At 41.7% G+C, this 55,705-nt stretch overlaps 1 protein-coding gene and 1 pseudogene across 1 annotated transcript; both read left to right on the forward strand.

Moving 5' to 3' along the window:
- The first annotated feature begins 32,184 nt into the window (after positions 1-32,184).
- LOC138843714 (ubiquitin-conjugating enzyme E2 A pseudogene) lies at positions 32,185-32,565 on the forward strand (annotated as a pseudogene).
- A 9,560-nt stretch (positions 32,566-42,125) lies between these two features.
- LOC138843657 (uncharacterized) lies at positions 42,126-46,960 on the forward strand. The gene is made up of 4 exons (XM_089304590.1): positions 42,126-42,219; positions 43,101-43,136; positions 44,085-46,104; positions 46,862-46,960. The coding sequence occupies exons 3-4, from the start codon at positions 44,127-44,129 to the stop codon at positions 46,870-46,872; spliced, it is 1,989 nt and encodes a 662-aa protein (XP_089160716.1). The 5' UTR covers positions 42,126-42,219; positions 43,101-43,136; positions 44,085-44,126; the 3' UTR covers positions 46,873-46,960.
- The last annotated feature ends 8,745 nt before the right edge of the window (positions 46,961-55,705 follow it).

The following is a 55,705-nucleotide window of genomic DNA, read 5'->3' on the forward strand; positions in this document are numbered from 1 at the left end:
GGAAATCCAAATGGCCAACAGGCACATGAAAAAATGCTCAGGATCACTAGCCATCAGGGAAATGCAAATCAAAACCACAATGAAGTTTCACCTCACCCCGGTTAGAATGGCTCACATACAGAAATCTACCAACAACAGATGCTGGCGAGGATGTGGGGAAAAAGGGACACTAACTCACTGTTGGTGGGAATGCAAACTGGTAAAGCCACTATGGAAGACAGTTTGGAGATTCTCAGAAACCTGAATATAGCCCTACTACATGACCCAGCCATCCCATTCCTCAGAATTACATAAAGGAAATTAAACTGGCAAATAAAAGAGCTATCTGCACCTCAATGCTTATTGCAGCTCAATTCACAATAGCGAAGACATGGAATCAACCTAAATGCTCATAAACAGAAGGCTGGATAAAGAAATTATGGGATATGTGCTGTATGGAATACTATAGAGCCATAAAGAACAATGAAATCCAGTCACTTGCAACAAAATGGATGAATCTGGAAAACATCATGCTGAGTGAAATAAGCCAGTCCTAAAGGGACAAATATATGTCTTCCCTGATCTGTGACAACTAACTGAGCACCTAAAAGGAAACATGTAGAGGTAAAACAGACACTATAAGAAACAATGACTTGATCAGTCTTTGTCCTGACTGTTAAGGAACAGCTTACTATTTATCTTTTTAGTATTTTCTTGTTCTACTTAATACCATTGGTTGAACTCTTTAATTAACACACAATTATTCTTTTTTTTTTTTTTGACAGGCAGAGTGGACAGTGAGAGAGAGAGACAGAGAGAAAGGTCTTCCTTTGCTGTTGGTTCACCCTCCAACGGCCGTCGCGGCCAGCGCGCTGTGGCCGGCACACCACGCTGATCGGATGGCAGGAGCCAGGTACTTATCCTGGTCTCCCATGCGGGTGCAGGGCCAAGTACTTGGGCCATCCTCCACTGCACTCCCTGGCCACAGCAAAGAGCTGGTCTGGAAGAGGGGCAACCGGGACAGAATCCAGCACCCCAACCGGGACTAGAACCCGGGGTGCCAGCGCCGCAAGGCGGAGGATTAGCCTAGTGAGCCACGGCGCTGGCTAACACACAATTGTTCTTAGGAGTCTAAATTCAGCTGAAAATTTATCCCTGTTAAAAATAAGAGAGAAAGGCCAGCACCGCGGCTCAACAGGCTAAGGCTCCATATCAATTAATAGATCTTTTCCATGATTTCTTGCTGATGTTCATTTTTTTAAGTTTGACTTATTTATTAGAAAGACAGAGGTACAAGGGGATAGAGGCAGGTGAGAAAGAGAAAGAGAGAGAAATCTGATGTGCTCCCCAAATGGCTGCAACAGTTGGGGGTGAGACTGCCGCCAGGAGCCTGGAACTCCATCTGGGCCCTCCCACGTGGGTTTTAGCACTTTAGCCATCTTCCACTGCTTTCCAGGTACATTAGCACAGAGCTGGATCAGAAGTGCAGCAGCTAGGACTCATACCAGTGCTCAGATGGGATGCCAGCATCTCAGACTAAGGCTTAAATACCCACTGTACCACAACACCGACCCCGCTGTTGCTCATTGGTTCTTTTTGTTTGTGTTTACAGTTGTATACTATTGCATCATAGGACTGTGTTATGTTTTCTTTAACAAACACCCTATCAATGGACACTTAGGCTGGCTTAAGTTTTTCATTATTACGGGATATGTTGCAGTAAGCATCACTGTAAATATATCCTTGAACATTTTCAATATCAACTAAAAGATAAGCAATCTAAGATGAGTCTACTTTTTTTCATTTGTAAAACACAATTTGCAAGATGTGATCTGCTAGGTGCATGTTAGAGTGAACAAGGAGGTATGAAGACAGAAAAGGGGGACGGTGAAGTAGAATGTGCAGGGATGGTGGTTTCTGTATTTACTTCATTAAAACCAACAGGGATCCACAATTTTCTGCCAAGATGAATCCTCCCTATGAACATCTTGTTTGTTTGTCTCTTTCAGAAAGTGAATAAGATGATAACAAGAAGACTTCCTTCAGAACATTGGAACAATGTTGGCATAATTCTGTCTTCCAAGTACCAATAAAATAACTAGCATGCAGTTTGTGGTTTTCTATGTCTCTGCTTTGAGTGGTTGTGAACTTTAAGCTTGAAGGCTGTGAACAAACTGTAAGCGCACCTAGGACCCCATTCACATTGATTAGACCAGCACATTTTCCTCCTCATTATCACCAAAGGCAACTTCTAGGCAAAAGAGTTCCCTTATTCCCCATCTTCCATGTAATCCACAATACAAATACAATTCTTAAAGATATGTGTTTATTTATTTATGTGAGAGACAGGCAGACACACACACAGAGGGAGAGCTCCCAACTTCTGGTTCACTCCCTGAGTGCCACTTGGCCAGCTCAGGGGAGGGTCAGAAACAGGTCTCCCCCACAAGGGGCAGGGACTCAACTACTTAACTTAAGCTGTTACTTGCTACCACCCAGAGTGTGCCTTAGAAGGAAGCTAGAAATGGGAGTGGAGATGATACTCAAACCCAAGCACCCCAAATGGGACATAGGCATCACAGATAGTGATTTAACTGCGAGACCAAAAAACTGCCCCAAGAAATGAAAGAGTTAAAATTAGTTTCAGATTTTTTCTTGATATTCTTGTGATTATCGAAGAAAGAAGAAAATAGTTTTAAAATGTGAGGAAGATACAGAGACTAGGCAATCCCTAATATATCCTAAATAATTAATCCTTATTTCTAAGGAAATTAATGTTTTACGGTCTCTTCTGGCTAGAGCTCATTCATGCTTCTCCCTATTTTATCAGTGCTCAACTTCACCTCTCCCTATTTCCTCCACAGTTTTTTATGAAAACCTGAGTAAATTTCATAATACAGGCAGCATCACGTGTGTAAGGAATTTAGAGCCCTTCAGAGATAAAATAAGGTCTACCTTTTTTTTTCTTACTAGATCTGCGCTCTCAGTAAGACAACATAATCACCAAAATTATGAAGATAATATAGTAACAATACACACTAGATTTTTACGTAGTCTAGACAATTTCTTAGACACATCTAAATAACATGTGCCTGAGGAATTCAAAGAAGTTTACAGCTGGGTGGTTGATGTAGCAGTCAGGATTCCACTTGAGCTGTCAGCATCCCATAGTGGAATGACTAGGCTTGAGTCCACCTCTGCTCCCAGCCCTGTTAATGTGCATTCTAGGAGGCAGAAGGTGATGGCTCAAGTTCTTGGGTCTCTACCACTCACAGAAAGATCTGGATTGAAATGTGGCTTCATGGCCTAGCTCCAGCTGTCACAGTCATTTGGGAAGTGAACCAATAGATAGAAGATCTCTCTATGTGTATCTTTGCCTCTCTGCCTTTCAAATATGTACAAACAAATCAATTGGAAATTTTGTTTAAAGAAGTTTAAGCATCATTTCTTCTTCTTCACACAAGCTAACATACCAAGTAAGTCTAATTAGTGTAGCATCTTTCTTTTCATGAGGAGAGAAGTGTCTTGGAGATATTCTAGGAGCCTACTGAAAGCTATCACAAACATTTTAAGGTCAAGAATACTCCATTTAGAAATTCATTTTGAGGATACAGCATTGTGGCACTGAGGAGGAAGCCAATGCCTGCAATGCCACTGCAATGCCAGCATCCTGTCTGCTCTGCTTCCTATCCAGTTCCTTGCTAATGTGCCTAGAAAAGTAGCAAAGGATGGCACAAATACTTGGGTCCTGATACCCACATGGGAGAACCAGATGGAGTTCTAGGCCCCTAGCTTTGGCTTGTTCCAGACCCTGCATTGCAGCCATTTGTGGAGTTAAGCAGCTAATGGAAGATATCTCTAACTCTACCTTTAAATAAATAAATAAACCTTATCAAAAACAGAATTTTTCTTTGAGAGACTAACACATAAAGCGGGGGTGGGGGGAGTAAACACTTGACCCTGGGGTTAAGACGCTAGTTAAGGGACCTACATCTCTTATCAGAGTGCCTGGGGATTCAATACTCAGCCCCAGTTCCCAATTCCAGCTGCCTATCAATACATACCCTGTAAATCAGGGTGACAGCTCAAATAGTTAGGTCTCTGCCATCCATGTAGGGGACCTAGATAGAATTCCCTGCTCTTGGCTTCACCATAGCACATCTTTGGTTTTTGAGTGCATTTGGGAAGAGAAACAGCAAATGTAGCAGGTGGGAGCTTTCTTGTTCTTGCTATCTAATAAAAAAATTAATTAATTTTTTAAAAGTTTAAACCAAAAGGTTAAAAAGGTTATAAATAATTGAACGGGATCACTATGTAAAACCATAACAAAGGGACAAAATTTCTTAAAGGCAAATAGAGAGAAACAGTGGTCAGAGAAATCCAAAATGGCAGAACAGGAAGAAGCCATACTGACTTCAGCCACAGAATGATAACAGAAAAACAAAGGAAGGACCACATATTCCAGATACTGATTGAGAGAAATTTCTGGTCCCTTTGAGAGTGAACCAAGGGATGGACGACCTTTTTCTCTGTTTCTCTCTCTCTTTGTCTATAACTCTGGCTCTTTAAAAAAAAAAAAAAAAAAACAGTTGGAGAGGTATCAAATACCTAATTTAACAATGCATCTCCAAGACCTTACAAAAAAAGAACCACACCCAAAATTAGTAAGTGGAAATAATAAAACTTAGAGAATACAATTAGGTTTTTGAAAACCAGTGGCCCAACTAAGCAAGAAAAAAGGGAGAACAGTCAAATTAATAAAATCCAAGCTGAAAAAGATGCTGTTAAAACAGATAATCAAAGAAATACAAAGGATCATTAGAAATTGTTATGAACATATACATGCCAAAACTTGAAAGATTTATATGAAATGCAGATGTCTGGACACATATAACTGGCCAAAGTTGAGGCACGAAGACATAGAAAACCTCAATAGACCAATAGCAAGGGCTGGGACTAGATCAGTAATAAAGAGCCTCCCAAGAAAGAAAAGTCTAGGAATGGATGGCTTCACTGCTGAATCTACCAAACTTAAAGAATACTAGTTCTTCTCAAACTACTTAAAAGAACCAATAGAGAGGGAACCCTTCCAAATTCATTTGATGATGCCAGCATTACCTATTCTAAAACCACAAAAAAATACAATAAAAAAAAGAGAAGTAGGGTCCAGTGCTGTGGCGTAGCAGGTAAAACTGCCGCCTGCAGGGCCAGCATTTCATAACGCTATCAGTTCAAGTCCCAGCTGCACCACTTCTGATCCAGCTCTTTGCTACAGCCTGGGAAGGCAGGGGAAGATGGCCCAAGTCCTTGGGCCCCTGAACATGTGTGGGAGATCCAGAAGAAGCTCCTGGCTCCTGGCTTCAGATCAACCAAGCTCTCCAGCTGTTGCAGCCATTTGGAATAAACTTCACCAAGGACATCAAAGATCTCTACAATGAAAATTATAAAACATCAAGAAAAGAAATAGAAGACCTTGAAGACATGAGAAAATCTTCCATGTTCACAGAATGAAATAATTATGTCATCAAAATGTTCATACTATCACTTCTCAGCCTTTTGGCTAAGATCAAATGCAAAATGTCCATACTAGGGGCCAGCACTAGTGGGTAAAGTTGCCGCCTACAGTGCTGGCAACCCACATAGCCGCTGCTTCAAATTTCATCTGCTCCACTTCAAAGACAGCTCTCTGCTATAGTCTGGGAAAGCAGTAGAATACAGCCAAAGTCCTTGGGCCCCTGCACTCAAAAGGAAGATCTGTAAGAAGCTTGTAGCCCCTGGCTTTGGATCAGTTCAGCTCCGGATGTTGTGGCCATTTGGGAAGTGAATGAGCAAATGAAAGACTTTCTCTCTCTCTGTCTCTCTCTCTCACTCTCACTCTCTGTCTCTCTCTCTCTCAGTCTCTCTCTCTCTCTCTCTCTCTCATCTGCCTCTCTGTAACTCTTTCAAGTAAATAAAAAAACAAACAAACAAAAAACCAGTCCATATTACCCAAAGCAACTTGCAAACTCAATGCAATCCCAATCAAAATTGCAAAGATATTCTTCACAAACTAGGAAAAAGAATTGTCAAATTAATATGGGAACACAAAAGAATCTGAAGAGCCAAAGCTTTCTTATATAGAAACAAAACAGCTAGAAGATTACAATATCCAATTTCAAGAAATAGTGAAGGACTACTATAATCAAAACAACTTAATACTGTCATAAATGTAAGACATGTAGGCCAACGGAACACAACAGAACCTACTTAAATTAACTCATACATCTAGAATCAACTACTATATGAAAAATGACCTAAGGGGTGGGCACTGTGGCATAGTGGGTTAAGCCTCCACCTGTGGTGCCTACATCCCATATAGATTGAGTCCCAGCTGCTCCACTTCTGATCCAACTCCCTGTTAATATTCCTGGGAGATCAGTAGAAAATGGCCCAAGTGCTAGGGCTCCTGCACAAACATGGGAGACCTAGAAGAAGCTCCTGACTCCTGGTTTTGGATAGGATCAGATAGGGCTGTTGCAGTCACTCTGGAGTGAACCAATGGAAGGAAGACCTCCCTCTCTGTCTTTCCCTCTCTCTGTCTGTAACTCTGCCTCTCGAATAAATAAAATAAATCTTTTTTTTTGTACAGGCAGAGTTAGACAGTGAGAGAGAGAGACAGAGAGAAAGGTCTTCCTTTTTCCGTTGGTTCACCCCCAAAGTGGCCACTACGGTCGGCGCGTTGCGGCCGACGCGCTGCACTGATCCGAAACCAGGAGCCAAGTGCCTCGTCCCAGTCTCCCAGGTGGGTGCAGGGCCCAAGGACCTGGGCCATCCTCCACTGCACTCCCAGGCCACAGCAAAGAGCTGGATTGTAAGAGGAGCAACCGGGACAGAATCTGGCACCCCAACCGGGACTAGAACCTGGGGTGCCAGCGCTGCAGGCAGAGGATTAGCCTAGTGAGCCATGACACCTGCCAAAATAAATCTTTAAAAAATGAAAAATGAGCTAAAAATCATTTCCTGGATAAACGAAAGTCTCTTCAACAAACGATTTGGGAAGTTGGATTTCTTCTTGCATAGGTTTACAACAAGACCTCTATTGTACACCCTACAATAAAATAATTTCAAAAGAGGTCAAGGATCTGAACATAAAACCTGAAACCATCTAACAGCCAGGAGAAAATATAGAACACTGTAAGACATTGGCCTAGGCATGCTTGAGGAGGACCCTAAAACAATAATTAGCAAAAATAGACAAATGGGATTGCATAAAGCCAATAAGTTTCTGAAAAGCAAAAGCAGTGTTAAAGGGGAAGTTCGTACCAATCAGTGCCTACATGAAGAAACTGGAAAGGTACCAAATAAATGAGCTGTCAATGCATCTCAAGGACTGAGAATATCAACAACAAACCAAACTCAAAACTAGGAGGAGGAAAGAAATAGAGGAGAAATTTTAAAAAGTGAAACCAAAAAATTCAGTGAAATAAAAAGGTGGGTTTTTTGAAAACATAAACAAAATCAATATATCATTGGCAAAACTATCAAAAAAAAGGAGGGAGAAGACCCAAATCAATAAAATCAGAGATGAAAAAGGAAATATAACAGACACCACAGAAATAAAAAGAATCATCAGAAATTACTACATTACGACAAAGAAATGTATAACAACAAACCAGGAAACCTAGAAGAATGGATAAATTCCTGAACACAGACAACCTACCTAAGTTCAGACAGTAATAAAGACCCTCCCCCCCCCCAAAAAAAAAAAAAAGCCAGGACCAGATGGTTTCACTGCTGAATTTGGCCAGACATTTAAAGAACTAACTCCAATTCTTCTTAAGCTATTCAAAACAATTGAAAGGGAAGGAATCCTCACAACTTCATTCTATCGAGCCAGCATCACCTTAATTCCTAAAACTGAAAAAGATGCAACAAAGAGAACCATAGACTAATTTCCCTGATGAACATCAACACAAAAATCCTCAACAAATACTAGCTAATGAAATCCAACAACACTTGATTATAATGATAGGACTAAGAACCAAAGGGATCACATAAACAAGAATAGTGTCTGCAAATACTAGCTGATAGAATCAAAAAGGGAGAGAATGATCCAACATGGGAAGTGAGATACACAGCAGACCCATAGAATGGCAGATGTCCTAAACAGCACTCTGGCCTCAGAATCAGCCCTTAAGGCATGCGGATCCGGCTGAAAAGCCCATCAGAGGATTTTAGGCATGGAAAGCCAAGACACTCTGGAAAAAAAAAAAAAACTAAATGAAAGATCTCCACGAGTGAGATCCCAGTGGAAAGAATGGGTCATCAAAGAAGGAGGTACCTTTCTCTGAAGGGAGGAGAGAACTTCCACTTTGACCATGGCCTTGTCTAAAAATGATCAGAGTCAGTGAACTCAGGGGGCTTCCATAGCCTTGGCAGCTCATGACAAGAGCCTAGGGTGATGACTGATGCCATAAACAAGAGTGTCAATTTGTTAAGTCAACAACAGGAGTCACTGTGCACTTACTCCTCATGTAGGATCTCTGTCCTTAGTGTGCTGTACATTGAGATTTAATGCTATAACTAGTACTCAAACAGTATTTTTCACTTTATGTTTCTGTGTGGGAGCAAACTTTTGAAATCTTTACTTAATGTATGCTAAACTGATCTTCTGTATATAAAGAGAAACGAAAATGAATCTTGATGTGAATGGAAGGGGAGAGGGATTGGGAAAGGGGAGGGTTGTGGGTGGGAGGGACATTATGGGGGGGAAGCCATTGTAATCCATAAGCGGTACTTTGGAAATTTATATTCATTAAATAAAAATTTTAAAAAAATAAAAATAAAAATAAAGAAATCCAACAACACAACAGAAAGATCATTTACCAGGACCAAGGGGGATTTATCCCTGGTATACAGGGATGGTTCAACATTCGCAAATCAATCAATGTGATACATCACGTTAACAAACTGAAGAACAAAAATCATATGCTTATCTCAACAGAGGCAGAGAAAGCATTTGATAAAATATAGCACCCTTTCATGATGGAAACTCTAAGCAAATTGGGTATAGAAGGAACATTCTACAACATAATCAAGGCAACTTATGACAAACACATTGTCAGTATCATAGTGAATGGGGGAAAATCAGAAGCACTTGTCTTACCTGTTGAGGAACAAGTTTTTTTTTCCTCATACTATTTGTTGAACGCGTTACATAACACAGAATTATTCATATGTATATAAAGTTTATTGAAAATATATCTTTGAACAAAATAAGAGTGGGAATAAGAGAGGGAATAGGAAAAGGGGTCTGAGTGTGGTGGGAGGACGGCCATGGTGGAAAAATCATCATGTTCCTAAAGTTGTAATTATGAAATGTATGAAGCTTGTAACTGTACAACTGTATAGTTCTGCATACATTCCTAGGGACTTACTTCTAAAGGTACAGTTTAAAAACTTGCCATGGGATGTCAAATTCCCAGAAGTGGGGGGTAAAAAAGCATTTCAAGTGTTAAAGTGATCATAGGGATAGGATTAAGTGTCAAAGTAATCATATAGATAGGATTAAGTGTTAAAGCAATCATACAGATAGGATTAAGTGTTTGGTAATAATAATAGATAGAATCATGGGCAGCAGTCCACACAGCAGACTCATAGAAAGACAATCACTTAAAGTAGCACTCTGACCTCAGAATCAGCCGTTAAGGCATTCTGGTCCAGCTGAAAAGCCCAAAAGAGCATTTCAGGCATGGAAATCCAAGACACTGTTACAAAAAGTGTCCTACATGAAGGACCTCTGTGGTGAGACCCCAGTGGAAAGAAGTAGTCTTAAAAGAAGGATGTACTTTTCTCTGAAAGGAGGAGAGAATTTCTACTTTGTATATGGTCTAGTCTAAACAGTGAAGGAGTTCGTGGATTCAAAAAGCTTCCATAGCCTAGGTGCCTCATGTCAAAAGCCTTGGGTGATCACTGATGTCATACAAAAGAGTGTTAAATGTTAAATTAGCAACAGGAGTCACTGTGCACTAACTTCCCATGCAGGACCTCTGTCCTCAAAGAGTTGTATTGTGAGAGTTAATAGTAAAACTTCCCCTGAAAGATAGATTTCATTTTAGTGTATTCAGTGGAGGATATTCTTACAGCTCATAAGTTTTAGATAAGCCTAAGTGCCCAACCCCATTGCTTGTCTCCTCAGGTGCTTCCTCAATTAATGATGAAATTTGTTCTCAAAGAAAAAAGTATATTATCACAAAAATAAAAAAATAAGAAAAAAAATAGGAGGAAGGGTGGGCAAGAGAAGGTGAGGGAGGATGGGGCGAGAAGTATCATTACGTTCTTAAAACTGTATGTATGAGATACGCTAAATTTGTCCCATTTATATAAATTAAAAATTTTAATAAAAAATTTAAAGAGAAAATGTAGACATTCACTGTGGAGTATTACTAAACCGTGAAAAAGAATGAAATCCTCTCTGTCCTTAATGTGTTGCACATTGTGATTTAATGCTATAACTAGTACTCAAACAGTATTTTTCACTTTGTGTTTCTTGTGGGTGCAAACTGTTGAAATCTTTACTTAATATATGCTAAGCTGATCTTCTGTATATAAAGAGAATTGAAAATGAATCTTGATGTGAATGGAAGGGGGGAGGGAGAGGGAAAGGGGAGGGTTGCAGGTGGGAGGGAAGTTATGGGGGGCGGGGCATTGTAATCCATAAGCTGTGCTTTGGAAATTGTCAATTTGTAAAGTCAACAACAGGAGTCACTGTGCACTTACTCCTCATGTAGGATCTCTGTCCTTAATGTGCTGTACACTGAGGCTTAATGCTATAACGAGTACTCAAACAGTATATTTCACTTTGTGTTTCTATGGGGGTGCAAACGATTGAAATCTTTACTTAATGTACACTAAACTGATCTTCTGTTAAAAAAAAAAAAAAAAAAAAAAAAAGAAACTATCAATTCCCAACTTGACTCTCACTGGGATTAAACATGACAATAGGTCTGATCTGATTTCATCATCATTTAAAAAAAAATCATCTATTATTTTTCACTTTATGTTTCTGTGTGGGAACAAACTGTTGAAATCCTTACTTAAGGTATACTAAGCTGATCTTCTGTATACTAAGATAATTGAAAATGAATCTTGATGTGAATGGAAGGGGAGAGGGAGTGGGAAAGGGGAGGGTGGTGGGTGGGAGGGACGGTATGGGGGGGAAAGCCATTGTAACCCATGAGACGTACTTTGGAAATTTATATTCATTAAATAAAAGATAAAAAAAAAAAAAGTTTTAAAAAAATGAAATCCTAATAAATGCAAAATTGAGTAACTGGAAATCATTAATCTAAGTGAAATAAGCCAGACTCAAAAAGACAAATATCACATGTTGATTCTTATTTGTGAGAGATAACATACAGAGAATGTAAAAATGGTGCAGGTCATATCATTTGGTAGATAGGTATATATTACTTCACTGACTCATATCATGTGTATGATAATACACCTTTCTTTCCCCCAAGTTATAAACATTATCATAAATCCTTCCATTTGTGATATTAATATATTTTTAGAAAAATATTATATATGCATATATATATATAATGAAGACATGAAATGAATGTGGCAAAATGTTCAAACTTATTAAACTATAAAAACAAAATCTTACAAAAGAAGTAGAAATTAAAACTTTTGTAAAAAGAAATCGATTGCTATGTTATGCTTAGTACTTTGGTTGCAAAGATAAATGCATATGTCTAAACTCATGAAGACGGACTCATTAAACGCATACATTTTTGTATATCAGTTACACATCAGCAACAGTTTAAAAGGAGTAAATGGAATAACAGTACATAGTTGCCTAGACAAGATGTTCTTGCCTTCATTCCCGTGGCCAAGTCAGGGCAAAATCTTTCCCCAGGTGACCCAAATAAGAATTAACATGGCCTGGAAAGTGGCTGAAGCTGAGAAAGCCTGGTAACCCTTTTGAAAGATTGACATAATGGTGGATGCCAGGGTGAACTAACAACCAGAGATGGACATTAAAATCAGCATGTAACCTGCATCAAAGTTTGGTCATTTTCTTCAACTGAATCCTGTGCATTTCCTGTGATTTGATCCAAGGAAGTATGAATTCTTCTAATAAATAAGAACATTCTATCCTATCTCTCCCTCTGTGTCTGCATCTCTCTCTGTATCCTTCTGCCCTACCTTCTTCTCTAATATTTCTTAACAGTGCTAGGATTTATAAAGTGTATGTCTCTGGAAAAATTGCTCAATCATATTAGGCTTTCATTCCTTCAATCTGAAAAGTAAACTCTATATAAGAAATCATCAAAAGACTAATGTAAAAACTAAATGAGATAATAAATATGACTGATCAGGATATCATTGAATACATAACCATACATTTTGAAAAGTAAATATATAATAACTATAGCATTGATCACTGAACAAAATTTGATTATCCAATGTTCTTTGGGGAGAACTAACTAGCCAATTGTTTTTTAAGTTGCAACTAAGTTCCACCACATTAAAGTCATAAAAATAATTATCAAATTGATTATAGAGGTAATGTGATTCTTTTTATTTTTTAAAATGCATCTGTGTTTATTATGTTCAGATGGGCAGGCAGAGTAGGGAGTTCTAAAACAGTGAGATGGGAAAGGAAAGTAGGGGTTTTAACGTTAGGAAGATAGGATATGTATTGTGAAACAACACATAAAACACATAGATTTCAGGGTACTTCAACAAAAACATGGTAAAATTAAATTTTAAATGTGTTTATTTCAGCACAAAAATGTTTTGCCAATCATACTTTTCTCATAACATGAATTTTCATGAAATTTTTGATGTCTTCTTACATACATGAATTTCAAAAATTTTACCAAAAAAAATCTTTTCAACTTTCCATGAACTTATTGAAGTACCTACATATACAGTCATGTATCACAAAATGACAGAGATGGATCATAAGAATTGTGTCAATAGGCAATTTTATTATTAAACACAATAGAATGCATTTTTTGACAGATATAGACAGTGAGAGACAGAGAAAAAGGCCTTCCTTTCCATTGGTTTACCCCCAGAATGGCTCCTACAGCCGGCGCACTGCTCCTATCCAAAGCCAGGAGCCAGGTGCTTCCTCCTGGTCTCCCATGAAGGTGCAGGGTCCAAGCACTGTAAGAGGAGCAACCGGGACAGAATCCGGCGTCCCAACCGGGACTAGAACCCAGGGTGCCAGTGCTGCAGGAGGAGGATTAGCCAAGTGAACCATGGCACCAGCCTTTCTTTTTTTTTTTTTTAATAGAATGCATTTAAATGTATAGGCAATATGGTACAGCTAATCACACTGAGACTACATATATGTGCATCCAAGTACTATATATAATACTGAAGTAACTGTAACACAACAGTGAGCATGTGTGTATTAAACCTATCTGAACATACAATGGCACAGTAAAAATGTATATAAATGACTTTAAAATATTACACATGTATAGGGAAATTACCATGATTGGCACTCACATGACTGAAGGATGCTCTGGGTAAGTCAGTGAGTGAGTGAGTGTAGAGTGATGAAAACCTTGAAGACTGCCAGATACTTTATGAATGCACATTCACTCTCAGCACAAGCTATTCATGCTGCCAATGTTCATCTATCCTGCTGAAGACAGAGTTACATTGTTGCTCCAGACAACCTAGTGCTAGGCTCTGTGTTCTATATAGCACTCAGAGAACTGATCACACTACAAGAAAGAGAGGGAAATAGAATTGCAATGGGCAATCAATCCCTAGGGAGTTTTTTAACAAGGAAAGCAGCATATTTATCTTTTACTTATTTGTTTATTTATTTGACAGATAGAGTTAGACAGTGAGAGAGAGAGACAGAGAGAAAGGTATTCCTTCCCTTGGTTCACCCGCAAAACGGCCGCTACGGCCACTACGGCCTGCACTGCGCCGATCCAAAGCCAGGAGCCAGGTGATTCTTCCTGGTCTCCCATGCAGGTGCAGGGCCCAACCACTTGGGCCATCCTCCACTGCCCTCCCAGGCCACAGCAGAGAGCTGGACTGGAAGAGGAGCAACCGGGAATAGAACATGCCACCCATATGGGATGACGGCACCACAGGCAGAGGATTAACCAAATGAGCCTTGGCGCCGGCCCCTGATTTATCTTTTTAAAAGATTGCCTTTTGAAGAGTTGTAAGCAGAACTCACAAGAGATGTGTCAGAGGCAGGAATGTTACCAAGACCAGGCTCAGGCTGCTCAATCCTGCAGCACAGAGTCATAGCCAGAGCCAGAGCCTTGCATTAGAGATGATGCAAGTGGTCACATATGGGATATATTTGGAGGTACAGACATCTGGATTTGGTAATGAGCAATCCACAGGGGTAGGAGTAGGAAGTCAAAAGTGACCACTATATATGTGTAACAACCTGGTGAAATAACTGTCATTAGCTGAGTAAAGAGAGGGAAGTGCTATGACCTGAATTGTTCCTACCCCAAAAGATTCACAGCTGAAACCTTCAGAGCTAGTAGCTTGAAAAATTACTCTTTGTAGAAGACATCTTTAAAGATATCAGTAGGTTAAAAATGATGCAGTAACAGCAGGTCTTAAACCAGTCTGACTGCTATCCTAACAAGAAAACCTGTGGACCTGCAAGGATATCTCTGAGAGTCACGTACCCAGAGAAAGCCCATGTATGTGCAGACACAATACAAAGGCCACTGCCTAGAAGCCACGGTGGGATGCCTCAGATGAAATTGACTCTGGTAACTACCTAATGACATAGGTCAAGGAAAGTATCTTTAAGATTTCCAGGCATGTGGGCTTCTAGCCTGCAGAACTATATGAAAATAAACTTCTCCTGTGCTAGCCACCCATCATTGTTTTATAATAGCAACCAAAGAAATATAGTGGTGAGGGCTGGCGCCATGGCTCACTTGGCTAATCCTCTGCCTGCGACACCGGCACCCCGGGTTCTAGTCTTGGTTAGGGCGCCAGGTTCTATCCTGGTTGCTCCTCTTCCAGTCTAGCTCTCTGCTGTGGCCTGGGAGGGCAGTGGAGGATGGCCCAACTGCTTGGGCCCTGCACCCGCATGCGAGACCAGGAGGGAGCACCTGGCTCCTGGCTTAGGATCGGCACAGCCCATCGGCCGGAGATCTCCAGCTGTAGCGGCCACTTAGGGGGTGAACCAACAGAAAAGGAAGACCTTTCTCTCTGTCTCTCTCTCTCTCTCTCTCTCACTGTCTAACTCTGCCTGCAAAAAAGAAAAAAGAAAGGCCGGCGCCGCGGCTCACTAGGCTAATCCTCCGCCTAGCGGCGCCGGCACACCGGGTTCTAGTCCCGGTCGGGGCGCCGGATTCTGTCCCGGTTGCCCCTCTTCCAGGCCAGCCCTCTGCTGTGGCCAGGGAGTGCAGTGGAGGATGGCCCAGGTGCTTGGGCCCTGCACCCCATGGGAGACCAGGAAAAGCACCTGGCTCCTGGCTCCTGCCATCGGATCAGCGCAGTGCGCCGGCCGCAGCGCGCCGGCCGCGGCGGCCATTGGAGGGTGAACCAACGGCAAAAGGAAGACCTTTCTCTCTGTCTCTCTCTCTCACTGTCCACTCTGCCTGTCCAAAAAAAAAAAAAAAAAAAGAGAAAAAAAAGAAAAAAGAAAATAAAAAAGAAATATAGTGGTGAGAAGAGCAGATATTCATATATAGAAATCAATAATTCTATTTGGGATGTTTCAGATTTAATGCACATAGTAAAAGGCAAGTGAATTGCTCTGGATTTCGAGTCAGCTAAAGGTTCCTAAGCTTTTGACAATGGCATGGTCATTGCTTTAGCCCCACCCTTCTTACTTGAGAGTCTTTCCTTTCAGGTCTTCCATAACCACTGTTTTGTTCATGTTTGGTGGCTTCAAAGCTGAATTTATTCTTCCATGATACACTAATCCCGTTCATTAATTGCCGACACTGGAAAAGGTTAGAGAAAGGGCATGAGCTCAGTTATATTTGGAGAAATCACCTATTTTCCTCCAGTGTCCATCAACCTCGGTCAAGCATGCCTTACACCATGACAACCCTGTCTGCAGGCTACAACACAATGTGAGCAAGTCTGTCTAGCTCTCCTCTGCTCCTTCTCTCTGACCTCCCTATTCTACCTGAAAGTCTATTGCAAGCCACTTCTCAGGTCATACCATCTCCAGTTTGCTTTCTCAAATTATGTCTGAGAAACCCGATACAGTCATCCTAATAATTTCATGAGACATTCTAGACCAATGTGGCTACAGTCTGCCTCCTCCCATAGAGGCCATATGCCCTTGCAGCACTGATCTGCTTCCCACAGTTTCCAACTACTCATCTAGTTCCTTCTAAAATATCTTGGGGCATTTTCTGCTATAATAACAAAATTCCTGAGACTGAGTACTTTGAAAGCAATAGAGATATAATTGACCTATATCCCTAAAAGCTGTACAGATGAAATCTGTATTCATTAAATAAAAACCTTCAACAAAGATATATAATTGACTACAGGTAGAAAACCACACCTTACTAACAATCCTCCCTATAATATCAATACATCCTTTCAGAACAAGCAGTACAGACATGCTTATCTATGTGTATAGCAGAAGATCCAGTCACCCAGAAGATCAGCACATGGTCCTCCCTGCCGTGCCTGCTCCAACTATCCTCTACACATCACTAACTCTGTACAAAACCAAACAATAACAGAAAACTCACACAACGCCCAAAATAAAAAGGAGCAGAGGGTGATGCTGACGGATGCACATCATCCATGGACAAGATGAACAGGCAACTACAGGGCAGAACAGCATAATCAGCAGCGGAGAAGTTATTGGCCAAGGCAGTTACCTAAAAAGACTTTTGGAAACAGCATACCTTGTTTTCAGATGATTAAAACATGCACACACACACACACACACGAAAAAAGACCATAGACATTGACTGACAGGATTAAATAAAGAATCCTCTTAAGATGCATTGCCAAAAAGAGGGGAAAAGACCACAATGAGAATATATTCATAAGATAAAATAGCAACAAAATAAGCAACAGATAAATGATGAACATAAAAATATTGCAGAAAAAAACTCTGTACTGTACAACAATTGAGAAAGTAGACAGCATAGAAATCCACTACATACTAGGAAGCCAGTGTTTTGAAGAGGATACCAAACTCCCTATTGAAGCACATACACTAGCCATTAAATAATCAGTTGTGGATGGGTAAGCATAAAATGTTTTCTAGAATAAATAAGGCCCAAACTGAATCTTGCTGAACAAATTAAACAAGAAGAGGATCTCAGAAGAAGGCTTAGATACATGAAATTCCTTGGTTCACTCCAGGAAGGGTGCCTTCATTTCAGGTACTTAAGAATCACAGGATGATGTTGTGGGCACTTTTGCTTCAAAAACGCCAAATATATTAATTAGGACAGATTACTTTCAGTCATGGTGTTCTACAACACCACATTTCCCTAACTAGAACAAGATCCAGGGACTCTTAGACAATGCATCCTGGATGTCAGTTGGCTGGAGATCAACATCCATCACTATCAAGTGTGCACAAGTGTGTTATCATCACCCATTTCAAAGTTAAACAGAAATGACCCTTAGATTAACAAAAATTAATCTAAAGACAATACACATAGGTACACATACCATGAGTGATGGTGGTTGACTACTATAACTGCAAAAAATATTGACCATCTTCATTTCAGGCTATAGGATCACTGCAAATGTGTACCCTTATGCAAAAAGCTATGCAAAGGAAGGGCTGATCTATTAATGGACTTACAAAACAGACTGCAAATCAAATGATGACCGAAACTCATAGCTGTGCTGCCAGTCTGGACAATGTTACTTCAAAAGCTTTGCCCAAGTCACACACTGAACCTTTTAGAAATGAGACACTAACCTCCTCCACCCAACCCCATCCTCCTGGCCTCTGGTCCCAAAGAGAAGTAAGGGATGCAGTGGACATGATGTGAGCAAAATCAGCCTAGTGTATATGGAAGGGGAGGTACACCCAGCATGGAGCTCAAAGGTGCCCTTGCTCTGCTCCTCTTTCTAGAGGGAGCTGCCCTGAGTCTTCCAGCACACACTCAGAAGCAACTCCAGAGTCTTGCAAGATGCTGCTGATCCTGTTCTCAGTGGCCCTGCTGGTCCTGAACCCAGTTGAGAGGATGAATGAAAGTGTGTAAAAATGGGCAGGAACTGGGAGCTATGAGTTTCATTAGGGATTGGAGAAAATTGCAGATTGGGAGGAGGAGGAAGGGTGATACAAAGAAAGATGGGACTGCGCAGCTCTCATGACTGGATAAGGGCTGTTGCGTACTTATTGCAAGCCATGTACTTATTCTTTACTTCAAGTATAATTGGAACACATTAAAGAATTTCAACCACAGAAGACAAAGTTTTGTGATTCTGGAAAGATCTTCCTGACTGTGCTGTGAAGAATGCACCAGAAGATGGCAGGACTAATAAAAAGAAGTGTATTTGTGAAGATATTACATAACCAAATAGGGCATGACCGCTATCATGCTGACAGGCTGAATGCAGTTCTGATAAAGGAGGCAAACACACATCAGTCATATTTCAGACTTAAAGACTCATGGCATCAAATTGTCTCTCTCTCATAGAGATAAAGAAATAACAGGGATCCAATTTCTCATATTTCACCTGCTAATGTTGACTATTTCAATGTGCTCTGAGCAGTATGTTCAAGATTGCTCCCAAAACTCACCTCTGATTTCCCCTGGTGAGAAAGCATATTAGCAGAAGCAAAGCACTTAAGTAAAGACAAACAGTTCAAAAAAAAAAAAGAAGAATAGCAAAATAGGACTTTGAAATACCCAGAGCACTTAATTTTACCAGGAAATTTGAGGGATCCTAAAGAGGACAAAAACAGGTTTGTGTACATTGAGTTCATGGTTGCCGCACCCCTGGCACTCCCACTTCCCTTTCTGAAGGAGTTCGCAGAGTGGCCAATGAGGTACCTTAAAGAAATCCAGGCTCAAAAAATGACCAACATGAAAGATCTTTGTGAGTGAGATCCCAGTGGAAAAGGGGCCATCTAAGAAGGAGGTACCTTTCTCTGAAGGGAGGAGAGAACTTGCACTTTGTCTATGGCCTTGTCTAAATACTGACTGAGTGTGAACTCCAGAGGCTTCCATATCCTTGGCAGCTCTTCACAAGAGCCTCAGGTGATCACTACCGCCATAAATAAGAGTGTCAATTGTTAAATCAACAACAGGAGTCACTGTGCACATGCTCCCCATGTAGGACCTCTGTCCTTAATGAGTTGTACTATGGGAATTAATGGCAAAACTAGTCTTCAAACAGTACTTAATTCTTTGTGTGTCTGTGTGGATGCACACTATTGAAATCTACTTAGTACAGAGTTGATCTTCTGTATATAATGATAATTAATAATGAATCTTAATGAAGAATGGGATCAGAGAGGGAGTAGGAGATGAGATGGGAGTAGGGGTGGGAGGGCAGGTATGGGGGGAAGAACCACTATAATCCAAAAGCTGTACCTATGAAATTTATATTTATTAAATAAAAGCTTTCTTTAAAAAAAGAGTTTCAGGCTATGACTAGAGGTACTCCTTTCCCCAAAGAATAATTGTAAGCTCTGGCAGATTCTGTCTGGATTCTTACTCCTCCACCGTACTAAGAGCCCCTCAACTGCTTAATTTTTTCCCCAGAATTCCTCTCTGGACTTACGTAATTTGGGGAGATACTCAAAGACATTTGAGTTTGGGCCCCTTTCCTCTATGATTCTATGCACAGCTCTGTCCCTGAGAATGATAAACATTTCTATAACTATTCAGTGGATCCTTGTGGCCTATCATTTTGTCAGCCTCATCTCTGTATTTCTCTACTTGCATATTGAGACTGGAGAGGCAGCTCTACTTTTAACTTAGGTTTCAGAAACTCGGATGTAGCAAGATTTAGTTGTGCCTCAAAATGTAACTGGCAACATAACTCAAATTTGCTTTCTTTCTTTCCTTGGACACATCCTCTGTGAATTCAAAGGTATCTAAGAGCTCTCCTTTAGTCTAATGCAAGGGTACATACTTGTGCTGATTGTATATGATACCTAATATAAAGGCTACCAAATGTTATCTAGCCTGGCAAATATTTGCTTTTACATTAATATCTGAGGATAGCTAAAAAATCTACATGGACAAAAAAGTATGAATCCAAATATAAAAGCATATCTCAGAATACCTCCCAATGACCTTCACAGAAGCCAAAACCATTCACTGTTTTGAACATGCTCTTGCAAATATTTATGTGCACATAAATACATATAATCCCTAATACAAACAGAACAATATTTTATCAACATATCAGTATTCTCATTTCAAACAACATATTTCTTAGGAAACTTACACATCAACTCAAAGAGATATATCAATTTTGTAGGGATTTTGTTGCTGGCTGTTTTTGTAGTTATTTTTTCTTTGGTTTGAACTTTGTTTTACTTTGTAAAAAGGTATGTTATACCATTCTATGATTGTACCATGACTTCTTTAACCAATACCCAAGCAATGGACATTTCGGCTGGTTTCAGTTTTTGCTGTTACTGGTGCACACTACAGTGAGCATCTTTGTAAATATATCTTTGGACATTTTCAGTACAACCAAAGTCAAACTACCTAAGAAAACTCTTTAGTTCTCCATGTTTTCATGTTGTAAGCACAGTTAAGGTCACGTGATCTTCTAGGTGTATATAAAGAGCAAATAGAGTGAAATTATGAAGGAAATAGGAGAAGAAGTGGGAGAGGGAGAGAAGGTGGGCTCTCACCTATATCACTTCAGTAGTACTGCAAGGGATTAGAAGTTTCCTACTCTGGCAAGTCTTCCCTATAAACTTCTCTATTTGTTTCTGAATAAGTACATAATGTCCTTCAGGAAACATAACGTTGAAACAGTAACATTGTCTTCAACATCTAATACAATAGCATACAACTTCTGATTGGCATTTGGTTTTGTCTGAAATGTGAGGGTAATAAATACAAGGCAAGAACATCCACATAACCTTTGCATTGATTATTCCAGCACATTTTGTTCCTCATTCATCCACAAGGCAACATCTAGGTGAAAAGAGTCCCATTTTTCCCCACCTTGCCTGAATTCTACAACTCAAACACAATTCTAAGTTATATATTTATTTACTTGACACACACACACACACACACACAGAGAGAGAGAGAGAGAGAGAGGAATCTCTCATCCTGTTTATTCCCCAAATGCCATATGGATAGAGAAGCGAGGGCTGTATCCAGGAGCCCAGAATGCAGGTCTCCCACATGAGTGTCAGGGCCTCAACCTCTTAAGCCATCACTTTTACCTCCTACTGTGTGAATTAGCAGGAAGCTGGAATTGGGACAGGAGATAAAACTCAAACCGAAGCACTCCCATAAGAAACACAGGCACCCCAAAAACTGGCCCACCAAAATGAAATGTTTAAAATTAGTTTCAGATTTCTTCTTGATATTCTTATAATTCTGGTGGGATAAAGAATATAGAATAGACTGGCGTGGCTTCTCAGTTGGCTAATCCTCCACCTGTGGCGCTGGCACCCAGGGTTCTAGTCCCATTCTGGGCGCCGCAGGTTCTGTCCTGGTTGCCCCTCTTCCAGTCCAGCTCTCTGCTGTGGCCTGGGAAGGCAGTGGAGGATGGCCCAAGTCCTTGGGCCCTGCACCCCATGGGAGACCAGATGAAGCACCTGGCTCCTGACTTCAGATCAGTGCGGTGCACTGGCTGCAGCGCGCTGGCCACAGTGGCCATTGGAGGGTGAACCAATGGTAAAGGAAGACCTTTCTCCCTGTCTCTCTCTCTCTCACTGTCCACTCTGCCTGTCAAAAAAGAAAAAAAGAATATATAATAAATGTGGGAAGTTACAGAGTAATCCCTAAAATATCCTAAATAATTTATTCAGGTTTCTAAGGAAATAAATGTATCCTTAAGTCTCTTTTCACAAGAATTCACACTTTCCCCCATACCTTACCATTGCTCAATTTTATGTCTTTCTATTCTTCCACTGTTCTTTATGATAACCTGAGTGAATTTCATAAAAGAGGCAGCATCATCTATTAAGGTATAAGGAATTTAGAGCACTTCAGAGATAAGCAGACTCTGGTCTACCATTTTTGTTCATACGAGGACTGGATTTTCAGAAAACTAACCTAATCATTAAAATTAAGGCTGGGGCGCCACCCCAGCTGCCACTGCGCCGCCCGCGACCCACCCTGGGATGGACAGGTGAGACACGCATGGTTGAGTGAGGAAGGAAATCAAAATCAAAACAAAGTGAATAGCGCCTGCGGGAAGAGGGCTCAATCCAGGGGGACGAGCTGAGGGATTGAACATGCCAGGATCCCTTGGTGTCTCCACCCTCCCCCCCCATAATCAGAGCTGCAGTGGGCGGAGAGCAGCCATCTTGTTAGTTTATATTCGGGCATAAAGGAGGGCGGCCTCTGCTTTCGCCCTCTGAAGGAGGAACTCTTAGTAGCGGGACCAGGTTGGTTTGGAGCTACTCCCCACACCTCGCGCAGGGGCCGCAGTGAGTGGGCGGCAGCTGATCAATGAGGCCCAGGCACTTTGGTGCAAACAAAGGTACAGGGAAACCGGCCCCAAGAGGCAAAGCTTGGCACCTCAAAGACCTGACACCAGCCTACTCAAGTTACCAAAAAAGAAAGAAAGAAAGAAAGAATCAAACTCTAGAAGGTAGAGCTGCCTGCTTATACTGGCTATTGGTACAGACACATAGCAGCCCATAACAGAGGGAAATCAACCTGAAAATTAAGCCAAACAGAAATGTCTAAGAACAAAGGAAAAGTCCAGAATAAGAATATAGAAAAACCTATTAACTTACCAATGGAGCAGGCTAAAGCATCCATAATAGAAGCTGAAGAAGAAGAATTTGAAATCATGCCAGAAAAAGAATTCAGAAAATTAATAATCAGATTACTTAGAAATAATGAGAAACAAGGCCAGCACCATGGCTCAACAGGCTAATCCTCTGCCTAGCAGCGCCGGCACACGGGATTCTAGTCCCGGTCGAGGCACTGGATTCTGTCCCAGTTGCCCCTCTTCCAGGCCAGCTCTCTGCAATGGCCAGGGAGTGCAGTGGAGGATGGCCCAAGTGCTTGGGCCCTGCACCCCATGGGAGACCAGGATAAGCACCTGGCTCCTGCTTTCGGATCAGCACAGTGCGCCTGCCACAGCACGCTGGCCACGGCGGCCATTGGAGGGTGATCCAATGGCAAAGGAAGACCTTTCTCTCTGTCTCTCTCTCTCTCTCACTGTCCACTCTGCCTGTCAAAAAAAAAAAAAAAAAAGAATTAGAAACATATTCAAGATCTGAACGAAAAGCACGCCCATGTATTAGAGATCCTAAAGAGAAGCCAGAATGAAATACTAGAAATGAAAAACTCAAATGACCATATAAAAAACACCGTGGAATCCCTCAGAAATCGCACAGATGAAATAGAAGAGCAAATATCGGAACTCAAAGACAAACGTCCAAAAATAATACAGTCAGATCAAACACAGGAAGAAGAAATTAGAAAATTAAAAAATATGGTTGGAGACCTACAGATTCAATCAAGTATAGTGATGTTCAGATAATAGGAGTCCCTGAGGGTGTGGAAAGGGAGAATGGATTGGAAGGTGTTTTCAATGAAATAATATCAGAAAATTTCCAACAGAGGCAAATTGACAATAACAACCAAATGCAACAAATACTCAGGAGCCCCAACAAGTTAGACAACAAGAGAAATTCACCATGACACATGTGGCAACATTCAGTTCAGTAAAACACAAAGAACAAATCCTAAAATGTGCCAGAGAGAAATGACAAATCACATTCAGGGGTAAGTTAATCAGACTCACCCCAGACTTCTCATCGCAAACACTACAGGCAAGGAGACAATGGCATGATATTTTCCAAGTTTTAAAAGACAAACAATGCCAACTTAGAATACTATACCCTGCAAAACTATCATTTATGAATGAAGGTAAAATAAAGATCTTCCATGACAAATAGAAACTGAAAGAATTTGTATCCTCACATCCAACCCTACAACACTGGCTCAAAGACGTACTGCACACAGAAATACAAAAACAAGAACTTCATTACAAAAAAAAAAAAAAAAAAAAAGCGAATGTAGAAAATGACCCAACTAAGCTACAAACAAATCTCAAAATACATAAACAGCTCATTTTAGGAAACATGACTGAAGAAAGATAGTACTTAACAGTAGTCACACTGAATGTGAATGGCCTTAACTCTACTACCAAGAGACACAGACTACCTGACTGGATCAAAAAAGAGAATCCATCTATATGCTGCCTTCAGGAAACACACCTTACCAGCAAAGTTGCACACACACTGAAAGTGAAAGGATGGGAAAAGATATTCCAAGCTAACAGAAATCAAAAAAGAGCTGGTGTGGCCATCCTAGTAACAGATAAAATAGATTTTAACATAAAAACTATTAAAAGAGACAAAGAAGGGCATTCTATAATTATCAAAGGATCAATCCAACATTAAGACATTACTATTATAAACACATATGCACTTAATTACAGGGCACCTGGCTACTTGAAATAATTACTAAAGGACTTAAAGGGAGATATAGATTCAAATACAATAGTAACAGGGGACTTCAACACCCCACTCTCTAATGGATAAATCAATCAGACAGAAAATCAACAAGGAAAGAACAGAGCTAATTGATGCTATAGACCAAATAGACCTAGTAGATATCCACAGAGCCTTCCAGCCCACAGCCACAGAGTTCACATATTTCTCCCCAGTACATGCAACATACTCTAGGACTGACCATATGCTAGGCCATAAAGGGAGCCTCAACAAATTGAAGAAAATTGAAGCTATATCATGCACCTTCTCAGACCATAGTGCAGTGAAACTCCAAATCAACAACCCAAGAATACACATGTTAAACACCATACCAATCAAAATACCAAAGACATTCTTCACAGACCTAGAAAAAATGATACTGAAATTCATATGTGTCGCTCCCCCATTCGCGGAGGGACGACACTGGGCCCTCCGCTGTTCTCTTTCCCCGGCTCTTCCCAGGTTAGCTGCCAGCCCCCCACTCGCGGAGGAATGACGCCGTCCCGGATTAGCTGCCAGCCCCCCCGCCTCCGTGGAGGGGCGGCACCCCCGCCACTTTCCCCGCTTCCGCGGAGGAGCGGCATACCACCGGCCGGCTCTCTCAGGGGCTGCTCAGATGTTCCTCAGATGTTGCCCGGTGCATATTGTCTCTCTCTTCCTTTATCGTCCTCTTCCACCAATCCATGCTCTGCTGCCCACACAACGAGCACGCTGCTCTCCTCCAATCAGGAGCAGGATCAGCTCCTGCAGCTTATCAGTCAAATTGGTGAGGCAGCTGTGTAGAAGTTGTTTGCTGTCGCTCAGCGCCATATTGAGGGAGATCAGATGCCTAGAATTAGTCCTAGCAGTTCCAGTAATTTAGTCTAGTCTCGGTTGCTCCCCACAATATGGAGGACCAGGAGACCGTGAATAGCTAAGCAATCCTATATAATAAAAACAAAGCCAGAAGCATCACAATTCCAGACTTCAAGACATACTACAAGGCAGTTATAATCAAAACAGCCTGGTACTGGTACAAAAACAGATGGATAGACCAATGGAACAGAATAGAAACACCGGAAAGTAATCCACACATCTATAACCAACTCATATTCATCAAAGGAGCTAAGACCAACCTCTGGAACAGGGACAGCCTCTTCAACAAATGGTGCTGGGAAAACTGGATGTCCACATGTCGAATTATGAAACAAGACCCCTATCTTACACCTTACACAAAAATTCATTCAACATGGATTAAAGATCTAAATCTACACTGTGACACCATCAATTGAGAGCATAGGGGAAACCCTTCAAGACATTGGAACAGGCAAAGAATTCCTGGAAAAGACCCCAGAGGCATGGGTAATCAAAGATAAAATAAACAAATGGGATTACCTCAAACTGAGAAGTTTCTGTACTGCAAAAGAAAGTCAGGAAAGTGAAGAGGCAATGGACAGAATGGGAGATATTATTTGCAAACTACACAACTGATAAAGGATTAAAACTAGAATACATAAAATGATCAAGAAACTCCACAGCAACAAAACAAACAACCCAATAAAAAGATGGGCCAAGGACCTTAACAGACATTTTTCAAAACAGAACTCCAAATGGCCAACAGACACATGAAAAAATGCTCACAATGACGTTTCACCTCACCCCGGTAGAATGACTAGCATACAGAAATCAACTAAAAACAGATGCTGGCGAGGATGTGGGGAAAAAGGGACACTAATCCACTGTTGGTGGGAATGCAAACTGGTAAAGCCCCTATGGAAGACGGTTTGGAGAGTCCTCAGAAACCTGAATATAGCCCTACCACAGGACCCAGCCATGCCACTCCTTGGAATTTACCCAAAGGGAATTAAATTGCAAAAAAAAAAAAAAAAAAAAGCTATTTGCATCTTAATGTTTATTGCACTTTAATTCACAATAGCTATGACATGGAATCAACCTAAATGCCCATCTATTGAAGACTGGATAAAGAAATTATGGGACATGTACTCTATACAATACTATACAGCAGTTAAAAAAACAATGTAATCCGGGCATTTGCACAAAATGGAGGAATCTGGAAAATATAATGCTGAGTGAAATAAGCCAGACTAAAAGGGACAAATATCATATGTTCTCCTTAATCCATCACAACTAACTGAGCACATAAAAGGAAACCCACTGAAGTGAAACAATGACTTGATCAGCCCTCGTCTTGACTATTGAGGAACAACTTACTATTTTATTCCTTTTACTATTTTTTGTTGCTGTTGTTTATTTGTTCTACTTAATACCATCAGTTGGACTCTGTAATTAATACACAATTATTCTTAGGCATTTAAAATTAACAGAAAAGTGCTCTCTATTAAATATAAGAGTGGGAATAAGAGAGGAAGGAGACATACAGGTCGGCACATGCTCTCTTGGACTTACCTCCAAGGTAGACCTAGAAATGTGCCAGGGGATTCCAATTCAATCTTATCAAGGAGGCATGTACCAATTCCATCTCACTTGTTAAAGTGGTAAGTTTAGTACATAATTGATCAAAAAGATAGGTTAAGTGTCAAAGCGATTTCACAAATAAGACCAATGTCTGCAAATAATGAACGATAGAATTAAAAGGGACAGAATGATCCTGCAGAGGAAGCAGGATACAGAGAAGACTCATAGAATGGCAAATGCCCTAAACAGCACTCCACCCTCAGAATCAACCCCTTGGGGCATTCGGATCTGGCTAAAAGGCCATGAAGGTCTCGCAGGCATGGAAAGCCAAGACACTGTGGCAAAAATGACCTGAATGAAAGATCTGGGTGAACAAGATCCCAGCAGAAAGAACGAGCCATCAAAGAAGGAGGCCCCTTTCTCTGAAGGGAGGAAGGAACCTCCACTGTGATACGGCCTTCACTAAACAATTTCAGAGTTGGTGAACTCAAGAGGCTTCCATAGCCTTGACAGCCCATGGCAAGAGCCTCGTGTGATTACTGACATCATAAATAAGAGTGTCAACTGTAAAATCAACAACGGAAGTCACTGTGCACCTACTCCCCATGTAGGATCTCTGTTCTTAATGTATTTTATTATGAGAATTACCAGTAAAACTACTAGTCTTTGAACAGTACTCTATATCTTGTGCAGTTTTGTGGATGCAGTCCGTTGAAATCTTTGCTTAGTATATACTAAGTTGATCTTCTGTATATAAAGATGATTGAAAAGGAATCTTCAAAACAAAAAACAAAAACAAAAACAAAAACAAAAACAAAAAAAACAAAAGGACCGGCACCGCGGCTCAATAGGCTAATCCTCCGCCTAGTGGCACCAGCACACCAGGTTCTAATCCCGGTCGGGGTGCCGGATTCTGTCCCGGTTGCCCCTCTTCCCGGCCAGCTCTCTGCTGTGGCCCGGGAGTGCAGTGGAGGATGGCCCAAGTGCTTGCGCCCTGCACCACAGGGGAGACCAGGAGAAGCACCTGGCTCCTGCTTTCGGATAGGCGCTGTGCGCCGGCCGCAGCATGCCAGCCACGGCGGCCATTGGAGGGTGAACCAACAGCAAAGGAAGACCTTTCTCTCTGTCTCTCTCTCTCTCTCACTGTCCACTCTGCCTGTCAAAAAAAAAAGAAAGAAAGAAAGAAAGAAAGAAAAGGAATCTTGATGAAGAGTGGGATGGGAGAGGGAGTGGGAGATGGGATGGCTGTGGGTGGGAGGGAGGTTATGAGGGGAAAAGCCACAACAATGCAAAAGTTGCACTGTGCAAATTTACATTTATTAAATAAAAATAAATAAAATTTAGGCCCTAAAGGCACTCGGATCTGGCTGAAAAGCCCATGAGAGTATTTCAGGCATGGAAAGCCAAGACACTCTGGCAAAAAGATCTCTGTGAGTGAGATCCCAGTGGAAAGAACAGGTCTTCAAAGAGGGAGGTGCCTTTCTCTGAAGGGAGGAGAGAACCTCCACTTTGACTATGACCGTGTCTAAACAAGATAAGAGTGGAGAACTCAAGGGGCTTCCATAGCCTTGGAAACTCATAACTGGTGCATAGGGAGATTACTGATGCCATAAACAGGAGTGTCAATTTGTAAAGTCAACAACAGGAGTCACTGTGCACTTACTCCTCATGTAGGATCTCTGTCCTTAACGTGCTGTACACTGAGGCTTAATGCTATAACGAGTACTCAAAGAGTATATTTCACTTTGTGTTTCTATGGGGGTGCAAACGATTGAAATCTTTACTTAAAGTACACTAAACTGATCTTCTGTAAAAAAAAAAAAAAAAAAAAAGAAAGAAATTATCAATTCCCAACTTGACTCTCACTGGGATTAAACATGACAATAGGTCTGATCTGATTTCATCATCATTTAAAAAAAATCATCTATTATTTTTCACTTTATGTTTCTGTGTGGGAGCAAACTGTTGAAATACTTACTTAAGGTATACTAAGCTGATCTTCTGTATATTAAGATAATCGAAAATGAATCTTGATGTGAATGGAAGGGGAGAGGGAGTGGGAAAGGGGAGGATTGTGGGTGGGAGGGACGGTATCGGGGGGGAAGCCATTGTAATACATGAGTCATACTTTGGAAATTTATATTCATTAAATAAAAGATAAAAAAAATAGTGTGCTACTTAGGAATAGTTAACCTTTTCAATTAACTCTCAGTCTTTTAAAATAAGTGAAAAAAGTCCTATTTGTATCTCCCTAGCACTTTCCCATCTTTCTTTTCAATAAAAGGGAAGGATACATTAGACTTGACACTGTGGCAAGCAACAAAATCTAGCTAGAATCTACTAGCATTGCTTTGTTTTCATGGTTACTTTCTAGTGATGGCCAACGTCATCAGTTTTCTATGTGTGGTAATGGCAGTCACAATTTTTTAAAAAAATGCATTTAAGCTTTAAAAAAAGAAAATTCTTCTATAATTTTCTTGAATCTATTTAGATTTTGTTATATATTTTTCCTCTTTCTCATTGTGAAACAACCAATCCTTCTGTTAGAATGAAAATTAATTTTTTCTTAATGAAACATACACATCATGACTTTACTTAGCAAAAACATACCTTAAGTTTTTCATTTACAGAACTGGTTCCATGGCTACTTCTACTTTTCAGAACTAGATATTAATTAGAATAATTAATTCTTAGGAAATTTAACTGTTAGAAGCATGGGATGTTTTGTACAATCTCTTTAATTTGACACAGGACATGTTGTTGCTATAGAAAAGTCTTGCATTCTTCTGTAATTAAGAAGCCAAAAGTGCAGATGTCCTAAACAGCACTCTGGCCTCAGAATCAGCTCTTAAGGCATTCGGATCTGGCTAAAAAGCCCATGAGAGTATTTCAGGCATAGAAAGCCAAGATACTCTGGAAAAAAAAAAAAAATGGCCTAATGAAAGATCTCTGTGAGTGAGATCCCAGCGGAAAGAACGGGCCTTCAAAGAAGGAGGTACCTTTTTCTGAAGGGAGGAGAGAACTTGCACTTTGACTATGGCCCTGTCTAAGTAAGATCGGAGTTGGCGAACTCAAGAGGCTTCCATAGCCTTGGCAGCTCATGACAAGAGCCTCGGATGATTACTGATGCCATAAACAAGAGTGTCAATTGTTAAATCAACAACATGAGTCAATGTGCACTTACTCACCATGTAGGATCTCGGTCCTTAATGTGTTGTACTATGTGAATTATCGATATAACTAGTACTCAAACAGAACTTTATACTTTGTGTTTCTGTGTGGGTGCAAAGTGTTGAAATCTTTACTTAGTATACACTAAGTTGATGTTCTGTATATAAGGATAATTGAAAATGAATCTTGAAGTGGATGGGATGGGAGATGGGATGGCTGCAGGTGGGAGGGAGGTTATGGGGGGAAAAAGCCACTATAATCCAAAAGTTGTACTTTGGAAATTTATATTTATATATAAAAGTTAAAAAAAGAAGTCAAAAGTGGACAAATGTGAGTTTAGTAGCCATTTTTGTATGAATTTATATATTGCTATTATTATATATTATATTACCTAGATATTGGTTAAATATGGGTTATTTAACAAATTAGCAAAACTCAAAAGGTACAGATCTAAGAGAGGCTGCAAACATTTTAGCAGATGATATATACAAGATAATGATGACTGGAAAGTTCATTTTAAACTTTCTTCCTTCTTCAACATTATTCAACTATTTATACTTCATTTTGCTTGAATTACTCATGAACACTTCATGATATTACAGTGAACAGCCCTCTGAAGTTATTTCCTTGTTAAATATTTCTCCAGCAAGTACATGTTAGGCAGTCATCATCATAGTGAGACTTTTGAAAATGCTAAAGACAGGGGAGACAAAAAGAGTTTGAATTTAAAAAATTGGGGAAATTAGGTGTGATTCATTAATTGTGTAAAATATAATACTATGAGATGGTCATAATAGGGGATATGAGGTGAGGTGTACATAGAAACTCTGTATTACCATCTCGCATATTTTGCTTTATACATTTAAAACTATTCTGAAGTAAAGTTATTCAAAATACAACCCTTGTTTTGTTTGAGAATCAAATTCTGTTTGAAGAGATCTCCCTTACTATCACCTCTGTGAGAACAAGAACGTAATATTTTATAATTCTGGAAAGACATCTTTCATGTGGAATTTCTATCTCTTTTTTTCCATTCACACATTTGTTCTTTTTTTTTTTTTATCTTTTTTTTTTTTTATCTTTTTTTTTTTTTTTTTTTTTTTTTTTTTTTTGACAGGCAGAGTGGACAGTGAGAGAGAGAGACAGAGAGAAAGGTCTTCCTTTGCCGTTGGTTCACCCTCCAATGGCCGCCGCGGCCAGCGCGATGCGGCCGGCGCACCGCGCTGATCCGATGGCAGGAGCCAGGAGCCAGGTGCTTTTCCTGGTCTCCCATGGGGTGCAGGGCCCAAGCACCTGGGCCATCCTCCACTGCACTCCCGGGCCACAGCAGAGAGCTGGCCTGGAAGAGGGGCAACCGGGACAGAATCCGGCGCCCCGACCGGGACTAGAACCCGGTATGCCGGCGCCGCTAGGCGGAGGATTAGCCTAGTGAACCGCGGCGCCGGCCCACACATTTGTTCTTATGTGGAACTCATCATTCTAAAACTTAGAATTCATTAGGGCTGTGAAATGCCAGGAAGAATAAAAATAGTCTGCTAATATCATACTTAAAATCAAAAACTCGGTAGTTAAATCTTCTTTCATTAAACCAAAAACATTGAGTGACTTAAATTTACCCAAAATTTACCCAAGTCATATGAACCTGAAAAGGCTTTGGATCAATTTTAAACATCCTGGAGAGACTATTTAATTCACATAAGTAATCTTCAATCCCACCGAATATGACTCTTATAAATTAATTTTATCAATACCACCCATAGTTGAATGATATCTCACCTAAATAGCATACATTTGAATATCTATAGAAAGAAGTAAATCTTAGAGTTTTCATTTAGTAGGTTAGAAATCTGTGTATATCAGGGAAGGGGGCCCACAGCCGGCAGCCAGCGCCAGTGGCTGATGCTGGGGGCTCCTGTCTGTCTCTCTGAAGGTTGCAGGAGGATCCTCCAGCTGCAGTCTGCGGGGCTCCGTCTGAGAACAACATAATGGTTTGGAATGAGGTCATTTTGGGGCCTGAGGGGACCCCATTTGAGGATGGAACATTCAAACTTACAATAGAATTCACTGAAGAATACCCAAACAAGCCACCCACAGTTAGATTTGTCTCTAAGATGTTTCATCCAAATGTCTATGCACATGGTAGTATATGTCTAGACATACTTCAGAACCGCTGGAGTCCGACCTACGATGTATCTTCCATTTTAACATCCATACAGTCTCTATTGGATGAACCAAATCCCAATAGTCCAGCAAACAGCCAGGCTGCTCAGCTGTACCAGGAGAACAAGCGGGAATATGAAAAACGTGTTTCTGCCATAGTAGAACAGAGCTGGTGGGATTGTTGACCCCAGAGGGAGCAAAAGAAAGTAACCACAACAAAAAAAATATATTGATGTATTTGTCACCTTCTTATTCCTCGTTGTCATTAATTTACTTTATTAAAGCAAAAAGCTGCTGTGCTGTTTCCATCTTCCCTTGCTGAACTGTTCCTAGCCCTCCTCCCCTCTCCTTGAACACCAGGCAACACCCTCTGTGACATCAAATGTACTGTACTTGGGTTACTTGCAACAATTACTAATGCTTAATTCCTTTTCTGTTGTATCTCATTTCCAGTCTTTGGCAATTATTTGTTACTGTACTTTGCAGTAAGGTTTTTAGATGAATTGTTAACAAGTGGTTTCTTATGCATAGCTTTATGATGAAGATACTACTCTAAACAAAGTGATGGCTGAGCTGTTTCATCCTGGCTGGTCCTTCACTTGTATTGGGTTTAAAAGTGTTTAGACTGTGGCCTAGAGAGCAAGGAAATAAGCCATCCAAACATTTGTTTTGAAAAAAAAAAAAAAAAAAAACATTAGTTTTGAAAGGGGAATGGAGGCCAAAAATTCCGATACAATCTTATGAATTATAAGATGATGTTTCCTGGTAGGGAGAATGCTGAAGGATGCAGCCAAAGTACTACAGCCATTGTAGTACCTGACACATCCTCTCCTTGCAAGACAGTGGTTAGCTACATCCATGCTAAGTTTCAGAACACCGGTTTTCTAGGGTTTTGCTTTTAAAGAGGTGTGGGAGCAGAGGAATGGAAACCCATCAATTTTGGAGCTAGGGAAAAGTTGGAGATCCTTTAGTCTTTCTAAAGGAGTGCAGTTGCCCTAGATAAACTTACAATCCTCCATCTTTTTGTTGTTTAGTTTGACATAATTCAAAGAAGGAAGCATATCTGTGGCAAAGTATTTTCCACTCAAATTCTGAGTTACTGTTGCATGATTTAGTTTCTTCCTCCTTTTCAACGTGATGACAAACTTAAAGCCAATGTCAGCAATCTTTGTTTCAATATTTACACTTTTAGATATAGTACCTTTAAGTAGCAGTGTGCGACAAGGCTTGTAAATCTTTTGTCTGATGTTCCATTGTTATCTTTTATGCATTTATTGCTTTTCTAAATCTAACTTTGCACAAGTAACCCATGTAAAATGTACACTGTTCAAAACTTGTACATAAAAATAACCTTAAGAAATATGTGTATATCAATTAAAAATACATTCCATTTTTCTGAAATGTTCATACTTCCCCTTTTATTTACTAATACAATCTACAGGTGCCAGTTTTGGTTAGGTGGCATCTTCCTCACCATGGCCACAAAATTCTAACTTCCTTTTGCTAAATTTATCCCTTTGTTTAGAAAAGGAAAGTTTCCAGGACTGACTGGCGTTGCAACATTGCAGGTTAAGTCACCATCTGCAATGCCAGCATCCCATATGGCAACAGCTCATGTATCAGGTGCTCCACTTCCGACCCAGCTCCCTGCTAATGTGCCTGGAGAAAGCAGCAAGAAGATGGCCCAGGTACTTCAGCTCCTGCAACCAATTTAGGAAACCCAGAGAAAGCTCCTGGTTCCTCATTTCAGCCTGGCCTAGCCCTGGCCATTGCAGCCATTTGGGAAGTAAACCAGCAGATAGAAGAGATGGAAGTCTGTTTCTCTCTCTCTCTCTCTCTCTCTCTCTCTCCCTCCCTCCCTCCCTACCTCTGTCCCCCTCCCCCCCCCTTTGTAACTCTGCCTTTAAAAATAAATAAATAGGGGCCAGTGTTGGGGGACGGTGTTGTGCGACAACACAGCCGATGTGGGTGCTGCTTAGAGACCTAATTGCACCACTTCCCTTCCAGCTCCACTTTCCATCCAGCTCCCAATGTGCTAATGTGCCTGGGAAAGCAGCAGAAGATAGTCCACAGCTTCAGCCTGGCCCGGTCCTCCTCTCCCCACCCTCCTCTCCCTTTCACATTAATAAAAAATAAATCTTTAAAATAAATAAATAAATCTTAAAATGCAAGGAAAGAAGGAACAAAGAAAGGGAGGGAGGGAAGGAAGGAAGGAAGGATGAAGGGGGGCGTAGAGAAATAAGAGTTTCTGCAATCAAAGAATTCCAGACTCCTTGGATTTTTATGAACTCATTGTTAACCTTTCTTCCTGGAACTTTTCTGACAAGTCCCTTTACTGGACTTAGTTCATTTTCTGTTATAACACTTGATTCAAAAAACAGCCTGACTTCTGGACCTAGGAAGAACTGAAAGTGCTCAAACAAATTGGGGACCCCAGCACAAGTTAGGGGAATCATGTCTGACACAGACTTATCAGGGATGATCCCCAAAGAAGAGCATGAAGTAGTGAGCAGAGAGAGCTTTGCATGGGAACTGCCCACGCCCATTTGCTGGGTGTTCCTAGTGTTCAGAAGATTCTCCTACAGATCCTGTTCTTTCCGCTGGTGTGTGTGTGTGTGTGTGTGTGTGTGTGTGTTCAAGAATAAACTAAGAGAGATTAAAATTTTAAAGAAATTATGTGGGCATCCAGTGATTCATGATTGGCATACCACTAGGCCACAAGCAGTCTATCCAATATGCTAAGGAATAAAACCAAGTCTTGTCAAAGCTTATAAGTCAAGAATACTGACACTGTCATTCCATTTAAACAGCTCACTAGACCCTGGGGTCACCAAAGACTTCAATCACTGGACATTGCCCAGTCTTCTCTTACCTTGCTTCTCAGCAGTGATGACAGTGTTTCCAATCTGCCCCAAGTGCGATATTCTATTCCTCTTGTTACACGATACTGTACATTATTTGTTTACATTGTAATTATATTCTCGCTACACTCATTATTTCTTTCATTTGTTAAATTAGTAAAAGTTTGATTTATTTATTTATTAGAAAGGCAGCCATGGTTGGGTCAAGAGTCAGTAACTTCATCTGGATTTGCCAAGTAGGCAGCAAGGCTGCAAAACCTTGAGCCATCACCCACCCCCTCCTAGGCCAAGCACTAGCAGGAAGCTGGACCAGAAGTAGAGCTGGAACTTGAACCCCAGCACTCCAATATGGCACGTAGGGATCCTAAGTGGCACCCTAACCACTGTAACACAATATCCATCCCATTTGTTAAATAAGAAATTTAGTAAGTGCCTTGTCTATGCCAGGAATCTTACTGCAAATTAAAAATTCAGGTGTGAATACAAAACCACAGTCCCCACCTTCAGGGAGCCAATGGCTCCACCATTGTGAATGGAGTTCTTGAGTTTATAAAAGGCTTTGGTGGCCGGCGCCGTGGCTCAATAGGCTAATCCTCCACCTTGCGGCGCCGGCACACCGGGTTCTAGTCCCGGTTGGGGCGCCGGATTCTGTCCCCGTTGCCCCTCTTCCAGGCCAGCTCTCTGCTATGGCCAGGGAGTGCAGTGGAGGATGGCCCAGGTGCTTGGGCCCTGCACCCCATGGGAGACCAGGAAAAGCACCTGGCTCCTGGCTCCTGCCATCGGATCAGCGCGGTGCGCCGGCTGCAGCGGCGGCCATTGGAGGGTGAACCAACGGCAAAGGAAGACCTTTCTCTCTCTGTCTCTCTCTCTCACTGTCCACTCTGCCTGTCAAAAATAAAAAATAGAAAAAAAAAAAAAAGGCTTTGGTAAGATGCCTGGCCCTTCCATCTCTTCCTCAATGTGAGTGAGTTCAGCATTTCCCCTACTCAGCCCTACAATTCCCTAAATGATGATGCCAGAAAAGTTGAGAAACATTCTCTCACCAGACTCTGAGTCAGCCAGTAGCTTGATCTCTGATTCTTTAGGCCCTAGAAAAGTGAGAAAAAAATTTCTAACACTAAAAAAATTACTGGAGTGGCCAGCATGTTCGTATAGCAGGTTAAGCTGCCATTTGCAACTGTCAGAATTCCATACTGCAATGCCAGTTCGAGTCCCACCACAGCTTCTCTGCTTCCAATCTAGCTCCCTACTAATGAGCCTATAAAGGCAACACATGATGGCCCAAATACCTGGGCCACTGACATCCACAGACATTGATGGAATTCCAGGTTCCTGGCTTCAGTCTGACTCAAGCCTAACTGCGGAAGATGTTTGAGAGAGTGAATCAGCAGATATATTTCTCTTTCTCTCTCTCTCTCTCTCTATCTCTATCTCTGTCACTGTTACTCTGCATTTCAAATAACTAAATTTTTCAAAAATTACTAGAGCTAAAGTGTGTGATTTTTTCAGCCTTAACTGATAAAAAAAATTGATACCATGAAACGTGATGTTCTTGAAATAAAAAGCTAGAATGTAGAAGCAGCTTGGAACTTGGACAAGGATGGAGGTTGGAAGAGTTTGGAAGTAAAGGCTAAAAAGTCAAACTGTCATTCAAGAGCACAAGCAGGGATTCTCATGAGGACTCAGAAAAAGAACAAATCTGCAGTTGTAGCTTCAGCGGACTTGAAGATCACTTCAGGGCCTGGAGAAGTGTGTCCGTAAGCAGAGGAACAGGAAAGGCCATTCTGATGCAGTCTCAGGGGGAAAGAATGAGGGACATGTTATTGGAAGCTTGAGTAAAGGCCTTCTTTGTTACAAAGCTGCTTCTTAGCTAAATTTGGTTGAATTGTGCTCCTGTGCTAAGTTTTCACGGAGAGTAGAAGTTAAGAGTGATTGACTAGGCTGTCTAGTGGTTGAAACATCTCAGCAAAGCAGTGGAAAAGCAGCATGGCTTATCTTGACTTCTTATAGTAAAATGGAAGGAGAGACAAATCGCAGAATTTATCATGAAAAGAGAAGCAGAAATTAAAGATGTGGGAAATTCTCAACCCTGTCAGGTATAAGGAATGAAAAAGCTGTTTAGGAGAAAGTACCTACCACAGGGCCACGGGAATGTTTGATTAGGAGATCAGTCTCTATAGAAGAAAGCCAGATGCTATCCATCACAATGGCAGGATAACCACTAATGTAGGCAGCCTATGGACAAGTCAAGGCCAATCTCAGCTTGTGGAATTCCTGGGATAAGAAAGTCACGCACTCCCATGTTGAAGGAGCATGTGGATCAAGAACATTCTGTTAAAATTATCTGTGTTACAGGAGGCCCAATAAGCTGCTTGCATATGTTGTTATTTTTTGTGCTTCTTTGAGCTGAGCTGGTTATGTATAAATATCGCTGAGGCACAGGAATAAATGAGCCTTGATCAGCCCTTTGTCTCAGCTCCATTCTCTGCACCCTTGTCCCTCTTTTCATTCCCACTCCCTCCTTCAGGTTCTGTTCGATTGGTGCAGCAGGCCCGCACACACTAACACAGTTTGGAGATATTCAAAGCTGCTTCTCACACCCCAGAAACAGAGAGTTACTTTTCCCTGTTCTCTCCCTCAAAGCAGTTTCCCTGCTACACTGGATAACTTTCCTGCCTCTATCACATCCCTTAGCAGTTCTCTTCACAACAGCCAGAATGATCTTTAAAAAGTAGAAATTAAATCACACATTTTCTCACTTAACATCCCATAGGGTGTCCCCACTGCATTTGTGGCAGACCCAAACTGCATGCCACAGCTCCCTCAAGAGCCACTTGTGTCCTCCTTTCTTGAAGAGTGCTCAGGTCTATGAACCAGCTGGGAAGCTGTTCAAGTGCTCTAGGAAAGACAGTCATACTCTGAATCTCATCCTTGCAGTAGAGATTATGCTAGTGGTCATATCCGGGATACACTTCAAGTTGAAGTCAATTGGATTTGCCAAGGAGCAGTGGTTTCGGGGAGGGAGCAGTGAAAAGTGACTTCAATCTCTGAACAAGTGGGTGGAAGAATTGTCACTAACTGAGAAAAGATGAAAAGTTTTGATGGGTTAAAGCACAACTTCCTCAAACTCCTACGTTCAACCCTAGACATGCAGCAACTCAAAATATGACTTCCTTAGGAAACAGGGCCTGTATCGAGGAGATTGATTTAAAATGAGGCTCTTAAGGAGAACATGAAGCAAACTACATGGTTCATTATAGGTAAAGGTCATTTGAACACACAGACACTGGGGATAAACATGTGCAGCAGAATCCTCACAGGAGGACAGAGTAAGAAGGCAACCATCTGGAAAGCGAGGAGAAAGACTTCATCAGAAACTGCACCTCCTGATGACTTCATCTTAAAACTTCTGCTAGCCTCCAGAGGTTCTGAAATAAATTCCTATTGTTCAAGTTGCCCAGTCTAACATGATTTATTATGACAATCAGATCAAGAATACAAAGGAATCCAGCCATTCCACCCCAGGGAATGTATCCAAAGGAAAAGAAATCAGCGTATGAAAGAGTGATCTGTACCCCCATGTTTACTGCAACTCAATTCACAACAGCTAAGATATGGAATCAATCCAGATGTCCATCAACTGATGACTGGATAAAGAAATTATGGTATATATACCACATATATGAAATACTACACAATGGTAAAAAAATAAATGAAACCCTGTCGTTTGCAACAAAATGGAGCAAGTTATACTTCCATTATACTTAGTGAAATAAGGTAGTACAAAAAAGACAAATACCATATGTTCTCACTGATCTCCGAGAACTAATAGAGTACCTAAAAAGTAATCTGTAGGAGTGAAATTGACACTCTGAGATGTGATGATTGTTTATAGCCCTTGTCTCTACTGTTAAGGAGCAGTTTTGTTTTCTTCATACTATTTGTTGAACTCTTTACTTAGTGTAGGGTTAATCTTACGAGTATAAAGTTAACTGAAAATAGATCTTGGTAAAAAAAAAAAATAAGAATGGGAATAGGAGAGGGAGGAGGATGAAGGATAGATGAGGGCAGGAAGGAGGGTTGGGTGGGAAGAATCACTAGGTTACTAAATTTATATATATGAAATTCATGTAGCTTGTATACCTTAAAATTTTTTTAAACTTAATCAGAAAAAAAAGAACACAAGGGAAAACAGAATTTAGGATAGGGAATTCAAGGAATTTATCCAGGACATGTCATGTTAAAAACACACAATCATAAGGAAGTACATATTTTGAGGACTTAAGTCACCGAAAGATGCTTAGGCCACCGGCTACAGTACTGCTCATTGCCTTAACCCCACCCATCCTACATGATATTCTAACCTTTTGGTTCTTCCGTACTCTCTGTTTTGGTTGTGTCTGGTGAAGTTCTTAGCTAGTATTCATTCTTTAATGACACATTAATCTCTGTGTTTTACTTCTAGCATTGGAGCAGGTTAGGAAAAGGAGCTGAGCTGAGTGATATTTGGAAGAAGCACCTGTTCTGTTCCAGGGACCAATAAGCTAAGGTCAAGGTTGCCATCTACCATGGCTGCTACGTGTGCAGCCAACCCATCAAGTGTGAGCAGGTCTGCCTGGCTCTCCACTCTGCTCCATGCTCTGACCTTCCTTTCCTCTTGAAGGTTGACCATCAACCACCTCATCAAATAAACTCATCCCCAGTTTCCCTGCTTAATGTGTTTGCAGACAACAGTGACAGTCATCACAATACAGAGAGGAAGCTAACAGGCTAATGAAATTTCCCTCTGCCTTTTGTAAAGCCAAGAAGTCCAGATTAAACTGTTCCATTTCCTACAGAGTTAGAGAACAATTTCCAACTGCTAATAGATTGCTCCTTCAAATACAACCATAATTATGTCAGGGAACATACCTGTACGTTGTTCCCTTACAAGGACAAAGTCGTCTGCCTCAAACTCCATTTTATTAGAAAGCCTTCCTATTATATTATCTGCTCCCCTTCTGAATGAGCCATAAAGACATATATGTACATAGCACCGAACCCATACATCCTCACTGGGTCAACAGGACATTCATACTGGTTAAAGGTGGTCCAATCAACCACATTCATCAAAGGATTTCCAGACATATGGCCCTCCCTGCCATACCTCCTACCTACCTGTCATGGATCTGCACAAACCCAGAACAATAAGAAAAGACCTACACTGGGTCCAAAATGATAAATGGCAGCAGCTGACAATGACACACATAGCTCTTCCACAAAAAGCATGAGAAAGCAACCATGACATACCACAGAACAATCAGTAGCTCAAAGGCCAGGCAGTACCCAAAAAGGCTTTTAAGAAATACAAAAGCTTGCTGTCAATTTTTAAAAATGAAAATGAAAGAGAATGATGACACAATAGACTTCTATTTACAATATCAAATGAGAGAAATATCTAAAACGCAAGGGGGAAAAGTCAAGAATATAGAAAAATAAACATAGGAAACATGTATTCTTAAAACATCAAAAAGTAAGTTTCACAGGGAAAATTGGGAGGAAGAGTTTCAGCAAATGGTAGAGAAATTGGTCTACATGGAAAAAAAATGTGAGAAACAAGCTCAGAAATTGAATGGAGGGGGCTGGCATTCTGGCATAGCAGATAAGTTCTGCAATGCTGGCATCCCACATGGGTGCTTGTTCATGTCCTGGCTGCTCCACTTCCAACCTGATTCCCTACTAATGTGCCTGGGAAAAGCAGCAGAGGATGGTCCAAGTATGTGGCTCCCTGCTACCCACGTAGGAGACTTCTGGCTCTTAGACTGAGCCTGGCTCAGCCATGGGTGTTGCTGCCATCTGGAGAGTGAACCAGAGGATGCACAACTTCTATCTCCTGATCACTCCCTCTCTGTACCTCTGACTTAAAAATAAATAAATAAATATTTTTTTAAACAAAGAAGAAGAAATTGACTGCAAAATACAAAGAAATATATAATTGAGGTTTTGGAGGATATGTCAGAAAACATTAATAAAGTATATAATTGTGATCACTAAATTATTAGTGGAAGTGTTTTAAAATATTTCCTACAAAAAATAAGGTCAAAACTGAATCTCATGAAATATGCTATATAGGGAAGAGATTGGAAAAAGTCTTACAGACAAAAATAGCAAGGTTGATTCTAGGAAATGTGTATTCATTTTGGACTACTGTAGATAGCTCAGGCAGAGAAGACATTTATTATAAGACAATGCTTTAGGTTACCTGTATATCACAACACCAGAATTTCCCTGATTAGAGCCAGAGGCAGAGAATTTGGGACATTTTGGTGGGTCTGAGTAGGCTGAGGGTTGACAACCATCACCAAGTAGACCCAAAAGAGTTGTTCTCACCAACTTCCATATCAAACAAAAATTATTGCATATCATCAAAAAAGTAGGCTATAGTCATACAAAAGTACATAAACCATGGATGATGCAGTTGCAGGTGTAATAATGGTCACAGATTTAGCATTTTCACTTTTAGATGACAATCACAGCTAACACACAAATACTCACATATATACACACACATGAACACTGTAAATGAGAGTTATAACCTCACAAAACAGACTGAACATCAAATTATGAACAAAATTCAATTTTGATATGTGTGCCAAGTTTTGGACACCATTATTTCAAAAACTTTCCTTAACTCACACACTGAAACTTTCAGAAAAACACACTAACACCCTCCACCCAATACTATCCTGCTGGGCGCTGGTCCCAAAGAGAAGTAAGGGATGCGGTTGACATGATGTCAACACAGCCAGACTAATGCTACAACAGGGGAGGTGCACCCAATGTGGACCTCAAAGGTGCCCTTGTTCTGCTCCTATTTATAAAGGGAGCTGCCCAGAGTCTCCCAGCACAGACTTGGGAGCAGCTCCAGAGCCTCCTCCACGATGCTGCTGATCCTGCTGTCTGTGGTCCTGCTGGCCCTGAGCTCAACTCAGAGTGAAAATGGAGGTATGCATAAAAAACGGGGGAGAGTAGGGCTCTGTGACTACTTGGGGCATAGGAGACCCTATAGAGAAAAAGAGGGCTTAAGAGAAAGGGGTAGGGGATGAAAAGAAGAATGCACTGTGCAGTTCTTATGACAACTTAGGACATGTTGCATTCTCATTGAATGCCAAAACCTTGAAAGTTAGAGTACAACTGGAACATACTACAGACTTTCAACCACAGATCAACAAAGTAAGCTTTGCATTTGTTCAAAGTCTCCCTGACAGTGCTGTGAAGGATTCACAAGAATATAGCAAGACTGATAAGACTGATACAGAGACTAACAGGCTCAGAGATACTATAGCAATCAACAACTTGCTGTAGAGTGAACGCTGTCAGATGAACTAAGAACATACAGAGCTACTTCAAAAACAGAGAACAGGATGATACATGTGGATCTCTCCACACAATAAACGAAATTATCAGGGCTCAGGATTCTGAATTTTTTTGCACCAACTGATTATTTCATGCTGCTCTGAGAAGCGTCTCTTTGACACTTGTGAAATGCAACCCCTGATTTCCTCTACCAACAAAGAATGTTAAAGAAGGAAAGTCCTTAATGAAGAAAGAGGATAGAAGAACAGCCCACAGCATTTCCCCTAAACTAGCAGTATGGGTGACAGATCATAGGGAAGAAGAAGTGGGCTTTTGTATGTTGAGGTCCTGGTTGATCCTCATCCAAGAAACAGCCCTGTCACTACCTTCTCCCTCTCCAAAAGCATTATAGAAAGGGGCTGCAGAGGAATCTTAAGGAATGTCCAGGAGCCCCTGCTCCACATAGAACACTTGCCAGCCTTGGTGGATCCTGACTTGACCTTTCTTTTGTCCTATGCTTCTCCTCCTAGAAGTCGACTATGAAGACTATTCCATCCTCACATCAGGTAAAAACTCAAGAATCCCCCATTGAACTTTCTCTTCCCTTTTTTTCACCAGTAATAGATCTGTGATAACTTTTGATCATCACATTTTATACGGCATAATGAATGTTCAAAGGGGTAAAAATATAGCCAAACTTCCTCAAATTGACTCGGGGGACTGTAAACAATTGGGTCATATAATAGAATACAAGTGATTTCAGAATTCAGTGGCAACAGCTGTTTGCCTGTTCACCCAGACCAGAAATGACTGTTGACATGTGCAGACTAATGGGAGCCGTCCAAATTCTCATTCTTCCATTTTTCTCAAAGTCCCTCAAATAGCTGCCTTTTCTTCAATGTTTCCCTCTATAGTTAAGTGGATTCCAAAAAAAAAAACACAAAGAAACAAATGTATCAGTCCTGTTACCCTGTGACTGGGCAGACAGAGGTATCCCATAGCTGATGAAAGCTTAACACATTATTCAGTAAACTGAGTGGTCCATCATGCTGTCTGCCTCGGCACTCTGTCAGTATTCCTCTACATGTGTCTGGGACAAAAAAAAAAAAACAAACAAACAAAAAAAAAAACTAACATTACTTTCAACACAGGGCTCAAGAGCTCAAACATGGACAAACTTTGCAACTTTTTAGAGTAGCTCACAATAAAAAATAAAAACCTAAGAGACATTTGTACCGTCCTGTACTTGGAGATACTTAGTACAATTCTAAGGTATCCAAGAGCTCCTCTTAGGTCAAATTAGAACAAAAACACTTTTCACAAGAACAAAGAATGAAGCTCTCTACAATATCAGTACATTTTTAATAGGAGTAGTACTTAAGAAAGAAATGTGGATGGGGGAATGTCGCAGCAGGAGACAGGTTGACAGAGTAAGTAACATGTGATCAGGTTAGGAGCTAACAATAGAGACTCTCAGTCACTAAACTCATCTATTCTTGTGATGCCTCATGAAGAGTATGGAAACCTAGGCCAGACCTCTGCAACAAGTCAAAGTGATGATGATAGCCAAGAAACTCGTCATCAGAACAAACCACCGGGCCCAGGAGGCCAACATAACCAGACCCGCCCACCTTTCCCTGGAAACCAAGGTGGCCCACCACAGGGGGGCCAGCAGAATTCTACTCGCCCACCTCGCCCTGGAAACCAGCAGCGACCACCTCAACACGGAGGCCAACAGAACAACACTAGCCAAGGAAACCAACAGGGAGGTCCACAGGGAGGACAACAACAGGGAAGATCCCAACAGGGAGGATCTCAGCAGGGAGGAACACAACAGGGAGGATCCCAACAGGGAGGCCCACAGAGAGGACCCCAGCAGGGAGGACCACAGGGAGGCACACAGGGAGGACGACAACAGGGAGGAACACAACAGGGAGGATCCCAACAGGGAGGCCCACAGGGAGGACCCCAACAGGGAGGTCCCCAGCAGGGAGGACCACAACAGGGAGGCCCACAGGGAGGACCACAACAGGGAGGCCCACAGCGAGGACCCCAGCAGGGAGGACCACAGGGTGGACCCCAGCAGGGAGGACCACAACAGGGAGGATCCCAGAGGGGAGGCCCACAAGGAAGACCCCAGCAAGGAGGCCCACAAGGTGGACCCCAGCAGGGAGGACCTCAACAGGGAGGCCCACAGGGAGGACGCCAACAGGGAGCCACACAGGGAGGACCCCAGCAGGGAGGCCCACAGCGAGGACCCCAGCAGGGAGGACCACAACAGGGAGGACCCCAGAGGGGAGGCCCACAAGGAGGACCCCCACAAGGAGGCCCACAAGGTGGACCCCAGCAGGGAGGACCACAACAGGGAGGACCCCAGCAGGGAGGCCCACAGGGAGGACCTCAGCAGGGAAGACCACAGGGTAGACCCCAGCAGGGAGGACCACAACAGGGAGGCCCACAGGGAGGCCCACAGGGAGGACCCCAGCAGGGAGGACCTCAACAGGGAGGCCCACAGGGTGGACCCCAACAGAGAGGACCACAGGGAGGACCCCAGCAAGGAGGCCCACAAGGTGGACCCCAGCAGGGAGGACCACAACAGGGAGGACCCCAGCAGGGAGGCCCACGGGGAGGACCCCAGCAGGGAGGACCACAGGGTAGACCCCAGCAGGGAGGACCACAACAGGGAGGACCACAGGGAGGCCCACAGGGAGGACCCCAGCAGGGAGGACCTCAACAGGGAGGCCCACAGGGTGGACCCCAACAGAGAGGACCACAGGGAGGACCCCAGCAGGGAGGACCACAGGGTGGACCCCAGCAGGGAGGACCACAACAGGGAGGCCCACAGGGAGGACCCCAACAGAGAGGACCACAGGGAGGACCCCAGCAAGGAGGCCCACAAGGTGGACCCCAGCAGGGAGGACCACAACAGGGAGGACCCCAGCAGGGAGGCCCACAGGGAGGACCCCAGCAGGGAGGCCCACGGAGAGGACCCCAGCAGGGAGGACCACAGGGTAGACCCCAGCAGGGAGGACCACAACAGGGAGGCCCACAGGGAGGCCCGCAGGGAGGACCCCAGCAGGGAGGACCTCAACAGGGAGGCCCACAGGGTGGACCCCAACAGAGAGGACCACAGGGAGGACCCCAGCAGGGAGGACCACAGGGTGGACCCCAGCAGGGAGGACCACAACAGGGAGGACCCCAGCAGGGAGGCCCACGGGGAGGACCCCAGCAGGGAGGACCACAGGGAGGACCCCAGCAGGGAGGCCCACAGGGAGGACCCCAGCAGGGAGGACCACAACAGGGAGGCCCACAGGGAGGCCCACAGGGAGGACCCCAGCAGCGAGGACCACAGGGAGGACCCCAGCAGGGAGGACCACAACAGGGAGGCCCACAGGGAGGACCCCAGCAGGGAGGCCCACAGGGAGGACCCCAGCAGGGAGGCCCGCAGGAGGGTCCACAATCACGTTTTCAAGGAAATAGACCACAAGGCCCTCCCCAAGGACAACCACCACAATAATCCACAGTCAATCACAGGTAAGAGTCCAGTTTATTCTCTATCAAGACCTACTGCCTAAGCTTCTCTAACTATGGTGCGCCATGAATGAACTTGAAAGATGTTGAAATTATATAGTCCTCAACCCTACTTTTAAAGATTTCTACTCAGTTATTTTGAGATACAGTGGCAAGATGCCATCATTTTAGTTAAGTTCTCCAACATAATTATAGGATTACTCAGAAGCAAGGAGAAGCAAATCCATAAATTAAAGATATCCATGCATGACATGAATGAAAATTTTTCCCATGATATTGAGACTTTAAAGGGAACTAAAAATGAAAAAATGAGCAATAACGAATTCAATAGATCAAGTAAAGAAATGCAGTGGAAAGCGTTAACCACAGACTTGGTGAGGCTCAAGAAAGAATATCTGAGCTACAAGACAAATCTTTGGAAATTTTTCAGTCAGACCAACAAAAATAAGAAAGTAGAAAAATTAAAAACAGTGTTGGAGATTTATGGGATACTATCAAATGACCCAACATACAGGTCTTAGGAATTCCTGAAAGAATGGAAAGACAGAATGGATTAGAAGGACTATTTAGTGAAATAATTACAGAAAACTTCCCAATTTGGGGAAAGAAAGGGACCTCCAAGTACAGAAAGTACACAGAACTACTAACAGACATGACCAGAAAAGATGTTCTTATTTCAGAGAAACCAGTAATGGAGCTTGATCTTCTTGCCCACTCAAGTCCTTTCAATAAACTTTCTTCTTTTTTTTCTTTCTTTCAGAAAGTGATTAAGAACATAATGTCCCTCAAGTATCCAAGACACTAGAACAACAATGTCATAACCCTATTTTCCATATGCCAATAAAATAATCAGCATGCACTTTCTGATTGTCCTCATCTCTGATTTTCGCTGTATATGAAACTGTCATTTATGGGATGTGAACACAAGAGAAGAGCATTTAGTACCCCTTCTCATCAATGTCTCCAGCAAAATTTCCTCCTCCTGAATGGAATCAAACCAACTCCCAAGTGAAAGAGTTCCACTGTTACTCCTCTTCCCTGGAATCCACTGCACAAATGAAAATTGTTTCATCATTTTCAGGTTCCAGTAATTTGAGGGGAACAGTATAATAGGAGTGAGGAAGATGCACAGGATGAGGCTATCTTTAACATTCCCAAAATAATAGCTCATGGGATCCAGGCAACGAATGTGTTTCTAGGCCTCATTAGCCTAGAACCCACCCTGCCCCATTTCTTCTTTTTGATTGCTCCCTCTATCCTAACCTTTCTTATGGACCCACAATTTTTAAAAAAAAAAACTGGGTGGATTTTATAAAGGAGACAACATATTGCATTTTAGGGGACATGGATTTCGGCATCCTTCATGTTTCTTTTTAACTCTCATTCTTACTGACTCTGGACACATCATAAGCTACTGAAAGCTCTCAGAGTTTCAGTTACCTTCAGATAAAAGAAGACTTACAGGAAAAGTTATCTTCCAAGTAGGCATGTGGCAAAGCAGGTTAAGCCACAACTTGCAATGCAGGCACCCCATATAGGGTGCACTTGCACGCTAGCCTGCTACATCTCTGAGCCAGCTGAGAAGAAGGCAGAAGATGGCACAAGTACTTGAGTCCCTGCCACTCATGTAGGACACCAGGATAGAATTCCTGGTTCCTGTCTTTGCCTGGCCCACTGGGACAATGGAGAAGGAAACCAGTGGATAGAAAATCTCTCTTTTCTCTCACTCTTTTTCCCTCCCTCTCTCTCTCTCTCTCTAATTTTACTTTTCAAATAAGTAACAAATCTTTTAAAAAATAATACTACATTAATGGGTGCAGTTGAAAGAAAACATTAAAATATAAATTGCCTTCCTATAATTTCATTAAAATATTTATTTTCTTGAAAGACAGAATTATAGCATCAAAGAGAGAAAGAGACAAATAGTCCATCCAATTAGGCTAACTCCCCCAAATGGACACAACAGCTATAGTTGAACAAGGCTAAAGCTAAGAGCTTGGAACACAGTCGGGGTCTCACACGTGGGTGGCAAGAGTTCATATATTTGTGCCATCCTCTACTGCTTTCACAAACACATTACAGGGACTTGGACACAGAGTGGAGCAGCTGGGATACAAACCTGCACCAGCTAAGCCACTGCAAGACAATGCTGCCCCCCACCACTTCCAATTATTTAGGGAAGAAGAATAGACAACAATTTGGAAGGAATTCAAGGATCCCCGATTAAAAATTTTCTTATGGCTTTGTCAAAAATCTCTAAATACAATAATCTCTGACGATGTTCACTCCAGAAGGTTAAAAAGCACTATTTTTTCTATGTTTTTGATCTTTTACCTTTTACCTCTACCATTCTAATCAGTTTTTAAAGTCTCATAACTGTTCCTCTTAAAGTAACCATCTACTAAATTTGTTGGTATCCTGTAGCACCTGATAGAAACCTTGTTCATGACAACTGGCTTTCTTAAAGTAAAATCTTCATCTAGTTCAAGGAGATCAGGAATGTGTTAACAGAGTTGTCTACAAACTGTCTCCTGTTCAAGCAGGCAGTAAAAGACTGGAGGGGGAAGAAGTCTTTGCTATCACTTCTGTGCTGTTTGAATTTCCTTTGTGGCACTAAAGAAGGAGATTCTAAAAGAACGACTTTGTTTTATTATCACTTAACCTGGATTTGACATATCACCATTTCTACCTTACTCTGTTGGTCACATAGACTAATCCTGATGTAATGTGGTGGGACACATATAAGATTGTGAATTATAAGATGCAGAAATCTTTAACAGTGGTTGTCTCACAGGACAACAGTTGTAATAAAAATACGAGGGATATACAACATTACTAAGCTGAGAAATCAAAAAGACAAAAATGGAAAAAAAAAATAACGATGCATGTGGTTGAAGAAGAAATTAGTGAGCTGGAACACCCATTCACCAAGAAGGTGAGAGGAAAGAACAGTCAGAAATATCTTAAAAATATTAAGAGACATATGGACAGGAGAAGGTCATCACCATCTAATTAGCAGGCATTCCTGTGGGAAACAAATAGGAACCCAGAGAGAAGGGAAGAGCTGAAGAATTGATACACGGGAATTTCAAATGTGGAACAAAAAAAGATAATAACACTAAAATTAAAAAATAAAAACAAGACTTCAATGTGAAAGCATATGCAGATTTCAACTCAAATCAGCTAAAGAACAATCACTCCAAGACAAATTTTGGAGAAATTTTTAAAATACCAAAGGAAAACATCCAGGGAAGAAAAAAACACGTCTGCCAAGAAGCAGAATCTGTTTGACTTGAACTTCTCAATATCAGCATTACTTTCATTGATAACAAAGCAATATCTTAAAAAGCATCTGAGAAACCGGAATTTAGTATTAACAGAAGAAATATCATTTTTAAAATAATCTTTATTAATATAAAGAGTACAGAGTTCACATATTTCATAGGTACAATTCTAAGATAACCAATCTTCCCTCACTCCTTCTTTTCCTCCCTCAATCCCCATCCTCCCTTCCTTTCTTTTTTTCCTTTGACTTTTGCAAAAACATAATTGCAGTCCACTCTATAATCATGGGTTAATGCACCACTAACCAGAATATTCAACAAGGGAAGAAACAAGAAAGACCACAGCTTGACAGGAGTACCAGGGAGAGATCTACATTATCACTTAGGTGAGTTCACAACTTTATGAAATTTATAGAATACTTCTTTTAAGGAAGGAATACTAACGAAACTTCAATACTAACTTCAACAAGAAGTAAATGGAAGTAACATGTTTTTCAAAGATCAATCTTAGTAAAACACTGCCCTTCATGGTGTTGTAATGTTTCATCACAATATCAAGAAATCACTGCTGTTTTACACCAAAAAAAGCACACAACAAAAAATATGGGAGGGACTCCCAACTTACTTACACTTGATGGTTTATGTGTTCTTTTGAATCAATCCATTTCATCCAGATCACCCAATTTATTAAGGACAACTGTTCATAATACTTTTTTTTTTTGACAGGCTGAGTTAGACAGTGAGAGAGAGACAGAGAGAATAGTCTTCCTTCTGTTGGTTCACCCCCCGAATGGCTGCTACGGCTGGCACGCTGCTCCGATCTGAAGGCAGGAACCAAGTGCTTCCTCCTGGTCGCCCATGCAGGTGCAGGGCACAAGCACTTGGGCCATCCTCCACTGCCTTCCCGGGCCACAGCAGAGAGCTGGACTGGAAGAGGAGCAACTGGGACAGAATCCGGCTCCCTGACTTGGACTAGAACCCTGGGTGCCAGCGCCACGGGCAGAGGATTAGCCTAGTGAGCCGCAGCGCCGGCCCATAGTACTCTCTTACAAAAACTTCTATTTCTGCAGAATTGGCAGCAAGTCCACAATTTTTAATGGTAATTACAGAAATTTGGGTCTTTTTTCCTATTTCTTTTTTAATACATTTTTTAAAGGTTTATTTATTTATTCGAGAGGTAGAGTTACAGACAGAGGTAAGGTCTTCCATCCATTAGTTCACTCTCCAAATGGCTGCAGTGACTGGAATTGGGCCAATCTGAAGCCAGGAGCCAGAAGTGAGGTGGTTTTCTCAATTTCCACATGAGTGCAGAGGCCCAAGCACTTGGCCCGTGCTCTACGGTTTGACCAGGCCACTAGCAGAGGGCTAGATCAGAAGGGGAGCAGCCCATATAGGATGCTGGCTCCACAGACAGAGGCTTAATCTACTACACCACGGCACTGGTCCCTTCTTTTCTTACTTCAGCAAGCTAAAAGTCTGTTGTGCTTATATTTTTTTTTTATTTATTTTATTTTCACTTAAAAGGCAGAGTTATAGAGAAGCAGAGGCAGAGAGAGAGAGAGAGGTTTTCCATCTGCTGGTTCATTCCCCACATAGCCACAATAGACAGAGCCGAGCTGATCCAAAGTCAGAAGCCAGGAGCTTCTTCCCGGTCTCCCACATGGGTGAAGGGGCCCCAGGACTTGGACCATTTTGTACTGCTAAAAAAAATCAGAGAGTGGGATCGGAAGAGGAGATGCCAGGAATCAAACCGGTGCCCCTCTGGGATGCCAGCACTGCAGGCGGCGACTTTACATAATACACCACAGCATTAGCCCCAATTGTGTTTATATTTCAATGGATTGATCTTTCCTTTTACTAACTTTGTTTTTCTAGTCTATTTTCTTGGCTCTAATCATCATTCTCATCCTCTGCTGGCTTTCAGCTTAGTTTGTTCTTCTATCTTTAGCTCCTTCAGTTGTGAGGCTTTGTTGCTACTCTGAGATCTTCCCACTTTTAGTTGAGATATTTACAACTACTTTTCCCCAATAGTATGGCTTTCACTGTATCCCATAATTTATTTATGTTGTGCTTTTCTTTATATTTCTCTAATTATTTCTAATTTTGTTTCTTTTTTTAACTTTTATTTAGTAAATATAAATTTCCAAAGTACACTTTATGGATTACAATGGCTGCCCCCCCCAATAATTTCCCTCCCACTCGCACCCCTCCCATCTCCCGCTCCCTCTCCCATTCCATTCACATCAAGATTCATTTTCAATTATCCTTATATACAGAAGATCGATTGAGTATATATTAAGTAAAGATTTCATCAGTTTGCACCCACACAGAAACACAAAGTGTAAAATACTGTTTGAGTACTAGTTATAGCATTATTTCACATTGGAAAACATATTAAGCACAGATCCCACATGAGAAGTAAGTACACAGTGACTCCTGTTGTTGACTTAACAATTTGACACTCTTGTTTATGGCATCAGTAATCTCCCTAGACTCTAGTCATGAGTTGCCAAGGCTATGGAAGCCTTTTGAGTTCACCGACTTTGATCTTATTCCCGACAGGGTCATAGTCAAAGTGGAAGTTCTCTCCTCCCTTCAGAGAAAGGTAAATCCTTTCTTTCCACTGGGATCTCACTCGCAGAGATCTTTCATTTAGGACTTCTTCTTCTTTTTTTTCCAGAGTGTCTTGGCTTTCCAGGCCTAAAACACTCTCATGGGCTCTTCAGCCAGATCTGAATGCCTTAAGGGCTGATTCTGAGGCCAGAGTGCTATTTAGGACATCTGACATTCTATGAGTCTGCTGTGTATCCCTCTTCCCATGTTGGATCGTTCTCTCCCTTTTTTATTCTATCAGTTAGTACTGGCGGACACTAGTCTTATTTGTGTGATCCCTTTGACTCTTAGACATATCAGTGTGCTCAGTTGTGAACTGAAATTGATCACTTGGACTAGGGAGATGGCATTGGTACATGCCATTTTGATGGGATTGTATTGGAATCCCCTGGCAGGTTTCTAACTTCACCATTTGGGGCAAGTCCGATTGAGCATGTCCCAAACTGTTTCTAATTTCTTAGTTCAGGCATTGGTTCTTTCAAAGTATTGTTTAATTTCTACAAATTTAGGAATTCTCTGGTTTTATTTCTGTAAGTGATTTCTAACTTGGCCCTGGTGGGTTTGAAGAAGATAAAGTAGTCCCTCCTTATCCACTAAAGATATTTTCCAAGGCCAACACTGGATGTCTGAAACTATGGATACTACCAAACCCAGTGTATGCTATGTTCTTTCCTATAGATAGATAAATTAACTACTGTGCAGTTAATTTATAAATCAGAAGCAAGAAGCAATTAATAATAATAAACAGTAAAATGGAACAATTATAACAATATATACTACCCATGGCTTGGATACAGGATGTGGATGACCTGGCAAAATCATGTGATAGTGTTGCATGGTCTCCAGTATGGTGCTGCTGAGTGGATGGAAACTCTATGAAGCCTAACTTGTAGTTACCTAATGCAAATTAATGAAGGAAAGAGAGAAATGCAAAGATAATATCTGAGTAAATAGTAGGTGAAACTTTCCCAACTTTCACAAAATCTGTGACTATATACCTACGAGGAGCTCAAAGAATTCCAAGAAAGATGAACTCACACACCCACACCAAGACACATGACATTTAAAACTGGTGAATGACAAGCACTGAGAATCTTCAAAACAGCACAAGAGAAACAGTTCATCAACTATAAGGGATCCTCAATAAAGGACCAGCATATTTCTCATCAGAAACTTCAGAGGCCAGAAGGCAATGATTTACTACAATAAAGTGCTGAAAGAAAAAAGAAAACGTTGGGACTGGCATTGTGATGTAGCAGATTAAGCAACTGCCAACAGCATCGGCATCCCACATGGGCACTGGTTCCATTCATGGCTGCTCCATTTCTGATCCAGCTCCCTGCTAATGGCCTGGGAAAGCGACGGAGAGCTCGAGCCTCTGAACCTATATGGGAAACCTGAAGGAAGCTCCTGGATCCTGGCTTTGGTCTGGCCCAACTCCAGCCATTACAGTCATCTAGTGTTCTATGACAGGTACGTTTCAAAGTCATTCCCAACACAGATTGTAAAGCCTACACTTCTCAAACTATGCCATGTCAAGGACAGCTAATACATTTTGAAAATAAAGCTTTCAACTTCATTTCAAATGCTTTAATTCTAATATTCTGGAATAGTACAGTAAGAACCACATTTTTTTAATGAACTACTCAAGGTAATTCCAGCTCTGAGAAATATTTTCACCAAAATTTCTTTTTCCAAAGATTGCCTATTGCAAGGTTGACAAGAATCACGAGTAGCACTCTGTTCTCTCTTAGGTCCTCTGCATCCTATGCTCAGACTCAAGGACTTCCCACCTCAAGATTCTAACTGAACATCTGCATAGTTCTTGTTCAACCATGTCTCTTGTGTCCTGTATCATGCTTCATATTTTATAGGCTGAAATGTTATCTAGCTAATCAAGTACTAACAAATAAACTGATATCAAGTTTAAAAATGAATGTAACCAAATACTAAATATGCAAATAATTAAGAGTACAGCCCATCATTTTTCTCCAATTCCCTCCCAAAAGGGTGACCATGCCCTTTCCTCTTATGAACGTGCTCTTAGAAACATATGTGCCAGTGGGCCGGCGCCGCGGCTCACTAGGCTAATCCTCCGCCTAGCGGCGCCGGCACACCAGGTTCTAGTCCCTGTCGGGGCGCCGGATTCTGTCCCAGTTGCCCCTCTTCCCAGCCAGCCCTCTGCTGTGGCCCGGGAGTGCAGTGGAGGATGGCCCAGGTGCTTGGGCCCTGCACCCCATGGGAGACCAGGAAAAGCACCTGGCTCCTGGCTCCTGCCATCGGATCAGCGCGGTGCGCCGGCCGCATCGCGCTGGCCGCGGCGGCCATTGGAGGGTGAACCAACGGCAAAGGAAGACCTTTCTCTCTGTCTCTCTCTCTCTCACTGTCCACTCTGCCTGTCAAAAAAATAAAAAATAAAAAAATAAAAAAAAGAAACATATGTGCCAATATAAACATATATAACCCTTTTCCCACAAATGACATTGTACTTCACAAGCAGATCTGTGTGCCACTCACTTCTAAGAATATATTTCTCAGAAAATTTTATTTTTCCCACAGGCAGAGTGGATAGTGAGAGAGAGAGAGAGACAGAGAGAAAGGTCTTCCTTTTGCCGTTGGTTCACCCTCCAGTGGCCGCCACAGCTGGCGCACTGCGGCCGGCACACTACGCTGATCCGAAGGCAGGAGCCAGGTGCTTCTCCTGGTCTCCCCTGTGGTGCAGGGCCCAAGCACTTGGGCCATCCTCCACTGCTTTCCCGGGCCACAGCAGAGAGCTGGCCTGGAAGAGGGGCAACCGCGACAGAATCCAGCGCCCCAACCGGGACTAGAACCCGGTGTGCCGGCGCCGCTAGGTGGAAGATTAGCCTATTGAGCCACAGTGCCGGCCAGAAATTTTTCTTATCAGATCACAGAGATTCATAAATCTCATAAGTATCTTTCTAGGGGTAAAAAGGTTTTCTTTGTTGAGATTTTTTAGTATGTTTATATATACTTATTTAATTATTTATTTGAAAGGCAGAGTTGTGGAAGCGAGGGAGAAAGAGACAGAGAGAGAAATCTTTCATCCACTGTTCACCCAAATGACTGTAACAGCCAGGACTGGGCCAGGCTGAAGCCAGGAGCCTGGAACTACAACCAGGTCTCTCACGTGGGTGGTTAGACCTCAAGTTCTCAAGCAATCCTCCACTAAATTACCAGACACATTAGCAGGGAGCTGTATCGGAAGCAGAGTAGCCCGGACTTGAATCAGGCACTCATATGGGATGCCAGTGTCACGGGCAGCAGCTTAACACACTGTGTCACAATGCCAGACACCAAGGATCTTTTTATACGTGATTCTACACCATTCTATCATCTAGCTGTGCTGTAATTTCCCTCAACTGTTATCCTATTAGTGGACACTTGGGCTTTCAGGTTTTCACTACTATAGGATATAATGTAGTAAATAAACATCTTTGCAAATAGATCCTTGAACATTTTGAATAGCAGCCAAAAGAGAATTGAGGAATAAACTGGTTTTCTCCTTTTGTCAGCCATTTGGTTTTCATGGTCTGCTATGTGCATGGAAAGAATACACAAAGAGAAATTAGAAAGGAAAAGAGGAAGTAACAATCTGAAGGGAAAAGACAGGCTCTCAGCACCCTCAGTAATCACAGCAGGGAATTAGAACTTCCCTGCCATGTCAGAGTGGCCCTACACACTTTGTT

The sequence above is a fragment of the Oryctolagus cuniculus genome, chromosome 9 (genome assembly GCF_051225735.1).
Source record: "Oryctolagus cuniculus isolate XC-2025 breed Fujian yellow rabbit chromosome 9, ASM5122573v1, whole genome shotgun sequence".
In the NCBI taxonomy this organism is placed as follows: Eukaryota; Metazoa; Chordata; class Mammalia; order Lagomorpha; family Leporidae; genus Oryctolagus; species Oryctolagus cuniculus.

Coding starts and splice junctions, on each gene's coding strand:
- LOC138843657 (XM_089304590.1), top strand. CDS start 44,127: ATGATGATAGCCAAGAAACTCGTCATCAGAACAAACCACCGGGCCCAG.